Below are 72089 nucleotides of genomic sequence, written 5' to 3'. Positions count from 1 at the left end.
ACTCACAAGATTTCAGGGAGGGACAATTGTCACCTTTGAAGAATCAAAGTGACCAACGGGCTTCCCTCAGTATTTTGTTTATTTGTTTCTGGAACTTAGTCATGCCATTGTAGATCCTTTCTTTTGGAATCACTGGGTGATGAGAAACCCCAGGCTGGAGAGCTGGACACCGTGGAGTCCCTGTGGGAGAACTGTTATTAGGGTGGCCTAACTTGGAAGGCACTACAGCCTGTGGGAAAGCAGCATCCAAGATTCTCTCTGGCGTGGCCGGGTGCTGGGTGAGGTAGCCAGCCCAACAGCTTATTCTGTTTCTGGAATGGTGACTCCCAGCCTGGGCATGGCTTCAGTTTCCAGGAAACAGGCATGGGCCAGGGAGCGCCTTACCTGTTTACTGCTGCGATGTGTGGGGCCTGTATCCGCCACTGGGCACTCCACCTCTTCAAGTGGGGTCCTGTGCATTCCTTTTGGAGGCTTCAAAAGACTTTCCTCTCTGACTCCCGGCGTCTTCACCTGGACACTGTAGGACCCCAGATCTGTGTGTTTCCCAAGTGTCTATAGCGCCAGGTGCCCCATTGTGACAGGGAAGATGACCAAATTAAGTGATTAGGACCGTTTGAAAAAAAAGCAGGAGAGATGCTGTATGGAGGAGGCCTGACATGACTGCCTCTAGCCTGCGGCTGCTGGTGCCATGCGCAGGCCGGACTGGTCTCTGCCAGGGTGATGTGATCCGTTGTGCTGAAGATTCTCACCATTTCCTTCCTTTCCCCATCGGGGACACCTGGGTAACCAGCTGAAGCAGTAGTTCCCCATCCGGAACAAAGACTGCAGACCCTCGCATGGGCTCCAGCCTGCAGGACACAAGCGTGAGCCTTGGAGGACCCCACATACCTAGGTGGTTGTGGGCTAGACCTGTGGCCTTCGCTGGGTTCTTGACTCATTTCTGGAGTGCGAGGGTTTTGTTCTTTTTCAACTGGAGGTGGCAGATGACTGTCCTTCTGGACTTCCTATATGCTCACCTGACCCCTGCGGGACCTGAGATCATTGGGGTTCCCAGGTCTTTATGGCATCACGCCCCCATTGTGACAACAAGGAGGATGACCAAAAGTATGCCGGTGGTTGAGGAAGAGAAAAAAGAGGAGTGGAGTTGCAGGGAGGAGGCTCGAAAGGATCACCTCCAGCCTGGGGCAGCTGGATTGGCGAGTCAGGGGCTGGCTCCTGCCTGGGCAAGACAATAAGCCATGATGAACAATGCCATTATCCTCCTTTTCAGTTGGGGGTACCTGGGCATATCTGAAAACCTTGAAAAAGTGTTTGCATTTTCACAGCTTAAGAAAAGGAAGCAGCAGCAGCTACAGTGGGTTTTTCATGCCTTCCAGTGGCATTGAAGAACCTGCACTGAATGCCACCTGGAAAACAGCCTGGACCTGCACCTTTGGGCCGGGGCACCCGTGGGAGCTCAGCCCTTGCCGCCTCAACCCTTTTTGGATTCTTTTCTCCCCAGACTGTCCCAGAGTTCAGGTCTTCTCATCTCTTGTCTGCCCAGTGAAGGCACAAGGGTGGAAAGGTGAGGGTGTGGAGTCAGGAGCTTTGTTCCAGTGCTGGGCATAGTGAGAAGTCAAAAGAGAGGTTATGATCTCATTGTGCTTGAAGGGGAGAGGCCAAAGCCTAAGACATTCTGCCTTTTTAGGGGAATTACCTTTCAAGGCTTATTTGGTCTTCACTAGCCTTTACATCTGAGGATGAAGGAGTTGAGGCTCTGTTACATGGATGTCTAAAGAGATCATAACTCTCACATTGAACGACACAGAGACTGATAGCTCTAGCACAGTACCTAGGTAATGTGACTCTCTCTTGCTACGTGTGCCCTTCCTACATAAGGAAATGTGACATACCACTGGGCCAAGCACCCAGGAAATGTGACTCTCCCGCCTGTGGCCTGCCTGTATTGGGCAATGTTGTGACACATCTCAGAGCTGAGCACCTAGGTGATGTAACTCCTTTTTTGGGAGCTGTCAATGGAAGGGATTGTGACATATGTTTGGCCAATCACCTAGATGATGTGACTCTCTTGCCTATAACTCAAATTGGGGAGAAATTATATCTTGACAATATTGAGATTTTATGATCATGCACATTAAATGTCTTTCTATTTATTAAGATCTTTTGTGATCTTTCATGGCTCTTTCATTAGAAATTTGTAGTTTCCATTGTATATAGATCTGTGTGTCACAAAGGTCTATATGACAAAACTGAGACAAAGACAAACTGACGGATTCTTCCAGTTTTTGTGGATGGCTCTGGGCTGGGGCGTTCCTTTAACACATGTGCAGACTGTTGAAAACTTTGCTTCAGTCTTCACTTTCTGCTGAGCTGAGCCTGAAGGTCAGCCAGTGCTGAAAATGAGGGTCTTCTTGGGTCTTTAAGAAAATGTGTTTTTCGTGGTTATGCACAGAGTGCTTTGTCAATTTGCCAGCATACCTGGGTGCTTTTTAATAGCCTAATTTGTAAAACAAAACAAAATCTCACGTTAGCTTTTTATTCTTGGCTTTATGTGACCTATTGTATGTGTCGTCTGTAATCTGTTCTCCAGGGGGCTGCTGGCTTTCAGTTTCCTTAAAATACTCCCAAGTAACTCGTGCCAATTTTTTAAACTGATTTTTTTTTCTGACTTAGAGAAAAAAGAGAGCCTTGTTTCAGACCTCTGGATAGCCCTAATACAGATTTTAATGTAACAACACAATACTTTGCAAGTAAGACCTCCTCTTTTCCCTCTGGAACCACTGAGCAGAGGCCCATACTGGCAACTCAGGATGTTGTTTTTAAGACTGCCATCAAGTAAGGGAAGGATTTGGGCAAGGACGTGTAAAAAGTCCACGAGGCTTTTCTCCTGTTCTTCATTGTTTTTCTTGATTTTGTAGTTACATGGTTGCTGTACAACTTGATGGTTTTCAACAGGTTTTACAACATCGTTTCTGACAGTTCTGCTTGGTTTTCCCTGTTTCTGTGGAGGAGCAGGTGTTTGGAGCTGTACATTCTTGACATTTTGCTGATTTTACTCTCTCTGGGCTCTCAGTTGTATTTCATTGATCTAAATGACTTTCCTTGTGTCGTTACTACACCATCTTGATTAAGGTTGCTTTGAGGCAAATTTTGAAGTTGTAATTTGTGAGTCCTTTTATTTGGCATCTTTTTAAAGATTTTTAAAGATATTCTTAGTCCCTTTTAATTTTATATGAATTTCAGCATCAATGCTTCAGTTTTTACATGGTAGTCACCTTGAATTCTAATTGTACTGAATCTAATTGTACTGGATGTAGACTGTTTGGGGAGTTATTGTCATCATAATGTATTAAACCTACTGATTCATAAACATGGAATGGTTTCTCATTTATTTAGATCTTCAACCTCTTTCGATAAGGTTTGTAGTTTTCAGATTATAAGTTCCTTTCACATTTTTAAAAATTTATTTCTATGATTTATTATTTAATTGCTATTGTAAATGGATTTGTTTTTGCCTCAACTGCATTATTAGATATTTCATTGCAAGTGTATAGAAGTAGAATTGATTTTTGTATAATAATTTTGTACCTCTGACCTTGGTGAATACATGATCTTGGTTGCTTCCAAGTTTTGTGAAAACTACAATTAATATTGCTGTAAACTTTTTTGTGCAGGTTTTTGTGTGGACTTACATTTTCAATTCATTTGAGTAAGCTAACCTTTAGGAATTTGTTTGGAGTTCAGAAGACACCACCCTGCCACATAAGATCGAGTTAAGAAAAACTCATTTTGTGCAAATCAAGTTTATATGGGCCTATGATGAGGTTCATGGAAAAGCACTGTGTATAGTTGTGTGAATTTGAGCCCAGTGATTTATTATGTATTAATCTTGCCCTGTGTAGCAGATGTTCTAGGAGGTGCTGCAATGACTAAAACAAAACAAATAATTCTGCCCACTTGAAGCTGATATTCTAGGAAAAAATAAATATATAATACAAGTAAAATAAACAATGTGTAAGATAGTGGTTACTGCTAATGTGGGAGGAGAGTGTGGTAAAGAGAGCAGAGGTCTAAACTGGGTGTCTCTCTGAGCATTTATTTATGTGTTTCAGCTGCTAACTCTGACAGTTAACAAGCTTGCGTGTCTTTGTCTGCGTGTATCCACCTTTATGTGCAGTGAAAAGTCTGCTTTTGTATTTATGCCTGGGTGCTATGTGTGTATTTGCTTTAAAATCACTAATACTTTTATGTTCTTGCCTAATTTCCTAGCTAACAGCTTTTTTTTTACCATGTTGAATAGATGTCGTGAGAACAGACATCTTTGTCTTATTTCTGATCTTAGGTAGAAAGCATTTTGTCTTTTAACATCAAGTATGATGTTAGCTGTGGGGTTTTTATAGATGTCTTACAATATCTTTTCTATTTCCAGTTTATTTAATGTTTTTATCATGAGGAGTGTTGAAGATTTTCAAACCTTTTTACTTTGTATTTTCCCTATATTAATACCTTGCCAGATGTATTATTAGAGTATTGTTATGGAGTATGTTCTATTATTCAGAGTTGTCCTGTTACTCTATTGATAGTGTCCTCTGAGAGACACTATTTTATTTCATTTGTTTGTAGTCTCTATCCCAGTACCACACTGTTTTGAGTAACATGACTGTGAGTAACTTTTGACGTTAGGAAATTTCTCATTATGAAATTAGAGCTCTGAACATTTTTATCTCTTTTTTTTGCGATCGTTTTGACTATTCTTGGTTCCTTGAGATTTCACTTGAATTTTAGAATGTTAGTTTCTGTTTCCATTTAAAAAAAGTTATTGGGCTTTTGATTGGGATTGCACTGCATTTATAGATAATTTTAGGAGAAATTGCCACATTAGTACTTTTAAGAGAGTTTCCAAGATGGCTTACTGGATGCAGCCAGCAAGTGTTGCTCCCAAAGAGAAAGACCACAATTTTGACTACATCAACATAGTTTGAATAGATATTTGGAGAGAAAATGGATAGTGTGGATGGAGAAAAGGTGCGTTTTCTAAGACTGAAGAGCAAGGAAGCTGGGGTGCCCTTATGGGGTGCCTGAACGCTATGACTGCTTTTTGGCCCTGAGTGGCATCTGGGGAAGAAGTGAGTAAAGGGACTGGGAGGCTGCTCACTCTCGCTGCAGACCACTGGGATCCTGGCTGCAGGAAACTCCACACCCCCATGGACATGTGAGTTGGCAAGGAGCTCTCCCTGGAGAGTAGATGGAGATGGAGCTGTAGCAGGCACAGAGCCAGGACTTTTTAGCATGGGTCGGATCTGGTGGAGCTCAACCATAAAGTCCCACCTCTGCAGCTGCCTATCTCTCTCAGAGGCTTTGGCCCCAGCTAAACTGCAGGGAGAAAGCAAGGCCTGCTTACCCGCAGGACTGGGACATGTCTATCCTGTAGGCATGCCTGTCCACCAGCCTCTTACATGGCCCCTGCCTGGCTTCCTGGGAGAAGCATGTATACATTGTAGTTTCTGCTACCCAACCTGGATGCTTGGCTCCACCTGAATGCATTCTGGCAGCCCAGAAATCCCTCAGATCCCTCACCACACTTGGAACCTGGCCCTAAGCATCAGGAAGAGGGAGTCATAAGCAAGTCGTGGCACTCCAGTGCTGTGGCCTGTGGTTCAGGAGTGTCAAGCTGGGATCTGTGCTGGGCAGTTGAATGGGGGAGGAACCCACACTCTTCAGAAACTGAGAGGCCAGATTCACACAGGTTCACAGGCTGGCGTGGGCCCTAGGCACACCTCCTTCCACAGGGCTGTTATGGTAAAGATGCAGGGTATTTTTCTAGAAGACATCTCCCTGAGGAAGCCCCACAGCTTGAAACACCTAACAACAATGACAATAATGATAATGATAGTAATAGGCCGGGCGCGGTGGCTGACGCCTGTAATCCCAGCACTTTGGTAAGCGGAGGCGGGTGGATCACGAGGTCAGGAGATCGAGACCATCCTGGATAACACGGTGAAACCCTGTCTCTACTAAAAATACAAAAAAATAGTCAGGCGTGGTGGCGGGCGCCTGTAGTCCCAGCTAGCCGGGAGGCTGAGACAGGAGAATGGCATGAACCCAGGAGGCAGAGCTTGCAGTGAGCTGAGATCCTGCCACTGCACTCCAGTCTCTGGGCGACAGAGCAAGACTCTGTCTCAAAAAAAAAAAAAAAAAAAAAAAAAAAAAAAGGAGATAATGATAGTAATAATAATGGGCATAGTGCCAGTGATTGGAAGTGAGTCTCTCAAGACTCATGAACAGACCTGTACCACAGAACATAGTTGCAAATAAAGAAGATACACAAAGGAACTGCATGGTAAAGAACCTATCTACATCCCACTGCTCTCAAGTGCTATCTACTGGATCGCAGTAGAGATTACACCACCAAAAATCACTTTACTAATTCTTCCCCTGTGAAACCAAGAGCAAGAATTCAACAACAAAGACACTGTACAGAGTCCTAGTCCTCTGAAAACCTTCAAAAAAAGAAAGCCAATAGACTATACTCAATTTATACCCCAATTAGAGGTATACCAGTTCTCTCAGATGAGAAAGAATTGGCTCAAAATCTCTGGCAATGCAAAAAGCCAGAGTGTCTCCTTCAAGAGAGCCCACTAGTGCCCCAGTGATGGTTTTTAACAGTCTGAATTGTCTAAAATGACAGACATGGAAAAAAGAGCAGGGAAACTCATTTAGATTGAGAAGAAAGTTGAAACTTAACCCAAGGAAGCCAAGCAATCCGGTTAAATGATTCAAAACCTGAAAGATAAAATAGCAATCTTAAGAAATATCTAAACTAAAAAAATTCTTGAGCTGAAAGATTTACTGTGAGGATTTTATAATAAAATCAGAAGTATTTCCAGCAGAATAGACTAAACTGAGAAAAGAATCTCAGAGCTCAAACACTGTTTTATTGAATCAACATAGTCAGACAAAAATAAAGATAAAAGAATTAAGAAAAATCAACATCCCCATTGAGAAATATGAGATTACTTAGAGAACAAATCTACAATTTATCAACATTTCTGAGAGAGAAGGAAAGAGAATAGGCAAGTTGGAAAATATGTATGAAGATATAGTTCATGAAAGTACCTCTAATCTCACTAGCGAGGTTGCCATTCAAATCCAAGAGAACCCCAGTCAGCCCCTAGTCAGATACAATAATATATGACAGTCTGTATTAGTCAGTTCTCACATTGCTATAAAGAAATACTTGATACTGGGTAATTTATAATGAAAAGAAGTTTGGTTGGCTCACAATTCTGCAGGCTGCAGCGGAAGCATGGCAGCATCAGCTTGGCTTATGGGGAGCCCTCAGGAAACTAACAACCATGGAAGAAGGAAGAGGGGGAGCAAGGCATCTTACATGGAAGAACAGGAGCAACACAGAGAGCGGGGAGGTGCTACCCATTCTTAAACAGCCAGATCTCATGAGAACGTTATCGCAAGACAGCACAAGGGGCTGGTGTTAAACCATTCACAAGGATCTATCCCCATTATCCAATCACCTCTCAGCAGGCCCCACCTCCAACATTGAAGATTACAGTTCCACATGTGATTGGGGCAGAATCACAGATCCAAACCATATTGCTATTTCCATGTCACATAGTCATCAGATTCACCAAAGTCAGTGCAAAAAAAAATTTAAGATCAGTTAGAGAGAAAGGGCAGGTTACTCACAGAGTGAATTCCATCAGACTAGCAGCAGACCTCTCAGCAGACTCCTTGCAACCAGAAGAGGTTAGGGGCCTATCTGCAGAGTTTTTAAAGGAAAAAAAATTAACCAATAATTTTATATCCCTCTAAACTAAGCTTCATAGGTGAAAGAGGAAAAAAAAAATTCCTTTGACAAGCAAATGCTGACGTGATACATTTAAACTAGACCAGCCTTACAAGAGGTCTTTAAGGTAGTGCTAAACATGGATTCAAGTGAATGATATCTGCTACCAAAAAAGCTCACTTAAGCACATAGCCCACAGGCACTATAAAGCAATAATGCAATCAACTCTACATAACAACCAGCTAACAACATGATGGTGAATTCAAAATCACACATATCAATACTCACCTAACATGTAAGTAAGCTAAACACCACAGTTAAAAGACACAAAGTGGCATCCTGGATAAAAAGACAGTACCCATCCATCTGTTGCTTTCAAGACACACCCTTTGCCTCAGAGTAAAAGGGTGGAGTGTATTCTACCATGCAAACGAAACAAAAACAAGCAGCAGTCACTATTCTTATATTAGATAAAACAAATTTAAACCAAAAAAAAAAAAAAAACACTAAGAGGGACAAGAAGAGCATTTTGATAAAGGGTGCAATCTAACAAGAAGCCTTAACTATCTTAAATATATATGTGATTACCACTGGAGCATCCAAATTCATAAAATGACTTCTTCTTTGCCTACCAATGAAAAGAAGAATAACAAGGGCATATTGATAAAGGATAAAATCCTGTGAGAAGCCTTAAATATCTTAAATATATATACACTTAATATTGGAGCACCCAGATTTACAAAATGACTTTTTCTTTCCCCACAAAAAGGCTTAGACAACATCACAATAGTAGTAAGAGACTTCAACACCCTACTTACAGCATTAGACATATCACTGAGGTCAAAAAAAAAAAAAACTAACAGGAAAACTCTGGAGTTAAACTCCACACTTGACCAATTGGACCTAATAGACATCTATTGAAAACTCCATCGAACAACCACAGAATGTACATTTTTCTCATCTGCACAAAAAAAAATTCTAAGTTCAACCACGTGCTCAGTGATAAATAAAGCCTGAATAGATTAAGGAAAAATGAAATCTCACCAAGCACACTGTTGGAGCACAGTACAATAAAAAATACAAATGCATACCAAGATCTCTCAAAACTACAGAAATACATGAAAATTAAACAACTTACTCCTGAATAAATCCTTTGTAAACATCAAAGTAAGGCAGAAATATAAAAATTACTTGAAATTGATAGAAATAGGAACACAACTTACCAAAATTTCTAAGATGCAGCCAAAGCAGTGTTAAGAGGAAACTTTATAGCCCTAAATGCCTTTATCAAGAAGTTAGAAATGTCTCAAATTAACGATGTAACTTTGCACCTAAAGGAACTTGAAAAAAAGAACCAACCAACCCCAAAGCTAGCATGAGAGAAGACATAACAGCAATTAGAGAAGAATTTAATGAAGTTGAGATGCAAAAATGTATACAACAGTCCAAGAAAACAAAAAATTGGTTCTTCAAAAAAAATTGATAAGCTCCTAGCCAAATTAACAAATATAAAAAAGAAAGAGAAGATCCAAATAAGCGCAATAAAAATGACAGGTTATATTAAAATGGATCAGATAGAGATACAAAAGATCCTCAGCGAGTACTATGAACAGCTCTGCACGCAAATTAGAAAATCTGGAGAAAATGAATAAATTCCAGGAAGCACACAGTCTCCCAAGATGGAATCAGAAAGAGATCAAAACTCTAAGTAGACAAATATCAACTTCTGACATTGAGTCAGTACTAAAGAACCTACCAACAACAACAACAACAACAAAAAGGCCTGAAACAGGTAGATTGGCTGCTGAGTTTTACCAGACATACTAAGAAGAAATGATATCAATCCTACTAAAATTATTTCAAAATATCGAGGCGGTGGGGCTCCTTCCTAACTCATTCTTTGAAACCAGCAGTAGCATGATATGAAAATCTGGCAGAGACACTGTGAAAAAACAAAACTTCAGACCAAGATCCCTCATGAACAGAAAATGTAAAAATCCTCAACAAAATACTAGCAAACCAAATTCAGCACCACATCAGAAAGGTAATACACCATGGTCAAGTAGGCTTTATTCCTGGGATGCAAGCTGGTTCAACATATGCAAACCAATAAATGTGATTCACCAGCTAAATAGAATCAAAAGTAAAAACCATATGATTTTCTAAACAGATACACAAAGGTCTTCTTAATAAAATCCAACACTACTTCATGGTAAAAATCCTCAATAGACTAGGCATCCAAGGAACATACCTTAAAATAATAAGAGTCATCTATGGGAAACCCACAGTCAACATCATACTCAATAGGTTAAAAACTTAAAACTATTTCTATGAGAACTGAAACAAGACAAGGATGCTCACTCACAGCACTCCTATTCAGCTTAGTACTGGAAGTCCTATGCAGAGCAATCAGGCAAGAGAAAGAAAAAGTAACGAAACAGGAAAAGAAGTCAAACTATCTCTCTTCGCTGAAAATATGATCCTATGCCTAGAAAATCCTAGAGATTCTGCCAGAAGGCTCCTAGAATTAATAACTTTAGTATAGTCTCAGGATACAAAATCAGTGTAAACAGTACTGATTATGGTGAAATAAGTAGCATTTCCATACACCAACAATGTCCAGGCCAAGAGTGAAATCAAGAACACAATTCCACTTAAAATAGCCACAAAAAAGAGAAATACCTAGGAATACAGATAACCAAGGAAATGAAAGATCTCTTCAAGGAGAACTACAAAACACTGCTGAAAGTCACACACCTACAACCATATGATATTTGACAAGGCTGGCAAGAACAAGCAATGGGGAAAGGACTCCCTAGTCAATACATTCTGGGATAACTGGCTTGCCATAGGCAGAAGATTGAACCTAGACCTTTACCTTGCAACATGCCCCAAAATTAAATTTAAATGGATTAAAAATTTAAGTGTAAGACCTCAAACTATAAAAATTCTGGAAGATAACCTAGGAAATATTTTTTTGACATCAGCCTTGGCAAGTCGTTTTTGGCTAAGTCCCCAAAAGCAATTGCAACCAAAACAAAAATAGACAAGTAGGACTTAATTTGACTAAATAGCTTCTGCACAGCAAAATAAACTATCAACAGGGGAAAGAGGCATCCTCCAGAATGGGAGGAGATATTCACAAACTATGAGTCTAACAAAAGCCTAATATCCAGACTCTATAGGGAACTCAAATCAACAAGCCAAAAAAAAAAAAAAACCATTAAAAAATAAAAAATGGGCAAATGAGATGAACAGATATGCCTGAACAGAAGATATACAAGTGGCCAACAAACATGAAAAATTGCTCAGCATCAGTAATTATCAGATAAATGCAAATCAGAACCACAATGAGGTACCATCTCATGTTAGTCAGAATGGCTATTACTAAAAAGTCAATAAATAACATGTTGGCAAGGCTGTGCAGAAAAGGAAACACTTTACGTCACTGGCAGGATTGTAAATTAGTTCAGCAATCGTGGAGAGCAGTCTCGAGATTTCTGAAAGAACTTAAAACAGAACTACCAATTTACCCAGCAATCCTACAACTGGGTATATACCCAAAAGAAAATAAATCATTCTACCAAAAAGACATATGCACTTGAATGCATCACTGTGCTATTCACAATAGCAAAGATGTGGGATCAATCCAGATGCCCATCAATGGTATATTGGATAAAGAAAACCTGGTATGTACACACCATGGAATACTACACAGCTGTGAAATATAATGAAATCATGTCCTTGGTATGAACATAGGTGGAACCAGAGGCCATAATTTCAAGCAAATTAATGCAGAAACAGAAAGCCAAATACTGCATGTTCTTACTTATAAGAGCTAAACATTGAGCATATATGGACATAAATATGGGAACAGTAAACACGGTGGACTACTAAAGTGTGCAGAGGGGAGGGCAAGTTAATATACTACATATTGGTTGCTGTGCTCACTACCTATGTGCTCCAAACCTGAGCATTATACAATATTCCTACATAACAAATCTGTGCCTGTAACCCCTGAATCTAAAATAAAAGTTGAAGTTTTTTAAAAAGTCTTTTCACCTATGAACAGAAGATACTGTTCCATTTATTTGTACCTTTGATTTCTTACAGCAGCATTTTGAAAGTTTTTATTGTACAAATAGTTTGTCATCCTGGTTAAATTGATTCCAGAGCATTTTATTCTTTTTAATACTGTTGTTCATGGTATTGTTTTCTTAATTTCCTTTTCAGATTAATCATTATTGGTGTGCATCAATGCAACTGAGTTTTGTAAGTTAATTTTGTATCCTGCAACATTACTTAATTTGTTTAAACTGTTTTGAGGTGTTTTTCTGTTTGTACAATCTTCAGAATTGTGTGCATACATGATTACTGTGAACAGAGATATTTCTATTTTATTCTTTTTAACATATGCATTTTTGTCTTTATTTTATTTTTGTTATTGCTTAAGCTAAAGTTTTATATACTCTGTTGAGTGGAAGTGGTAAAAAAGAGGAACTATTTTTAGTTCCTGATATTAAGGGAAAACATTTTTTGTATTTCACTGTTGATTATGTTGTGTGTTTGTACCATGAATGAGTAATATCTTGTAGAATGCTTTTTCTGTGTAAATTGAGATATTGTGGTGTTTAACAGTACTAATGCGGTATATTATGATTATTTGTTTATTTATTTATTATTTATTTATTTTTAGAGACAGGATATTATGATGTTGTTTAGACTGCTCTTGAACTCCTGGACTGAAGTGAACCTATCACCTTAGCATCCTGGGTAACTGGGATTACAGGCACAAGCCACTGTGCCTGGCTACATTTATTGATATTTATATGTTAAAGCATCTTTGCACTTCAGTAATAACTCTCAATTAGTCTTGGTAGATAACCCTCTTATTATTCTGCTAAATATATTTTGCTAATATTTATTTTATAGATTTTATATTATTTATAAAGAACATTTTTCTTCAACTTTCTTTTCTTGTAGTGCTTTTGTTCATTTTTTATGTCACTGTAATTTTGGCCTACCTCATAGAATAAATTTGGAAGTGTTTCTGCATCTTCAGGTTTTTGCAAGAGTTTGAGGATAATTGGTAATTAATTCTTAAAATGTTTGATAGATTCAGCAGCATAACAGTTTTGTACTTTTTTTTCTGGAGGGGTGATTTTTGCATCAATCTGCAACTATAGGTCTGTTCAGATTTTCTATTTGTTCATGACTCAGTGTCAGTACATTGTGTATTTCTACATATACATGTGTCGACTTTATCAACATTATTCAATTTCCTTGTGGTCTCTTAGAGACTTATTTAACAAGATCTGAGGCATACAGTTCTTTCAGTTGTATTCTGCTACCATGTATTTATTCTGCTGTTGATGTAGTGGTTATGTGAGAGCTTAGGCAAAGCACTCTATTGACTTATGCATTAGCCTCATTAAAACAAATCAAAACAAAACAGTGTATCCCTAGGCTGTGAATTTCATGAGGACTTCTCACTCTTTACCTCTCTTAACTGGATCAAGAAGGTTAGAGGGGGATGGAATTGGGCATTTCTCTTACTCCAGGAAGTCTGGCTCTGGTAAAATCTCAGTTGGTTAGGCTTTTGATACATAATTTATATTGAAGATAGGAATGTTAAAAAGAAAATTTTCTGGGAATAGTTAAAAATGGCTACATTTCCCTTCCTCCTACTGGAATCAAGAAGCATTTTTTCTATCATCTTCCCTGTAAAAGCCATGTCATGTTTCTGAAAGTAAAGTTCATAAATTTGTATACCCTGAAAATGTTAATTCTCAAACTTTTAGCCATTCATCAATAATGGTTTGTTTTCTTACAACTGTATTTGTTCCCATAGGGGTTTCTTGTGGTTTACTAACCAAGTAAGTTATAATTCTCTGGATGTGTGTGTCCTTCTGTCCAATTTGGGATGGTGATTTGCCCTGTGAACTTATTTTTCTGATAGATGTTAGGAGAATTGCTGGCCTATGTTTCCCTTTTTACTTTCGCTGATGCGAATGTCACCTTCTACGTCCTTACTTGCCAGGCTGACCAAAAGGAACTATCTTCATTTTTTGATGGTTGTCTCTATTTTTAATCCTAAACCGTGTGTGTGTGTGTGTGTGTGTGTGTGTGTGTGTATAAAATAATACAGTAAGAGGAAACCTGGGTGGTCCCTTTTCTGGTACCAGCAGCAGATTGAAACCATTCAAACCCCTGTCCATGGGAATAAATTCTCACCCTAGCATGCCACCTACCCTCAATAAAAATCCAGGCCTGGCTCCTTTTCTTGCACATTCAAGCCATGTCAGATCACCTTGAAAGGCCTTCCTACTTACCTCACAAATGTAATTTATGTGAGTAGTAATTTCTTACCCTCTTAAAGCCACATCTTTGCAAGTGACTAACAATTGGTGCCATGAGCAGACTGTTCAGACATTGCCCACCAACCTGAGGATCTGTCTTCTCTTGCTAAGTTGCTCTGCTGCTTAATGTCTGGCATGTACTTTGACCTGCTGCTTCCGGAGGAGTTAGTGCTTTGAGCTGTGCCGCTCTGTTTATTGTTCTGCCAAATTTGTGAACTAAAAACTCAGACTTCCACATTACAGGGGGAAATGACACAAATCGTGGGGTTTGATTCAAACATAATAAATCTTTAAATTTTTATCATGCAATATAGTCACAAACGAATGAATAAAACATTTATCATAAGTTTTAGTGATAATGAAAACATTCTTAGAATCAAGAATTATTACATATATTTATAATATATATATAATTAATATATATAATATATAAATATATTTTATATTATAAATATATATAATTATATATAAATATAATATATATTTATAATATTTTATATAGAAATATATATATTTATAATATAATTATATATATATATTTTTTGCCCCCGCCGCCGCGGATTCTTGCCCCCGACGCCACGGCTTTTTGCCCCCTACGCCGAGGCTTTTTGCGGCTTTTTGCCCCCGCCGCCGCCCCTTTTTGCCGCCGCAGTTTTTTGCTCCCGCCACCGCGGCTTCTTGCCCCCGCCGCCGCGGCTTTTTGCCCCTGCGGCATTTTGCCCCCGCCGCCGCCGGTTTTTCCCGCCGTGGCTTTTTACCCCCGCCACCGAGGCTTTTTGTCCCCGCCGCCCCAGCTTTTTGCCCCCGCCGCCGCCGCTTTTTGCCACCACCGACGCGGCTCTGAGGGCGGGAGCGGCACACTCGGCTGCCGGCTCTACCGGCGTCCTTGTTCGGGCGGAGCCGAGGGGCGCTCCTGGTCCAGCTCTCCCGGCTCAGGGGTTCCTTGCCTAGGCGCCCGCGCCCCGGGCTCCCCGCCTTGGCCGCTGCAGCCTGCATAGAGCGGCGCTGCGCGTAGCGGCCAGGGGAGAGAAGAAGGAGGGCGGTGGCGGGGGTGATGCGGCGGCCTCTTTGGGAGGCGCAGGGGCCGCAGCCAGCCAGACGCTGCAGCAGTGTGGGCAGCTCCAGAAGCTTGTGGGCAGCTCCAGAAGCTTATCCGCATCTCCATTGGCAGCCTGAGCCGGTTGCGCAACAAGTGCGCTGTGTCCAAGGACCTCACCCAGCAGGAGATACGGACCCTGGAGGTAAGGGGGTCGTGGACCCAGGCTGGGCTCGAGGAGCGGCCCAGACACCTCCCTCCGTGCCCGAGTTCACTCCTGGCCGAGTTGCATCCTTGAGCCCGAGTCGCCCCGTTGGAGGCTTCCCCTCCCTCCTGCACTCGCTGATGCGGCAGCCGGAGGACCCGGGACCAGCCCTCACCTTGGGCAGGATCTGTGGGGCGGGTGCGTCGTGGGAACTGGCAGGGAGGCTTGAGGGGCCCATGGGCGAGGTGGGCTGCGAGCGGACATCACCTTACCCCCTGAATTTCCATCTGGTCCAGCCCTCTCATCTTGTGGGTGAGGAAACCGAAGGCCTGAGGGAGAACTGACTTGCCTGGAACCCCTGTTAAGGAGAATTAACAAAGTGTGGTTATTAAAGGAGCACTGAGTTGGGAGTGAGACCTGGAGGCCCACACCCTTGGTTAAGACATAATACCACCTTGAGTCTGGCCTGTTGACTGAGGGTGAGCCACTCCATCCTCATCTGATTGTGGGGTCTTGACCTCAAGGGGTTGCCTGAAGGAAGAAGCACATGGGTTTGCTTTCCTAGCTCTGTCCAGTACCTTAGGGACCCTGAGGACTGGAGAGATTCTTGGAGAGCCATCTGGTGTATATCATGGGTGGGCCTTTTTTGAAGGTCAGTCTGCCCAGTGGGCTGGCTCAGCCCCAATGAACTGTCTTGAATCTTTGGAGTTGTCTGTGTACTTTTAAGGGCTTCTCATCCTTGCACCAAAAGATCCCCTGGAAATTAGGTGGGAAAACCTTAACTTTTGTGGGGCCTTGTGTTTGTCTTAAAAGTTCATGCACATGGCCAGATGTGGTGGCTCACACCTGTTATCCTGTCCTGGATCCCTTGAGTCAAGGAGTTTGAGACTAACCTGGACAATATAGTGAGACCCTGTCTCTACAAAAAATAAAATATTAGCCAGGGGTGGTTGTGCACATCTGTAGTCCCAGCTACTACTGTGGCTGAGGTGGGAGGAGCACTTGAGCCTGCACTGAGCTGTGATCTCACCAGTGTACTCCAGCCTGGGCCACAGAGCAAGACCCTGACTCAAAAAAAAAAAAAAACCAACAAGAAAAATACTTGAAGATTGTTGCATTCTGTCCCACTACCCATTGGTTGTCATGTGAAGATAATGTTAGAAATTCTTTACAATTGCTTCCAGAAGGAGTAGCCTTTTGATCTAGTGCACAGGTGTCTTTTGGCTTCTCAGGGTCACATTGGAAGAAGAATGCTCCTGGGCCACATATAAAATACACTAATGCTAACGATAGCTGATGAGTTTAAAAAAAAAAAAGGTTTGTGCATAATTTTCATGGCACCCACCACCACAGATAGGTGGAAAAGTCCTTGTAGTCAAAGGGTTGGAGGCGGCTGACCTAGTGTCTTGTCATCCGTTTTGGCTTTCTCCCTGATTCCAGAATGCAGGTATAGATGTAGAGACGTGCTCTCAGGACAGCTGTTGAGATAAAAAATTCTTTGTCATTTATTCCCAAGCACAGCTGTTTGTCATTTGCATTGAAAAAGTCTCCATTCAAACTGCTGTCACATATAAAATCTATTTATATAAGTCTGTATTTTTCTGTTGTCTTGGCCTTTTGGGCAGTAGTGTGTTTTAACCGAGCAAACTGTCCTTCCAAATAATGAAGTCGAAGTCAGCCTACCTGCTTGCCATTTTTCTTCCCCTTCCATTTTTCTAACTTCAGGATAATTGTAAGAATGAATTAAACTTTATGTTGAAGGCCGGGCACAGTGTCTCAGGCCTGTAATCCCAGCACTTTGGGAGGCGGAGAGGGATGTATCACTTGAGCTCAGGAGTTGAAGACCAGCCTGGGCAACATACTGAGACTCCGTCTTGTATAATTAAATTAAAATGTTTAAAAAGAAGAGAAAAAGACCTGTGTTTAAATTTTAAAAAAGGGGAAATTGTAATGCAAAATGTGGACTATGCCAGCTATGATTGGGAAAAATAATTTTTCCTACAGCATTATCTGTAGACTTGTATTAGCAGCATACTGGTCATAAGCGTTTTGCTTTCCTCAAACATGATGAGGTAAGCTACTTTAAAGTGTGGTAGGGCTGTCTTCCGCGTGGCTCCTGGTGGTGTTGAGTCCCAATTTAGCCAATTAATTTGGGTTTAGTTTTGATGTGGATAAGGGAGACCAGCTTCATTCATGGTGCACACACAGTTTTGCCAATAAGGGAAAAAAAAAGCAACCTGAATGTTCCTACTCATTAGATGCTATCTGGAGAGCTCCTACCCCACCCCCACCAAGGCCCAGACCCTTAAAAAGACTCAGTGCAGCCTTTCTGTATCTCATACTGTATTCTGCAAGATGCTCCTGTGAAAGAAAGTTGTGCTGCATCAGCCGTCTCCCTCCTGAAGATCCCTGCGGATGAGGATTTGTGTTTTAAAGGTTCTGAGAAGTCCTGCAATGACAGTCCTCAAACTTATTTGTCCAGGGGATCTTTTCTTCCACTGAACGTAGTTGGGGAGACACGGCCTTAAGCCTTGAGCAGAGAAAGAGACAAGAAGCTGTTGGCTCACTTACAACCAAGTGTTGTGTTTATGTGTTAGGTTTTCATGAAACTGAGGTGCTGTTTGAGGTTCTAAATCAAATTGGGTGGTTGAGGAGAGCCTGGTATCCCTGTAGACTTAGCCAGCCATGAGAGGTTGCCTTTTGTTGAAGGAGGTATTTTACAAAGGGAAGTAGGATGTCTCCTGGGCATCACATTAGCACTTAAATATATGTATCACTGAAATGAAATGAAATGATGAAATGAAATGATGAAATGGTGAAATGAAATAATGAAATGAAAGGAAATGATGAAATGAAGAAATGAACTGATGAAATGAAATGATAAAATGATGAAATGAAATGATGAGATGAAGTGAAATGGTGAAATGATGAAATGAAATGATGAAATGATGAAATGATGAAATGAAATGATGAAATGATGAAATGGAATGATGAAATGATGAAATGGTGAAATGAGATGAGGAAATGAAATGAAATGACGAAGTGAAATGATGAAATGAAATGAAATGATAAAATGATGAAATGAAATGAAAAGATGAAATGATGAAGAAATATGAAATGATGAAATGAAATGAGGAAATGAAGTGAAATGATGAAATGATGAAATAATAAAATGAAATGAAATGATGAATTGATGAAATGAAATGATGAAATGAAATGATGAGATGAAAAGATGAAATGAAATGATTAAATGAAATGATGAGATGGAAAGATGAAACGAAATGATGAGATGAAATGATGAGATGAAATGATGAAGTGAGGAGATGAAGTGAAATGATGAAATGAAATGATGAAATGATGAAGTGAAATGATGACATGAAATGATGAAATGAAATAATGAAAGGATGAAATGATGAGATGAAATGATGAAAGGAAATGAAATGAAATGATGAAATGAGGAAATGAAATGAAATGATGAAGTGAAATGATGAAATAATGAAACTAAATGAAAAGATGAAATGATGAAATGAAATGATGAAATGATATGAAATGATGAAATAAAGTGAAATGATGAAATGATGAAATGAAATTAAAAGAAATGATAAAATGAAATGATGAAATTATATGAAATAATGAAATGATGAAGTGAAGTGAAATGATGAAATGATGAAATGATGAAATAATGAAATGAAATGAAATGAAATGATAAATTGATGAATTGATAAAATGAAATGAAATGAAATGACGAGATGAAAAGATGAAATGAAATGATGAAATGAAATGACGAGATGAAAAGATGAAATGATGAGATGAAATGAAATGACTAGATGAAATCATGAGATGAAATGGTGTAATGATGAGATGAAGTGAAATGATGAGATGAAATGAAATCATGAGATGAAATGATGAAATGATGAAATGAATGAAATGAAATGAGATGAAATGATGAGATGAAATGATGAGATGAAATGATGAAATGAAAGGAAATGATGAAATGATGAAACAAAATGAAATGAAGAAATGAAATGATGAAATGAAATGATAAAATGATGAAATGAGATGAAATGTAATGGTGAAATGAGGAAATGAAATGAAATGATGAGATGAAATGAAATGAAATGATGAAATGATGAAATGGAATGATGAAATGATGAAGTGATGAAATGGTGCAATGAAATGAGGAAATGAAATGAAATGAAGAAATGAAATGATGAAGTGAAATGATGAAATGAAATGAAATGATGAAATGATGAAATGAAATGAAAAGATGAAATGAAATGAAGAAATGATACGAAATGATGAAATGAAATGAAGTGAAATGAAATGATGAAATGATGAAATGAAATGATGAGATGAAAAGATAAAATGAAATAAAATGATTAAGTGAAATGACGAGATGAAAAGATGAAATGAAATGATATGAAATGAAATGATGAGATGAAATGAAATCATGAGATAAAATGATGAAATGATGAGATGAAGTGAAATGATGAAATGAAATGATGAGATGAAATGATGAGATGAAATAATGAAATGAAAGAATGAAATGAAAGGATGAAATGATGAGATGAAATGAAAGGATGAAATGAAATGATGAAATGAGGAAATGAAATGATGAAACGAAATGATGAAGTGGAATGATGAAATTATGAAATGAAATTAAAAGATGAAATGATGAAATGATATGAAATGAAATGAAATGATGAAATGAAGTGAAATGATGAAATTAAATGATGAAATGAAATGATGAAATAAATGAACTGAAATGATGATGAAATGAAATGATGAAATGAACTGACGAGATGAAAAGATGAACTGAAATGAAATGATCAAATGACGAGATGAAAACATGAAATGATGGGATGTAATGAAATGATGAGATGAAATAATGAGATGAAATGATGAGATGAAGTGAAATGGTGAGATGAAATCATGAGATGAAATGATGAAATGATGAAATGCAATGATGAAATGAAAGAATGAAATGAAATGATGAAATGATGAAATGACATGAAAAGATGAAATGATGAAATGAAATGATATGAAATGATGAAATAAAGTGAAATGATGAAATGAAATTAAAAGAAATGATAAAATGAAATGATGAAATTATATGAAATGATGAAATGAAGTGAAATGACGAAATGATGAAATAATGAAATGAAATGATGAAATGATGAATTGATGAAATGATGAAATGAAGTGTAATGACGAGATGAAAAGAAACGGTGAAATGAAATGACGAGATGAAAAGATGAAATGATGAGATGAAATGAAATGACTAGATGAAATGAAATCATGAGATGAAATGGTGTAATGATGAGATGAAGTGAAATGATGAGATGAAATGAAATCATGAGATGAAATGAAATGAATGAAATGAAATGATGAGATGAAATGATGAGATGAAATGATGAAATGAAATGAAATGATGAAGTGGAATGATGAAGTGGAATGATGAAGTGGAATGATGAAATTATGAAATGAAAAAAGATGAAATGATGAAATGAAATGATGAAATTATATGAAATGATGAAATGAAGTGAAATGATGAAATTAAATGATGAAACGAAATGATGAAATAAATGAACTGAAATGATGAATTGATGAAATGAAATGATGAAATGATGAGATGAAAATATGAAATGATGAAATGAAATGACAAGATGAAAAGATGAAATGATGAGATGCAATGAAATCATGAGATGAAATGAAATGAAGTGAAATGATGAGATGAAATGAAATCATGAGATGAAATGATGAAATGATGCAATGAAAGAATGAAATGAAATGATGAAATGAGATGAAATGAAATAATGAGATGAAATGATGAAATGAAATGATGAAATGATGAAATTAAAGGATGAAATGAAATGGCATGATGAAATGAAATGATGAAATGATGATGAAATGAAATGAAATGATGAAATAGATGAACCAAAAATACTTATTGATTTTTTTCTTGGCATCCTTCTAAGAGTATTTTAGTGAGTTTAATTTCTAAAAATAAATTGCTATTCAAAGGCTATACAGATGGCCTTTGCACCACAAGGGTTTGAACTGTGCAGGTCCACTTAGCAAAACCAAGAATTCTACATCCTTCTCCACACCCTGCCCATGAAAAGGATGAGGATGAAGACCTGTTTGATCATCTACTTCCATTTAATAACGAGTAAGTATATTTTCCTTATGATTTTCTTTTTCTTTTCTCTGGCATGTTTGTTAAGAATACAGTATATAAGACATATAACATATTAAATATGTGTTAATTGGCTGCTTGTGTTATTTGCAAGGCTTAGTATAGGCTATTAGTAGTTATTTTGGGGGGAGTCAAAGTTATAGTGGATTTTCTACTGTGCAGGGGGGCCAGCACCTCAACCTCCGTGTTGCTTAAGGGTCAGCTGTACATGTTATTACCTTTCCTGTAAGAGAAAAATGATGAGAAGGTATTTTCTCCAATAAGTGTACTCAAAATGTAGCAGACTTGAAATGTGTTGGCGCCACCATTTTGCATCTCACTTTGAAAACTTATTATTAAAAATCGTACTAAACCCTACCTTACTTTTCCAACCTTAGAAAAAATGTTACAAAGAAAAGGGGTGAAACCATGCTAGTTTGCACTGAAATTTGAAATTATCTTTTAAAAATATATTTTTACTTTAATTACTTCCAAAATAGAGATCAGTTGCATATAAATGGCAGGTCACCTTCATCCACCCTATGACTGCACTTAGATTCATGAGGAATTGTGCCATGTACAAAGGGCAGAGAAGAGGAATAGAGTGCTCTGCGTCTTGAAATATAAACATGCACATAGCCACATGCTTTGATTCTGTTGTCACTGTGTGCCTACTACTAGGAAGAGGGCATGTTTGTGTATTTTTATGCCAATTATTATCCAAGTTGTTAATGATTTAGGCTTTCAGAACCATATAAAAATTTTTTTCCTTTCAGATATAGGCTATCTTGCATTGTTCTTCTGATCATATGAGGGATAAATTTGCCTAAATATTCTTCAGACCATAGTATTATGTCCACATAAATGCCAGTAGCAAGAGTAGAATCAACCACAACTGCCTTTGTAATTATTTAAAGCATGTGTGCCTATAAGTAATTGGCATTTTATATAATCAAGAATCTTTGATATAATAATCTCTCAAGCATTTGAAACATGGCTCACATATATTAATTTTATATGCAAATATATATATAATAGCATTGTATATGAAACAAAATTTTGGACTTTACAACAGTTTCTTAGAATCTTGACTTAAATGTCTACAGTAATATTTCACTTAAAAAAATTTAGCACACTGTCACCATGATAAAAAAATTACTATAAAATTATTTTAAATTTTTTTCCACCCTAACATTTAGAATATTCTCACAATTGTGGTTAAAACCTATCGTGATTGCTCTTAGAATTTAGATAAAAAATGTTCCAGAAAGTTTGAAGAGAAGCACTTTAGTCAATTTTTAGTTGTTCAAGCATGAAGAAACGGCATTTCATTGACTTTTTAAAAACCATTCAGATTCTCTCTTTGAATTCAAGTGTTTCAAGGATATTTTATTTTAAAATACCAAAATAGGAATAGAATATGAAGGGCTGGTTATGAGAAATATAATACACTTTTATGAGAGGATGAGATTACAATAACAGATGGCAGCATCTGCTCATTGGAAGGCAAAGGGGAAACTGGCACTTCACATGGCTGGAGCATGAGGGGTGGGGGCAGATGCTACACACTTTAAAACATGATCTCATGATAACTTGCTATTGCCATGAAAACACCAAGGGGGATGGTGTTAAACCATGAGAAACTGTCCCCACGACCCAATCGCCTCCCACGAGGCCCCATCTTCAACATTGGGGATTACAATTGAACATGAGATCTGGGTAGAGACAGAGATCCAAACCATATGACTCTGTGAGCATTAAATATATGCAGAAAAAAGAATCTGACAGATTCAACATCTATTAGTGATGAAAACTCTCAACAAATTAGGTATATAAAGAATGTGCAACTACACAATAAAAGCCACATATGACAGAGTCACAGCTAGCATCATAATCAACAGAGAAAGAAGATCCAGAACAAGACAAGGATGCCCTCTCACCACTTCTATTCAGTATAGTACTGGAGGTCTTAGAACAGTTAGGCAACAGAAACAAAAGGCATCCAAATTGGAAAGAAAAACGTTGAGTTGTTCATTTGCAGATGACATGATTTTTTTTTCTTGAGACAGTCTCTGCCACCCAGACTGGAATGCAGTGGCATGATCACGGCTAACTGCAGCCCACACCTCCCTGCCTCAAGTGATCCTCCTGCCTCAGCCTCCTGAGTAGTTGGAACTACAGGCATATGCCATGACACATGGCTTTTATTTATTTATTTTTTTTTTGAGACGTGATGTATGTTGCCCAGGCTGGTCTCAGACTCCCAAGCTCAAGCTCCATGAGACTGATCTGGGCAATGATATTTTGGATTTTACCCTAAAAGCACACACAACAAAAGCAAAAATAGACAAATGATATTACAGCAAACTAAGAAGCTTCTGCACAGCAAAGGATACAATGAACAGAGTGGAGAAAACCTACAGAATGGGAGAAAATATCTGCAAACCACACATCTGATAAGAAGCTACTATCCAAAAAATATAAAGAATTCAAACAACTCAATAGCAAGAAACAAAGAAATTTGAGGCCAGGCGCGGTGGCTCAGACCTGTAATCTCAGCATTTGGGAGGCCGAGGCAGGTGAATCATGAGGTCAACAGATCGAGACCATACTGGCCAACATAGTGAAATCCCTTCTCTACTAAAAACACAAAAATTAGCTGGGCATGGGGGCGCACACCTGTAGTCCCAGCTACTTTGGAGGCTGAAGCAGAAGAATCGCTTGAACCCTGGAGGCAGAGGTCACCGTGAGCCAAGATACACCACTGCACTCCAGCCTGGCAACAGAGACTCCGTCTCACCAAAAAAAAAAAAAAAAAAAAAAAAAAAAAAGGAAAATGGGCAAAGGACTTGAATAGTCATTTCTCAAAAGAAGACATACAAATGATCAACTGGAGTCTGAAAAAATGCTCAAATCACTAATCAGGGAAATGCAAATCAAAACCACAAGATATTTCCTCACACATTTAAGAATGGCTATTACCAAAAGCAAGAGATAAGTGTTGGTGATGCTGTGGCGTAAAGGGCAGCTTGTACGTTTTTGGGATTCTGATTAGTATAGCCATTATGGAATCAGTATGGAGGTTCCTCAGAAAATTAAAAATAGAACTACCACATGATCCAGCAATTTAATTCTGGGTATATATCCAAAAGAAGTGAAATTGGCACTCCCAAGTTCATTTCACTATTATTCACGATAGCCAAGATATGGAGTCAACCTAAGTGCCCATCAACAGATGAATGGATTAAAAATGTGGTAAATATACAGAAAGGAGTACTATTCAGCCATAGAATGAGGGAAATCCTGTCATTCGTGACAACAGGGATGAACCTGCAGGCCGTTATGCTAAGTGAAATAAGCCAGACGCACAAATACCACATATTCTCACTTATATGTGGAAGCTAAAATGATAGAACTTAAACAGAGAGTAGAATCATGGTGACCAGAGGCTGGGGTGGTTGAGATCTGGGAAGGCTGCATATATGTTAATCAAAGGATATAAAATTTCAGTCAGAAGGAATAAATTCAGTAGATCTAACCTACTACATGGTGAATTACACTTAATAACTTATTGTACTGTTGAGAAATGCTAAGAGAGTAGGTGTTAAGTGTTTTAACCACAAAAGTGATCAAAATATGTGATAATACATATGTTAATTAGCTGGATTTAGTCATTCCACAATGTATATATACTTCAAAACATCATGTTCTACATGGTAAATACATACAATTTTAATCTTCTTTTGCATTAGAAAGAAAGGAGTATTTCCTCATTTTTCTTCCCAGCCTACTGAAAGATGGGATGGGTAATAATCTGAGTTGTAAAAAAAAAGCTCCATTATATAGATAGGGCACCAAATGTTTGCTTTGCCTTTCCTCTCAGCCCTGGCCCATAGGAAGCCAGTTAGTAACAGTGTCTATCTGCAGTTCCTGATGTAGGGAGATTAAAATATTTCAGTCTTTCAAGTTTCATCGGAATTCATTTTCTAAATTTTAGCTGAGGTTGAAATTCTTCCACAAAGATTAAAGACCCTAAAGAAATCAAGCCCCATGATTTTATTTTACACAATGTAACATTTTGATGAAATTTCCTATATAATAAATGTCATAGTATATGGGTAGGTGATTGGATGGTTTCAATTATCACTATTAACTGTTGTTCATCAAGTCCTACTAATATTTCCCTTATGTTTAATGCATTTAAAGAAAAATAACTTTGTTCTGAGCAGAAGACAGCTTTGCTTCACTACTTAAAATTAAGCTGCATCATTGTTACCTATATAGATTTTGTTCACTGTGTTCAGGCATAGTATCATATAAAATTATATTTGAGCCATTATATAAAATAAGACATTATTGTTCATCTAATAGCAAATCTCAATTAGTCCAAGAAAATAACAGAAACATATTGTTGGATTATATATATCTTCTAGAAAATGCTTATACCACAATATTCTGAATGAGCTAAAATAATAGATACATAACTCTATACAATGTCCAGATAATCTTGTTTTGACTTCCTAATTTATTTGCTTTCATATTCCTTGAATTTATTGCTCTTTAAATATACCCTGGAATAACTACAGTACATTTCATTTTCATTTTGAAAGAGGAACTTATACTTTTTGTGCTATAAAATCCAGTAACATCCAATTTCCAAGCTATGGCATTTATATGAGTAATTTTTGATATTTAATCAGATTTGACATTTAAGAGTTTCTTAATTTTATGAGCATGGAAGTGACAGAAATCATTTGTATTAATTCTGATATTAAGTTCTTACAGATATTCCTTCAATGTTATTAAATCTAAAAAGTGCTTATTTAAAAATCTGAGACTATGTGCAAAAATAGCTAAAATCTCTTATACAGTTATTAATATTTTATTAAACAATGGTATGTTTGAAATAATACTGTAATACATTATTTCACTGTATACATTAAAATTTAAGTGTATTTATTTGTCTTTTTTCTGCTATAGAACTTAACTGCAAGAAAAAATATTTGCTTTCTTTTTTAAGTTCTGGAAATGCTTTAATTGGACCTTTAATGTTAAATATCCATTTCAGTGAACAGCGTCCATAGTACTGGACATAATATACATTTTTAAAAACTTACTTTTTAAAAATTTAACTTTTAAGTTCAGGGGTATATGATGTGCAGCTTTGTTATATAGGTAAATTGTGTCATGGGGGTTTGTTGTACAGATTATTTCATCACCCAGGTATTAAGCCTAGTGCCCATTAGTTATTTTTCCTGATCCTCTTCCTCCTCTCACCCTTCACCCTCTGATAAATTATTCCAGTTTTATAAAGGATAAAACTTATCTGGTTTAAAAATTTTGTGTTCAAGAGTTGTTTAGGACTTGTGTGCCTAACACAAGTAGTTATTTGTAGCGGGATTTTTAAGGAATCAGAGAGAACAGTGGGGTTCAGGAGGATATTTATTAATTATTTAGGTGCACTGGCCCAGTCATATAAATATTCAAAGGACTGGGATTACAGATTTGAGCCACTGCGCCTGGCCCCAAACTTTTTAATTATGTAAGTTTTATGCTCTGTACAGTTCCTCCTGTCTCCACTTAATTTTACCTACTTAGCCAAATGCCCAGTAGTCATTTTATCCTTTGAAAGTTTCAGATAATTGCTCACCTTCTTCCAATTATTTTTTGTTCATTAATTTTTTTCACAGGGTCTTTAAGTATGTATGTGGCTCTGTACTTAATACTTCAGCTCCTCAATCAACAAACTGTTCTCCAGTTCTTTTCCCTGTGACAAAATGCATGAGACTGAAAGGTGCCCAATTCTCCCATAGACCGGATGTATACAGCTTCCTTGAATAAACAGAGAAATTGATTCTGCTAGTCTTAAAGAAAGTTACATTTGTTTCATTTGATTTCCTTGAAACTTACCAGCCCAGGGCCTGACAATGAGAAGCCAGCCCCTCAGCCCCTATGATTGCCTAAGGCAACACCTGCTGCCTGGTGACCAACTCCTCTTCCTCACCCCTTCCCAATTCCTGTTTTTCCACACATGGTTACATTTCTTCCTGGCTAGCCCTGCAGGACCCCCAGCCTATCCACTAACCTGGATGTTGAGAAAGGCTCTCTTGGCCCCCTTCCCTGCCCAGCTCTTTCTGTCCTCCTGCCTCTGCCCTGCCCCCACCCCTTCCACAGAGGCCCAGCTCCACAGGGCCTGGGCCTGTGAAAAATCGCGGGGGCGGGGGGTGGTGCGCTCTGCCAGGGGAACCTGGGGAGGTGGGGCGGTTCTCCAAGTCCCCTTGGTCGCACCCCCGGCCGTTCCCGACCTTGCATTCCCACGCAGTTTCCCTGCCTTCTCTGTGCAGCCAAAAGGGACAAATGCACAAACTGCAAGCTGGCACACCAGGTGAAAGGAGCGGCTGCGCCTGCAGAGGTTCTGGGACCCAGGCTACTGGTGGCCTTTCCTGCACCAGGTTCCGATCTTACCCGCGTCCTGTACCCTACTCCTGCTGGCACCCCGCTCCTACCAATGCCCTGCCCTGCCCTGCCATCACCCTTCACCTACCCACTGCCCAGTCCTAACCGCACCCCACCCCGCCAGCACCCTGCTCCTACCCACACCTGGCCCTGCCAGCACCGCATCCTACCCGCGCCCCGCCCTGCAATCACCCTGCCCTTACCGCACCCCGTCCTACCCTCCCATGCCCCTCCAGCACCCCGATCCTACCCGCACGCTGCGCCTACCCACGCTTCCCCCCGCCAGGACCCTGCCCTGCCCCGTCAGCATCCTGGCTCAACCTGCACCCCGCTTCTACCTGCGCCCTGCGCCACCAGCACCCTGCTCCTACCCGCACTCTGCCCCTTCCTGGACCTGGCCCAGCTGTCACCCTGCTCCTACCACACCCTGTTCCTACCTGCATCCAGCCCCGCAGCACCTAGCTCCTACCTGGACATTTCTCCTACTGTGTCCAGAATTGGTGGGTTCTTGGTCTGGCCGACTTCAAGAATGAAACCACGGATGCTCATGGTGAGTGTTACAGTTCTTAAAGGTGGAGCAGACCCAAAGAGTGAGCAGCAGCAAAATTTATTAGAGTAACATGTAATTTTTAAAAGTAGTTTTAGACAAATCAAGACAATTTCATTTATGGCACATAAAATTCCATAATCTTGTGCATAACACTTTACAATGAGAACTTTTGTTAACCAGGACACATTATTTTCTATGTTCATTCTTTTGACACGTAGATTTATGTTTCCCTCCTAGACTTTCTTGTAAAAATGCCTGTTTTTGATTCCTCAGAGTACAGATAAAAAGGAAGGCTTGATCAGGATATGGTGGATCTGAAGATTCAAAGAAGTGCCATGGCTCAAAAGTAGACATTTTGGTAAATGTGAAGAAGTGAGATTCAATGAAGATGATAAGAAATGAAAGGTGTTACCAAAAGTGGGTATGTGTAGCTATGCTTGTCACACAAAATAGGCTTTAAGTCAAAAAAGCACAAAAATAGAAAATAAAGGTCATTATAAAATGATAAAGGGATCAATTCAGTAAGAAGGTAGAACAGTTGTCAATGTAAACACACCTGACACAGGAGCCCCAGTTATTAAAGTAAGAGTTATTCGAGCAACAGAGTCAGACAATAATAGCTGGGGACTTCAACACCCACTTTCAGCAACAGACACACCTTCCAGGCAGAAAAGCAACAAAGATCAGACTTACACTCCAGTATAAATCAAAGAAACCTGATAGGTAATTACAGAATATTTCACCCACCAACTGCAGAACGTGCTCACAAAATCAGCTCACAAAATATTCTCCAGGATAGACCACATTTTAGGACACAAAACAAACAAATCTCAAAAGAGCATTTAAAAAATGAAAATCATAGCAAGTATCTTCTCAGACCAAAATGGCATAAAATTAAAAGTCAATAACGAGAAATGTTGGAAACTCTCCAAGTACATGGTATATAAATAATGGTAATGGTCAGTGAAGAAATCAAAAAGGAAAGTAACAAAAACATTTCTTGGAAAAAAAAAGGAAACAAAAGAGAAAAAAATACATATAGTAGGTGTTTTTGAAGTAAAAAATGCAGAACAATAAAAAAGTTAAAAGATACAATAAAATAAACTTTTTCTGAACTAAAAATTGATTTGAATAGTTTCATTGGTAACAAAATGACTGGCAGGGAAAGGTGATGTCCCTGAATAGATAGGATTTTTTTTTTTTTTTTGAAGGAGTCTTACTCTGTCGCCCAAGCAATTCTCCTACCTCAGCCTCCCGAGTAGCTGGGATTACAGCCATGCGCCACCATGCCCAGCTAATTTTTTTTTTATCTTTAGTAGAGATGGGGTTTCACCATGTTGGCCAGGCTGGTCTCAAACTCCTGACCTCAGGTCATCCACCCACCTCGGCCTCCCAAAGTGCTGGGATTATAGGCCTGAGCCACCATGCCCAGACAATTAGATAGGCTTTTAAAGTCACAGCAGAAGAAGCAGGAATGTTTGTAACCAGTGGCCAAACAGTATTAAACTCCTGGGTTGTTTTGGGAGGACTCACTACAACTACAGCCCAACTACATTTATTATGCCAGATAACACAGTGCTGAGGGGACATACTGGAGTTGACAAGATCCCGTGGGGGCACAAGTGGCAATGGCTGTGCACCAGTGGCTGGATATTCCTGAAAAATGAAACAAAATTAAACTAGTGGTCATCCAAGAAGATGTAGAATTAACGTACTGAAAAGCATTGATGAACATGGTCCAGGTCAACAGGAAAGCTGCAGGAATCATGTACCTGTTCAGTGCCCATGCAGCCACTGACATCACTGGCTTCAGGGTTTGGGAACAGGTACAGAATGTGACCAGGCAGCAGAGGTACTCTGTTTTTAAGAGTGCTTTCACGGGCAGGCACGGTGGCTCACACCTGTAATCCCAGCACTATGGGAGGCCGAGGCAGGCAGATCACCAGAGGTTGGGAGTTCGAGACCAGTCTGACCAACATGGAGAAACTCCGCCTCTACTAAAAATACAGAAAATTAGCTGGACACGCTGGCGCATGCCTGTAATCCCAGCTACTTGGGAGGCTGAGGTAGGAGAAGAATCACTTGAACCCAGGAGGCGGTGGTTGCAGTGAGCCGAGATCGTGCCATTGCACTCCAGCCTGGGCAACAAGAGTGAAACTCTGTTTCAAAATAAATAATAAAATAAAATAAAAAGTGTTTTCACATATGACAGACATTACCAATAGCAGTTGGTGTCTTTTCATTTTATGTATGTTTATCGTATAAGTCTAATCTTTTTTTAGTATCTTGAATGGTTTTCTGGAAAGACAGCGTTGGTAAGTGGCACACGATGGTAACCCAGTTGTAAGAGGGTTGCAAGATTCTCTTTGATTTGAAAAGCCTAGTCTTGGACCGGGCGCGGTGGCTCACGCCTATAATCCCAGCACTTTGGAAGGTTGAAGTGGGTGGATCACGAGGTCAAGAGATCGAGACCATCCTGACCAACATGGTGAAACCTACTAAAAATACAAAAAATTAGCTGGGCATGGTGGCGCCTGCAGTCCCAGCATCTCGGGAGGCTGGGGCAGGAGAATCACTTGAACCTGGGAGGCAGAGGTTGCAGTGAGCTGAGATTGCACCACTGCACTCCAGCCTGGCAACAGTGAGACTCTGTTTAAAAAAAAAAAAAAAAAAAAAAAAAAAAATAGAAAAGCCTAATTTGTCACTCAAGAGCATTGCACACCCAGACACCCAGGACACTTTCCAGTACTGCATTCTGTTCAACACAGTAAGTGCTTCACTGCATAAAAAACACTTTGAAGACAAAAAGAAATCTTTTTTTGTAGCCTTCCTGATATTTACAGTAATACTATTAACTGTTTATTGACAGCAAAAATGAGATTGTTTTGCAATGCGATGTAATTAGGTATTTTTGTTTGTTTGTTTGTTTGTTTTTTAAGACTGAGTTTTACTCTTGTTGCCCAGGTCAGAGTGCAGTGGCACAATCTCAGCTCAATGCAACCTCTGCCTCCCCGGTTCAAGCGATTCTCCTGCCTCAGTCTCCCTAAGGAGCTGGGACTACAGGCGCCCACCACCACACCCAGCTAATTTTTTTGTATTTTTAGTAGGGATGGGTTTTTGCCATATTTGGCAGGCTGGTCTCCAACTCCTGACCTCAGGTGACCTGCCCATCTTGGCCTCCCAAAGTGCTGGAATTACAGGCATGAGCCACTGCGCCCGGCCAAAATTAGATGTTTCTTAGTGTAACAAGGAATTGCCCTCCAAAAGGAAGTTCATGTATTATGCTCATTTGCAATATATAATTAACTATGCAAATAATTTTTAAGTTTAGTCAATAACAAAGATTGTTCTGTATATGCTACTGTTTAATATCTTTTTTTTTTTTTTTTTTCCTGAGACAGAATCTCACCTGTTGCCCAGGCCAGAGTGCAATAGCATGATCTGGGCTCACTGCAACCTCTGCCTCCTGGGTTTGAGCCAATTCCTCTGCCTCAGCCTGCTGGGTAGCTGGGACTACAGGTGCACATCACCACACCCAGCTAATTTTTTATTTTTAGTAGAGACGGACTTTCACCATGTTGGCCAGGCTGGTCTTGACCTCCTGACCTCAAGTGATCCTCCTATCTTGGCCTCCCAAAGTGTGGAATTACAGGCGTGAGCCACTGTGCCTGGCCAATACATTTTGTAAAATTTTGTATATTGATTTCAGGCCTTTTATTTTCTTAAAAGCAGCAGCTATTTAGCCTAATTCTTAGCAGTGTTTTGTTCTCTGGGCCAGTAGTATTTTATACATGCTTTTTGTGATCCATGTTCAAAGTCTGAATTGCCAATGTTGCAGCTCAAATGTAAGCTTGTTATTCAAATAAATATTTAATTTTTGAACTTGCTCCTGTATGGCTGGGTGCAGTGGCTCATGCCTGTAATCCCAGCACTTTGGGAGGCTGAGGTGGGTGGATCACCTGAGGTCAGGAGTTCAAGACCAGCCTGGCCAACATGGTGAAACCTCGTCTCTACTAAAAATACAAATATTAGCTGGGCATGGTGGTGGGCGCCTGCAATCCCAACTACTTGGGAGTCTGAGGCACAAGAATCACTTGAACCTGGTTGGCAGAGTTTGCAGTGAGCTGAGATCGAGCCACCTCAAAAAAAAAAAAAATTGCTCCTGTATTACTAGATGCCCCTTTTAGTATTATTTTAGAAGCATTGGGAGGGTTTTGACTAAAGTGCAATTTACCGGAAAAGACTAGATTTTAGCTTTTTAGCTTTATGAAACTCTTAAATCTTTCATGGGACCTATATTTTCTTGAATTAAATTTTACAGTTCTAGGCTGGGCACAATGACTCATGCCCATAATCCCAGCACTTTGGGAGGCTGAGGTAGTTGGATTGTGTGAGGCCAGGAGTTCAAGGCCAGCCTGGCCAACATGGTGAAACCCCTGTCTCTACTAAAAATACAAAAATTAGCCGGGCAGTAGTGGTGTGTGCCTGTAATCCCAGCTACTTGGAAGGCTTAGGAAGGAGAATCACTTGAGCCTGGGAGGCGGAAGTTGCAGTGAGCCAAGATCTTGCCACTGAACTCCAGTATGGATGACAGAGTGAGACTCTGTTTCAAAACAAAACAACAACAACAAAAACTGTAGTTCTAGAATAAATAGGTGATCTAAAAAGGTGTTATCTGTGTTACTTAAAAACAGAGGCTTCCATATATATATATATATATATATATATACTTTTTATTATGAGATGGAGTTTCATTCTGTCACCCAGGCTGGAGTGCAGTGGCATGATCTCGGCTCACTGCAACCTCTGCCTTCTGGGTTCCAGTGATTCTCCCCCTCAGCCTCCTGAGTAGCTGGGACTACAGGCGTGTGCCACCACACCCCTAATTTTTGTATTTTTTGTTAGAGACGGGGTTTTACCATATTGGCCAGGCTGGTCTCAAACTCCTGACCTCAGGTGATCCATCCACCTCGGCGTCCCAAAATGTTGGGATTACTGGTGCTAGCCACCGCACCCTGCCGGCTTCCTTGTATTTTAACCCACTAAACAATGAGGAGGAATCCTTCTCATTAAGCGCAAGGGCACTAGATCCTTGGGTCCCTGACTTCCTAAGAGAAGCAGCATATCCTGAAAGTTTCTGACACTTCCCGCTCACAGGCACCAAAGCCTCATGTGTAAACGTATCCACTTCTTGCCAAAGGAACCCCCCCGCCGGGAAGATGAAGCTCCCTGGAAGAGGCTTCTTGGACATGACCATCTCCAGGAACCAGCGGGCAACCTTCATGTGTGTGTGACCAGACCTCCAGCTATAAGCATGGCATGCAGTACAGAAGAGCCTGCTATGAAACTGAAATTGATTGGACATTTTATAGGAATTGATAGAGATGATGGTCTTCAAAAGCTTTAAATCTGTGATCTGCAAAATAAAATGTGTTGGAAACCTCTGGCCAAAATTTTTTTTTCTTCTACTATATTTGGAATATTTTTCTTCCATTGTTAAGTACACATATGTATTGTACAAAATGTCCAGGAAAATGCCATACAATAATGAACAATGAGCTATACACATTTATTTATTTGAGATGAAATTACACGTTTATTTATTTGAGACAAAGTTTCACTCTTGTTGCCCAGGCCAGAGTGCGGTGGCATGATCTCAGTTCACTGCAACCTCTGCCTCCCAGGTTCAAACGATTCTCCTGTCTCAGCCTCCCACGTAGGTGGGATTACAGGTGCCAGCCATCACACCTGGCTAACTTTTTGTATTTTTAATAAAGACGGGGTTTCACCATGTTGGCCAGGCAAACTCCTGACCTCAGGTGATCCACCTGCCTCAGCCTCCCAAAGTGCTGAAATTACAGGCATGAGCCACTGCTCTGGGCCGGGATATACCTATTTAAAGTTGTTACCAAGCTTCAAGGATCAAAAAAAGATTCCTAAGGAGGGGACATCTGAGAAAAGAAGAAGTTGGGTTCAAATATATATTTTTCTCAGAATTTTCCATAGCAATGTTTAATGCTAGAAGAAATGGAATAATTTGACACATGTATATGCACACTGTATATATAACTAAGGACATATAAAATGGTCTGGAATTATAATGCGCAAGCCAATAGCATTAGTTACTTCTGAAAAATGTACTGGAATTGAAAAGAAGACATTGGTCTTTAAAATTTTAATTTTTAAAACAGAATATGAAATACATTAATAATTACCACCCCAACAATAATAACAATGCTGAAGAAACCTCTACCAAGTAATCAGGACAAGACCATGTGATCCAAACAGGTATGTTCAAGTTGTTTTTTAAGTAGAAGGAAGCAAACATCATTTTCAAATATACAAGGACAGACCCATCTCATGAAATAATTTTGATGAGCAAGAAATGCCTGGAGAAACCATGACTTTTAAAAAATTGATAGTAAGCAACCAATCCATTATAACATTGTTAGACGATTGTAAAAATGGTTATAGAATTACATGGTTTACAGAATTACATGCTGTAATTCCTCAAGGAGGAATATGGTGGGTAAGTTCTTATATATGTAACATAGATAAATGTGAATGATGTGTTAGAATTTAAATTATGCCAAAAGAAGTGTGTTTTTGATGGTGTTATCAGATTAGATTCTTACAGAAAGGTTGAAGGATCTTTCAGAAAGATTCCAACATGAAACAAACCAGAGAATAAGGTGATAGAAAGCCATTGTAGGTTCCTGGATGGTATGGCAGATTATATCCCTCTTAAGAAGCATTTCTTTTTCCCCTCCCCCACCTGCACGTACTACCCCATTTCATTAATGTTGGACTTGACCATGTGACTTTCTTTGCTCAGCGTAGCATTAGCAGAATTGGTTCTGCCATTACTGTGACAAGAATAACAGAAAGCTGACTACTGTTCCTCTTCTTTAGTTCCAAAAGTAAAAATAAAATGGGTGTTAAGAGACAGAATACAGCCAGGCGCAGTGGCTCACGCCTGTAACCCCAGCACTTTGGGAGGCTGAGGTGGGCGGATCATGAGGTCAGGATATCTAGACCATCCTGTCTAGCAGAGCGAAACCCCGTCTCTACTGAAAATACAAAAAATTAGCCGGGCACGGTGGCGGGCGCCTGTGGTCCCAGCTACTCTGGAGGCTGAGGCAGGAGAATGGCATGAACCCGGGACGTGGGGCATGCAAAAAAAAAAAAAAAAGAGAGAGAGAGACAGACAGACAGAATATAAGCCACAGACTAGGAGAAAATATTTGCAAAACACATATCTGATAAAGGGCTTAGATCTAAACTAGATAGAAAATTCTTAACAATTAAAAAACAATTTAAAAGTGAGAAAAATATCTGAATAGACATCTGAACAAAGAGAATACACAAGGGACAAATCAGCAAATGAAAATATTCTCAGCCAGGCAGGGTGGCTAGTGCCTTTAATCCCGGAATTTTGGGAGGCCAAGGCAGGCAGATCACCTGAGGTCAGGAGTTTGAGACCAGCCTGGCCAACATGGTGAAACCCTGTCTCTACTAAAAATATAAAAATTATCTGGGAGTGGTGGCATGCACCTGTAATTGCAGCTATTTGAGAGGCTGAGGCAGGAGAACTGCTTGAGCCCAGGAGGTGGAGGTTACAGTGAGCAGTGATCACACCATTGCACTCCAGCCCAGGCAACAGAGACTCCATCTCAAAAGAAATAAAAAACACAATTTTACAGTAAATACTAAATCTCGTTTATGACGGCCACCCCCCACCCCCAGTTAGGTGACCCATTTGGTATGGTTGGGAGATGTGACACTCAAGGCTGGTACATCAAAACCACTTCTGTGGTTTTTGCTAAAACCACGTGGTTGCTGATTGAGAAATGTACATCACTGAGAAGAATGGATGGACCGCATTTTCTCTGTGCAGCTATCAGTACACCTCTGTCTAAGCTGGCTTTTGAAAAATATGGAGTGGCTGTGAGTTTGAGGTGATAATACTACCCCCTCTCCAGCAGCTCCTGTGTTGTGGTGCACATATCAGGTGGTCTTTCTAGCCAGTGAAGATAGAATCCAGATTGGAATATATGTTAAACAAAGGCTGAATCAGGACATGTGCCAAGCTGAAAGACTTTTCCAGTTCTGTACAGCTGAGCCTCAACAGTGTCTGTTACGACAAAATTGTTCTCCAAACATTAATTTGTGGTCTGCTCCCATACACTACAAATAATGGACTATGTGTCCATCTTTGACACTTACTGTGTTCCACCAAGAGGGACACCTCCCAAAGCCAGAAAATATTTATTTCACACTGAAGTCCAAGTGGCCTCACAAATATTTTCCGGATCCTAACAAAGAAAATAATCTGAGTTGAAGATCCTGTATTCAATTATTTTGGCAAATATTTCTTTCATGTTTCCTTTGTCTAAACGACTGAGCTAGGTGCTGAGATGATGTTATTCCCATCCTTAGAGCTTGTGCTCCAGAGAAGAATATAGATAAGGAGAGGGACGTCACATTACCGTCTGCAGAAGGAGTGTGGGAAACCATGGAGTTAAAGGACTGCTATTTATGAGTAATCTGCAGAATGGAGGAAAGCTTCCCAGAAGAAGCCAGCCCGGGGGAGCTGTGGGCAAGCATTCCAAGCAAAAGCATTCACACTGATGTGGGCCAGACACTTCTTCTGTAAGGTCCTAAGAGCAGACTGAGCACACAGTTTGTATGTAACCAGGCAGTGGACAAGCCATGTGCAACTCAGAGGAGCGTTTTTTTTTTTTTTTTTTTTTTTTTTTGTAAAGGAGTTTCGCTCTTGTTGCCCAGGATGGAGTGCAAGGGATCTTGGCTCACCACAGCCTCCGCCTCCTGGGTTCAAGTGATTCTTCTGCCTCAGCCTCCCAAGTAGCTGGGATTATAAGCACCCACCACCACGCCCAGCTAATTTTGTATTTTTTAGAAGAGATGGAGTTTCTCCAGTTGGCCAGGATGGTCTGTATATCCTGACCTCATGATCTGCCCGCCGTGGCCTCCCAAAATACTGAGATTACAGGCGTGAGCCACCACACCTGGCCAAGATTGAAATCTTAATGAGAGAAAAGCAGTTTGGAAACTTACCTGTTTTTTATTCAAAGCCCATCCTCTCCTTCCTGTTCATGAATGGCAGGCATCCTGTGGTGACTAAAGAAGGTCCTACCAGCTAAGGGATTTCATCGGCCCAAGGAGCAGCTTCCACAGGAGCTCCAGCAGGTTCCTTGGAAAAGGTGACAGTGCTGGGCCATGGTGCCCTGTTCAGAAATACAAGACTCAGATTTAGTAAAGCCAGTAGTGTAATGTGAAATTTGTTTAAAAAATCCTTAACCAAAACATTTCATTTCATAAGACCGATGTATTCCATCAACAGTTTTTTACTGTATGTTCATACTTATGGCATTAAGAATCAGCGTGATTGGCCAGTGACGAGCATCTGGTTTGTCAGTTTTAGTGGCAAAGCTTTCCAGCATCTACAACTCTAGTCACCAAAATCAAGAATGTCTTTCTTTTCTCTTTTTACCTAATTACAAAAAAGGGACTGATTTATGAAAAGCAATATGTTAATAAATAACACAACTTATGTTCATATCATTACCACTTCTAGCCACAAATTAAGAGTCAAGATTAAGGAAAACTTACCTAAATTTTCCCAGGCTATTTTAAAATTGTTTTTTTCCTACAAAAATAAATGTTAAATTATTCTTTTGAGGTAGTCTGAATTAAGTTGTTGCTAATTGGAAAGGACTATTAGATCTTAAGGTGAACTGACAATTTTATAAAATAAATAGACTTCCTTTCTACTATTAGAAAGTTCTAATAATGAGTTCTATTATTATAATAATACTTCTCAACTCTCTTTTAAAATATTATTAATGTCTTGGCATTTTCAGACTTAATCTGAAAATGTTTTAAATATCGAAATAGACATATCCAAAGTTTACAACAAGGGTGTGCAATCATGATGGACACACTGCCTCAAACATGAGGGATCAACCCAACTCATACCCATCACACCCTCAGCATGTGGGAATGTTAAATTATACAGGAACCATGGCTGGAAACAAAAATCTGTAGGTGTCCCTGACATAAATTCCCATAGTACTTGCCTGCATCCTGGACACCCCCTCCAATATCCTTCAAATTATCTCTAGATTACTCACAATACCTAATACAATGGAAATGCTACTTAAATGGTTGTTACACTTTATTGCATAAAGAATAATGACAAGAAAAAAAGCTTGTACGTGTTCACTACAGATGCAAACATCCTTTTTTTTCTGGAATATTTTTGATCTGAGGTTGGTAGAAAGTGAGGATGCAGGACCCACAGATAAAGGGGACTGACTGTATTTAACACACACACACATATTTTCTTTTGCCTGAGTAAAAAACAAAATTGTACTCGTAACACAGCTGAAGGATGTCAAGAAAACTGTTCTTCCCATTCAACCTCAAATTGATAGAGATGAACTTCAAAATCCACATAGAACCTTTTATTTCCTTAATGCTCATTACATTTTAATCATTAGAACTAATAGTCAAATAAGTTGCCCTTACTAATAAATCCAAATTAAAACAACACAGAAATGACACTTTATTTCTTCAATAATTATTAGTGAACACCTACTTTGCATTACATACTGTTTAATCATCAGTGACATATTAATAAGCAAAAGATAAAAACTCCTGCCTCCTAAAACTTACAGTATAGCAGCACTTTATTTTACTGAATAAAACAAATCCTTGAAAATCTGCACGACTTGCTCCTACGACTTGCATGAAAGTTTCCAGAAGGTTCATGTTCAAGCAGCTTTGCTAAAGCAGAGGAAACTTCCACTTGTCTTTCTTACAAACTGTCGCAAAACACACCTAAAATTTCAACTCAGGAAATACAGTCAGCTTTTGATTAGTCTGCACTTAAGAATGTCTTCCCTTGATCCAGTAATGTGAATGCAAATAAAACATTGTAACTTATACCAAAATAAAAATTCTGAATAGATCATTTTTCCATGATTCAGTGTCTTGTTCATCTGTTTAATAAATAAGTCAGTTACTCTCCAACTTCTGTCATACTCTCAAAAGTCATGAGCAATCCAGAAGATCCATCTCTCGTATTTATTTTTATTTTCTTAAAAATTCACTACACTGAGACCAGGTGCGGTGGCTCATGCCTGTAATCCCAGCACTTTGGGAGGCTGAGGTGGGCAGGTCATGAGGTCAGGAGATCGAGACCAGCTTGGGCAACATGGTGAAACCCCGTCTCTACTAAAAATACAACAATTAGCTAAACGTGACGCACCTGTAGTCCCAGCTACTTGGGAGGCTGAGGCAGGAGAATCGCTTGAACCTGGGGGGCAGAAGTTGCAGTGAGCTGAGATCACACCACTGCACTCCAGCCTGGGTGACAGAGCAAGACTCCAGCTCAAAAAAAAAAAAAAAAGAAAAGAAAAATTTACTAGAAGGGATTAAAAACAGATTTGACCAAGCAGAGGAAAGAATTAGCAAATCTGAAGACAAAGCAATTGAAATAATCCTGTGTCAGAAACAGAAATAAAATGGTTGCAGGAATATCAACTGACCCTAAGGGACCTGTGGGACACCATCAAGTGGACCAACAACAGTTTGTAAGAATCACAGAACAGACAGAGGGACTAAAAGAATACTTGAAGAAATAATGAAAATCTAAGAAACTTCCCAAATTTGATTTAAAACATTAAAACATTATAAATATACAAGGCTTGGCATGGTGGCTCCCACCTCTAAACTCAATGCTTTGGGAGGCCAAGGTGGAAGGGTAGTTTCAGGCCAGGAATTCAAGATCAGCCTGGGAAACATAGGGAGACCCTGTTTCTGTGAAAAAATCATAATTAAAGTTAAAAGCTGGTATGGTGGTGTGCACATACAATCTCAGCTACTCAGGAGGCTCATGTGAAAGGATTGCTTGAGCCCTTTCAGCCTGGGTGACTGAGTGAGACCCTGTCTTTTTTTTCTCTTGTTTTGAGACGGAGTTTCACTCTTGTTGCAATGGTGAAATCTCAGCTCACTGCACCCTCTGCCTCCTGGGTTCAGGTGATTCTCTTGCCTCAGCCTCCCACGTAGCTGGGATCACAGGCACGTGCCACCATGCCGAGCTAATTTTGTATTTTTAGCAGAGACTGGGTTTCTCCATGTTGGTCAGGCTGGTCTCAACCTCCGAACCTCAGGTGATCTGCTGGTCTCAGCTGGCCTCCCAAAGTGCTGGGATTATGGGCATGAGCCACTGTGCCTGGCCATGAGACCCTGTCTCTACAAAAACTTGCTGTCAAAAAAACCACAAAGCTCAACAAACTCAAAATAGGATAAATTCAAAGTATCTCACTCAAGATAGTTTATAATCAAGGTATCAAAAGACAAAGAATCTTGAATGAAACAAGGGAGAAGTACTCCTCACATACAAAGGATTCTCAGTCAGATTATCAGTAGATTTCTTACCAGAAACCTTGGAGGCCAGAAGGCAGTAGGGTTGATTAATTCAAAGTACTGAGTGGGGAAATCCTTTCAACTAAGAATCTTAGATCTGACTGTTAGGGTTGAAAGGTGTCCACCGAAGTTCATGTCAAAACAAACAAATAAAAAATCATTATGAGATTTATGCATAGAGCTTTTTTCTTTCTTTCTTTCTTTCTTTTTTTTTTAAGCACATGGGCTATCATTAGTGTTAGCGTATTTTATGTGTGGTCCAGGACAATTCTTCCAATTTGGTCCAAAGAAGCCAAAACATCAAACAACCCTGATAAATGTACTTAACATTACTGAACTGTACACTTAAAATGATTAGATGGTAAAGTTTATGTTACATATATTTTACAATTTAAAATTAAAAATATATTTAATATGTACAAAACAGAGATGTACAGAATAAAGCAAAAAAGTAAGAATTCTTTTAGTAAATACTGGAAAACTTGGTCTAAGTGAGAAAAAAGTAACCCACATGCAAAACTCACATCATAGTTTATAAAACTATAACAGTATTAGGAGAAAATGCTCGATGGTGGGGAAACCACAGATGGTCCTGACCACTGAAGAAATGGATCAGAGGACAATGACTGATTTTAATAGGTGAATAATATTTATGTAATAATAGGTAATAAGATACATGTAAAAGAAAAAAAGAACAAAATGGGAGAATTCTGAAGCAGGCAAAACTCTTAAAATCCAACTCTACAAATAACTTACACAAATATAAAGCTGATACCTAAAATTCCCTTGATAATTTTATTTTTGGGACTTTTCCTTTTTAGGTAAGGAGCACTTTCAACACCTGATAGCACCATGCACCTGACACTCCCTGCAGTTGACATCAGTTGGTGGGGTGGGGGGGGGGACCCTCTCTTTTTTCTTTCCTTTCTTTCTTTCTTTTTTTTTTTTTTTTTTGAGACAGAGTCTTGTTCTGTCACCCAGGCTAGAGTCCAGTGATGAGATCTTGGGTGACTGCAGCCTCTGCCTCCTGGGTTTAAGCAATTCTCCTGTCTCAGCTCCCAAGTAGCTGGGATTACAGGTGCATGCCACCAGGTCCAGCTAATTTTAGTATTTTTAATAGAGACAGGGTTTCACCATATTGGCCAGGCTGGTCTTGAACTACTGACCTTGTGATCCACCTGCCTTAGCCTCCCAAAGTGCTGAGATTACAGGTGTGAGCCACCACACCTGGCCATCTCTATTTCTTATACACAGTAATATTATAATAAGAAAGATATCAATTTGCTTAATATGTAGCCTGTTTCTGAGTTCTGTAGATGTCATTCAATAAGATAAGAAAGCTACTGATCTCATCAAATCAAGAACACAATACAGTTCCCTCAGGTATCAAAAATTGCATGGCCTCAAAATATGGGAAAGATAATATTTTATGAAATGGTGTATTTTAAGGCTGACCTACAGATAGGAATGTTTCAAGCAATAAAGCTTTGATGCAGATGTTCATTCCATATCCTGTCCTGATCCTCACCTGCCATAGGCCAGCCTGCACTTGCCTTCACACTATGCCTTCCTTCATGGCTTCAGGCTAAGATTGCCAGGAGGCTTCTGTACATGTGGTCATCTTATGGATTAAACACTTTTTTTGTTAGTTTTGTTTGTGTTTTAGAGACAGGGTCTCACTGTCGTCCATCCTGGAGTGCAGTGGCATGATCATAGCTTTCGGCAACCTCCAACTCCTAAGCTCAAGTGATCCTCCCAACTCAGCCTCCTGTGTAGCTGGGACTACAGGCACACGGCACCATGCCCAGCTCATTTTTGTGTTTTTAGTAGAGACGGGGTTTCACCTTGTTGGCAAGAATGGTCTCAATCTCTTGACCTCGTGATCCACCCACCTCAGCCTCCCAAAGTGCTGGGATTACAGTCATGAGCCACCACACATGGCCCAGATTAAATATTTCTTTAGAAGATGGACTAGAAATGGGTCATCCAAAATTTTTACTTACCTATGAAGAATTCCAATCTTCAAAATCTTTTAGAACTCAATCAGAACTTGAGAACTTCTTTCAGTAGGTGCTGTGATTCAATAACCAGAATTCTGCTTTAGTTTATAGTTCTACAACTATTTCTGTCATTTTCCTACTAAATTACATGAAGGGAGTTGTCTGCATATGAGCTGCACCACCGAGCAGCATGGCTATCAGTGAGAAGGTGCCTTCTCAGTTAAAATGTCCTGACCAAGTTTCCCCAGAAATTTGTGAGTACTCAACTGTATTAAAACTAAATATATTGTTTTTAATGACAAATAGTCACTAATTAGTAAAATGATTACTGTGCTATAATAGAACAAGTCCTTAGCCCAAAATTAAATGGCCACAGATTCATACAAAGCTTATCAACTATCACATATCACATTTTGACAAAAATCAAGAAGACAAATGGATGATCTCTTCTTCTTTTTCTTCTGTGAGACAGGGTCTTGCTCTGTCACCCAGGCTGGAGTGCAGTGGCACAATCACATTTCACTGCAGCCTCCACCTCCTGGGACCAAATGATCCTCCAACCTCAGCCTCCCAGGTAGCTGGGACCACAGTCGCATGCCACCATTCCCAGTTAGTGTGTGTGTGTGTGTGTGTGTGTGTGTGTGTGTGTGCGCGCGTGCTTGTGTGCATGTGTAGAGTCTCCCTATGATGCCTAGGCTGGTCTCAAACTCATGGCTCAAGCAATTCTCCATCTTTGGCCTCCCAAAATGCTGGGATTACAGGCATGAGCTAAATCACACTAAATAAATTATATTTTAAAAGTAAAGTCAAAGGTAGAATTTAAGAACAAAGGAATTCTATTTCTATACTTACTAGTCCCAGGTAGACAAACAACATGGCCTTCCTGAGCCTCCTCCTGAATCTTTTCAGAAGAGTGTGAGCCATGAGAAATCAGAGCTGTTATTTTCTGGTTGAAACTGACACTTTAGGCTACTGTTTTCATTTGCCTGTTGAAAGGGTAACTCAGCTGTACTAATCATTTAAATTAAAATTAAACATTTTGAAGGGGAAAACATGGGGAGCAGACAACATCTACCTTACTCAAGGAGGCAGGTAATCAGTGTAAAAGGAATGAGAAATCACCACTGGAACCACGGGTTTAATCAATGTTTCCAGGAGGCTTCAGCAATGACGCTGAAACCAGCTGGTGAAGGTTGCCAGGGAATAAGATGTTCACAGTGCTTTGATATCTCATCCCACAGATGACTAACAACAAAAGGGAAAAGCTACTTCACAAGGAGATGTCCAGTTGATACTACCTCAACCAAAATTATTAAACATAGCATCAACAATCGTGGGACAAACAGACTCAAACATCTGGTGTGAGGCGTTAAGTACACAACACTGCCTAATCTGAATTAGGCATTATTCCTTGTTTAATCTGGATCCACTCATGAGAACACTGTTTAATCTATTCTTGCCAAAATGATCAAACTATTCTAGTCAGGAGAAGAAAAAAGCAATCAGATATATCTAGATTATGGGTCATTCTACAAAACAAAGAGTGTAGATTTTTCAAAATATTTCATGTATTGAAAGAAGTACTCCAAAGTAAAAGAACAGAGAGACATGATAACCAAAGGCAAGGTTAATCTTTGATTAATCTGTGGATTTAAAACAAAAATAAAGAAAATTTTGGAGACAATTAGGTAAAACTGAATATGGGCTGTACATCAAATTACTGTATTACAGTTAGATGGTAGAACTGTGATTATGTAGAAATATGTCATTATTCACAAGAGATAAATGCTGAAGTGTTGGGGTAAAACATCTTGCTCTCTGCAACTTACTTTCAAATGATTCAGAGAAGAAAGTACTTATGGAAAGAGAAAGAAAATGCAAAGGTGGCAAATGCTAGCCACTGGTTGATCTGAATGAAGAATATGTAGATGTCCATTGTCTTTGCCTTTTAATTTTCTGTAGGCAAGGGAAAGATAGGAAGGAGGTAAGGTGCAGGCATTTCTTATCAATTCATACCTGTAAAAAAACAAAGTTAAAAGAAAAGCAAAGGCTTAAAATTCATGTAAACACCCAGTGAGATTAATAGTAATTTTCTGTCAAATTTCTGAAAAGCCATTAAGACTGTAACACACCTGACTAGGATCACTTGCAGGTAACTTAAAGTATTTTTTCTAGAGGTTCCAGTCCTTCTACTTCATATGTTTTATTCCATCATTCCTGGAATTGCCAGTTGTTCAAAATAAAGCTCTAAATGATCATTGTAGGACATTTCATCATCAATATCATCCTTTAATAAAATGAAGAAAAAATGAAACAAGCTCTAAAGTAGTGACTAAACAATAAATAATTTGTCATAAAAAGGGCTAAGACATAAATGAGTCAATAAAATTAAGAAAAATAAAACGGCTGTAAGGTAGTGACTAAACAATAAGTAACTTGTAATAAAAAAGACTAAGACATGAATGAGTCAATAAAATTAAGAAAAAAAATTAAGCAGGCTTTAAAGTACTGACTAAATAATTTGTAATCAAAATACCCATCAGACATAAATGAGTCAAAGTGTACAATTTATTTTTTTTGGAGATAGAGTCTTGTTCTGTTGCTCAGACTGAATGCAGTGGTGCGATCTCAGCTCACTGCCATCTTCACCTCTCAGGCTCAAGCCATCCTCCCATCTCAGCCTCCTGAGTAACTGGGACTACATGCATGCACCACTGCACCTGGGTAATGTTTTTTTTTTTTTTGGTAGAGATTGGGTTTCCCCATGTTGTCCATGCTGGTCTCAAACTCCTGGACTCAAGCATTCCAGCTGCTTTGGCCTTTCAAAGTGCTGGGATTACAGGCGTGAGGCACCGCACCTGGCCTCTTTCTATATTTGACATGAGAAAACTATTATAACTTCAGTCAGTTATAAGTCATTATAAAAAAAAATTAACCTCTTTGAGAGGACAGGACAGAAAGATCCTGACATGTTACCAAAGCTTATGGTAGGATAAATGTGCCATCACAAATGAATGGGAAGAGAGCAGGCCCTTCAGAAAATGGTGTGGCAAATGGTTACCTCTATCAAAAAAGTACAGATGAGCCTATCCTAAGAGAAGTAAAAGGAATAAAGGGAGGAAGGGAGGAGGGGGTGGGGGGAGAGAGAGAGAGAGAGACAGACTGCAGAAGGTTTCAATGTTATAACACCCAGCTCAGCAAGGACAAGATAAAACAAGAGCTCTCAGTCATGGCCTAAGCTGGCAGTGCCTTTTTAAGAGGTTAATTTTGCAATTAGCATTAACAGTCTCAAAAACACTCATCACCTTTGACTTAGCCATTTCACCTACAATAATCTAGCATACTAAAACACTCAAAGATTGGATACATTTAGGTCAATAATTCTTCATCCATTAATTACACAATCACAAAAAATTTAAAAACTCTATTGGCAGCAAAAGCTGTCCTCAATAAATGTGATACTATTTACAGTTTCTACTTATACCACTCAGCTGGCCTTTAAAGCCATGCATACTTTTAATGTAAGTAGCCCCAGCCTACTTCTCTGGGCTTATTTACCAATGCGGCCTCCCACAGATGCTGTAAACCTGACACAGAAAGTCCCTGGCTCTTCTCCAAACACTGCCCACATGCCTCACAGCAGCACCTTTGATGATACTGTTTCTGCTTCCTGACACGTCCTCCTTCTCCTACATCTAAGGCCTGGCACAGGCCCCATCTCTTTTCATAAAGCTTCAGCCATACCTGCCTCAGAGGTAAATTTCTGACCCCCATGATTCCCAGGCTCATTTTGGTGCTGCTGGGTGTACATAACACAATCTGAAATGTGGTTCTGCATCTCTTCTTTGCACCTGGCTGAAGTTTCAGAGAGCAGAGTCTAAATAATTCATGGCTCCCTCAATTTCTAAACACAGTGCTGTATATTGAGTGGCACCTCTAGGTGACTACTTTGTACTCTAAATGTTAAATTGAGGGATGAGTGAAACCATATTAGGATTAATATACAGAAACAAATTTTTGAATTCCATCACTTAATAGAAGTGGCCATTTGAATGTTGGCATGTAGGAAGAAAAGAGGAGGACAAAGAATCCCCAAAAGTTGGCATCATAACTACTGCCACAAAAAAGGGGAATAAAGCAGAGTGGCAAGATAAAGACCAGGGAAACACAGGTCACTGCAGGACAGAAGAATCTTCCAAGCTTGTCAGTAATGTAAATTTCTCATTTTCCAATAAACTAGTGCGGCATAGGTCACTGTTTAGAGTCTTGTCTTCAAAATGTTTTCCAGCATCAAGGACAACAATCTACAAGAAACAAAATGGTGAGAAAAAGCAGCACACTCATGACTCTGAAGAGCACAGCATAAGGCTACAAAAAGGACCAAGCACCTTCTCAACCTGCAATGTGCTCAGTGTCTGAAATCATAAGTTAGGTGATGAACGGCTGGTAGTTTCACGTGAATTAATAACTTTCCTTCTTGCCCCCATGTTATCTCCCTCATCTGACCCACCCAATAAAACATCCTTAAAAGGCTCCTCTCAAATTCCTTGCAAACATTAGGCTCCTCTCAAATTGCTTGCACATGCTTGGAGAAGCTTGCAGTACAGTTAGTGCACTAATACACAACTGAACTTGAGCAACACAAGGCTTACAAGACAGCAAAGACAACAGCCAAGCTGGGCCCAGCAGCCATCACCTGAAGAACTCTTCACCCATTACGTTGGAGCAAATGATTTCTCTGGAACCAGGAACCACAGAACCCTGAAGGACAAACAGCTGGTGGCTAAGGACTCAAGGCCTGGAGTGAAAATGTAACATTTCCCTCCAAGTGCTTATTTCTGCTATAAACTGGTTTAGTTCTGCAATGAACAACTAGATTTCTAACTGATATTAATATTAATAAACTTTTTTTCTAAAAGACAGAGTCTCGCCCTGTCACCCAGGCTGGAGTGCAGTGGTGCAGTCATGGCTTACTGCAGCCTCAACCTCCCAGACTCAAGCAATCCCCCTGCCTCAGCCTCCCTAGTAGCTGGGGCTACAGATGGATTCCACCATGCCCAGTTAATTAAAAAAAATTTTTTTTTTGTAGGGATGAGTTCCCACTATGTAGCCCAGGCTAGTCTTAAACTTCTGGGATCGAGCAATCCTCCTGCCTTGGTCTTCCAAACTGCTGAGATTACAGGCAGTAGCCACTGCACCAGGCCATTAACACTTGTATATGTAAAATACATACAGAATATAAACCACTACAAAACATAAATACAGTCCATCTTGATGTAACTTACCGTACTATGGATTTGTTTTAAAAATGACGTAAAAGTCATTAAGAAAATGAAAGCATGAAAGAAGTCTATTAAAATTACAAAAACTCAAAACTGAGTAAACAAAACTTCAGAAGGAATGAAAACAATTGGAAAATAACTTCAGGAAAAATGTAAAATAGAAACAACACAAGAACAATTTGTGCCCTCTAAAAAACAGAGGTTAAAGTCAGGTAAAAAAATATTTTTTTAAGAGGAAACCTCGCTCTGTCGTCAGGCTGGAATGTAGTGGCATGATCTTGGCTCACTGCAACCTCTGCCTCCTGGGTTCAAGCGATTCTCCTGCCTCAGCCTCCCGAGTACCTGAAACTACAAGCATGCGCCACCACGCCTAGCTAATTTTTGTAGTTTTAGTAGAGACGGGGTTTCACCTTGTTGGCCAGGCTGGTCTCAAACTCCTGAACTCAGGTGATCCACCCGCCTCGGACTTCCAAAGTGCTGGGATTACAGACATGAGCCACGATGCCCGGCCAGGAAAATATTTAAAAACAAATTAAGCAAAGATTATAAAAGTTTTTGGAGTAACACAGTTCCCAAAATGATCACGATCCACATCAATCTGAGCCATGTTGACATCCCCACATCAAGCCCTTCCTGGTGTTCGAGGAATTTGCAACATAGACAGAGGTGCAAGGGTCACTGGGGAGGCACAGAGGTGGAGGGAGGAGGGGCTCCCTAGGGTGGTGCAGGTCTCAGAGAGGTCCTTGGGCACTGGAAGGTGACCTTGGGCCCCTGAGCTCCTGACAGTCAGGTCTACTCAGATGTCAAGGCACTGAGCCCTGTGTGCTGCTCTCTGCTGAGGTGTTATCTGTCCACAGAGAGTGTCTGTAAGTGTCATGGAGGAAGAACTGGACCTGGGCGCTCACATGGGCACCTTCAGGGGGCTGGTTCCCTGGAGAGCAAAACAGACAGAGAGAAATGGGGGAATTTCGAGGATTCCAGGATCAACAAGCAGAGTCCCATGCCCCTGGGCCCTAAGAGGAGCAGGAGCGCTCATAACACAGGGTGGGGGTGGTGACTCTGCCTTGCCACCCAGATCCTCTGTGCCATCCAGACAGAAGAGCTGCACGTTGAATATGCATAGCTTCCTGGAGCACGTCATTTTTATTGCCTAATAAGACCTCGTCTTCCTAGCATTGCCACCGGACCTGTCTTTGCATTGTAATTTTTAAAATTATGCTTTGGTAAGACATAAATTTCTCATGTTCATATATTCTAGCAGAAAAGGGTTACAGAAGACATACATTTGAAAGAGTGAAAAGCAGTGTATATGTACACACACAAACATTCATATGTGTACCTTACTTCAAGATTGAAAAATACATTTAAAAAACAGAGGCTCCCTAAATCATGCCCTCAACCCCTCCCAGGTGAGCATCATCCTGAAATGTCTTCAGGGGTTTGTTTGGTTGGCATTTGGCACAGATACAGAACAACTGATGCCCAAGTCAGTGCTCTCTATGTACAGAAGCCTCCAACCTCATCTTGAAAAATGGGACCATGAGGCCATCCCAGACCCCCACAGAGGCTGAAGGACCCCTGGGATTGGAGGCCCCCAGTCCCCCACAGAAGCTGAAGGACCCCTGGGGCTGGGCACATTTCAGTGCTTCTTAGATCCTGCCATGTCCTCTGCTTGATGCCAGGACCGACTGAGTGCCCACTGGCCTGCAATACTGGGCCGAGTGGGCTGCTTGCTTGTGTGACAAGGAACTGGGGATGCCCCCATCCCTCTCACACCTTTCCCAGGAGGCCTGAACTGGGGGGGATTCATGTCAACCCTAGTGTCTCCTCAGGATGAACTAGTGATGCTCCCTGTTGGCCTCAAGAGGCTGGGAGGACAGAGCTAGGTTCCCCGAAATGAGATGGTGGTGAGATGAAGTGTCACTGCAGACGAATAACAGAGTGCACAGCCCTTGGAATTCAGCACATGGTGGTCTGACCAGCACCTCAGTGTCTCCCTCACTACGCAGCCTGTGGAGGGCTCAGCCCAGCAGGCTCAGGGGCTGCTATGGAGTGGGTGTCTGTTTCCTGGAGGATGTTCTCAGGGCATCCTTCACTTACCTTCAGAGGTCTCTAAAATAAACTAAAAATGTCCCAACAGTTCAGGACATTCTTCCTGGGCTTCCTGGTTTTCCTGATGGGACAACAAGAATGTGAGTGTAGCCATGAAGAACATGGGCATGTCTGTGCTTCCCTCATCATTCTGCCTGCTTCCACTTCCCCTCACACTTCCGCTTCCACTTTTGTCTTTTCTGTTGCTTCTTCTGCAGGTGCAGAGGAAGGACTTGCTGACATCTGTGAGAAAGAGAACAATTGTGCATGTCCAGAGACGCCAGTGCAAGAAAAGTTCTATCTGTTAAGGGGGTGCCCAGAGCAGACCAGATGTTACTGGGGGTCCCTCCAGCAGGGTGGGGTCCAGCTCTTCTGACCCCAGCCCAGTCCCCTCCCTGGACCCTGAAGTGTTGTTCAGCAAGATTGAAAGCTGCAACCTGGGGGCCAGTGAACAGGGCAATGCCAAGGCAGTGGGCAGGAGGGCTGGAGAGGATTTTATTGACACTGAAGACCCAAGAACCTCAACTGTGGGATGAGACCAGGTTCTTCAGGAGAACAATCAGAAGAGAGGGAAAGAGGAAAAGGACCAGAGCTAAAAAAGGAGCTCATGAGTCAGAAAGAGGATAAAAGAGAGAGAGCATATAAGAGGAGATCAATTACCTGCTGGTGGCCGCCTGTAATGGTGGAGTCTTCCAATTCTGTGAAGCAAGCATCAGAGTGTCTGGAGGAGCAGTGGTGATGGGGTGGCCATAAGAAGGAAAGGGGAGAGTTAGAGTCGAGACAACCACTCAGACCCTGCTGTTCCAGGGCTGTGGAGCCAACCCCAGAGCCTCTGATGTGCTCATTTCTGGAGCCTTCTCCACAGCCTGTATCATTTCTTCTGTGCTATAAGGGAGGGATCTCTGACTTCCCACATACTTGCCCAGCCCTCACATACCATCACTGAGCCAAGGGAGGGGAAGCCGCATCATTCTGTTCCTCCAAGAGGCAGCCACCCTCTTCACAACCTTGTGCATGACATGGAATTCCCTCCCTCCTCGTCCTGTAGGGCCTGCTTCTGTTCCCTCATGAATCCCATTTCCTTTCTCCATGTGGACCTCCACCAGTCCTACTGTTCTCCAAAAGAAGAATATCAGAAAGAAGGTCAAGGCTTCACTTCCAGGGCCTACAATCAACCGACGGATCTCACCCTGGGTCGGCAGCACCTCCCACAGGCTTGGGGTTGTGTTGGGGCCTGTGGGAGACAATGATGGCTGATGTCACAGATACAGTGACTGTTCTATGCCTGGAATGACCTTAGAGACTTGGAAAATATTCAGCCCTCAAAACAATCCCATCAGCTTCTGAATATTTGGAAACAATGGAACAGAATTCAGAGTAAAGCCCCTTGTCCCAGTTGCCTTAATCTGCAGGTGAGGCCAGCAGTTTTCAGCACAGAAATGAGGGGGCCCTCCCAGGGTTTGCCTGAGCTGTGGGAAGACTAAGAGGGAGGGCACCTGGCAGACCTGACACAGAGAACAAGCTGGGCCTGACAGGAGTATGGGGAGCAGGACAAGGCTGCTGGGCCAGAGAGGAGGGTGTGACAAGATAAATGACCCCGTGCCAGCTGCCCAGAGGCTCTGCCCTGGGCCCAGTGGATTCCAGGGACCAGGCTACACAGACGGTGAGAGCCACTGCCTACAGCAACACAGCAGCCCCTCCACATATATCCCCTAGGATTCCTGCCAGCCACAGAGGGCCTTGAGCTACAGCTGGACTCGGGCCTCTCCAACGAAAACCAATTTAGGTTTCATTCAAAGCCCAAGGATTTGGGATTGGATGGGACTGGGTGAGGAGTGGAGGCCAAAAATGTGCTCAATCATGTGTTCGGCCCTCAGGACTCCAGGATGCTGGGGCACACGTATGAATTCCAGAGGAATGATTCCCTATGTCATCCAACCCAGGGAGCACCCTTAGAGCAGGAGCAGATGGTGAGGACAGGACAGGAAGGTGCTGTTGCAGGTCCTGAGAGTGTAGAGAAAGACAGTGGGCTCCTTTCATCTCCTGGCACATGTATGAAGGACTTTACCTTCAGGATTACGTAGCACCTGGAAGGGGCTCTGTCCCACCCCACACTCAACTTTACACCTGCATACTCATCTTGTGATCTCTATTCACAAAAAAATGCTACCTCATCAAAACCCAGGGCTCTGGTGCTTGCTGTGGCAAAGGCAGAAATGATCTGGTCCTCTGCAAAATGTAATCTTTAAACACCAGAGCAAGAAATGATGGTGACAAACACAACTCACACAAAGCCCATAAGAACACAACTCTTACAACTTTGTCATTAAGATACAAAAAAAAAAAAAAAACCCAAGTCAGACTTCTATACCTGTTTCCTTTCATATTTAGTCACTTCATTGATCCCATCCTAGGCTCCAAAACAAGTGTAACCCAATCTCCAAGAACGCTCTCTCACTGGTCAACCCTGGGGTGTTGGTCCCTACCTGACCAGTCTATTTCCTCCTGGATGGATCCAGAGGTAGTGCCCATGAGCCCATGTACAGAGACACAAACATCAACATGACTGCTTTGTCCACTATGATTCTCCCTGGGCTCTGTGAACTCAGGGGACTTTATGAAGGCACTGCTCACAGCTGTGCGCCTTCAGGTGAGACAGAGGACCTGAAATAATCCCTTTCAACTGTTCACCGACACTGGCTCATAGCATCTCTTACCTCCAATCTGAGAACCTGAGATTAAGCCTTGATGCACATGCACTGAGTTAGGTGGGTGCACTGAACAGAACCTGGGCCAGACTCCCAGCAGCTGCTTCCCAGGTGATTCTGGGAGAATGGAGATGGTCTCTTAAGAGTAGACATTTGGCAACTGGGAACTTCTAGCATGGCTCTTGTGAGGAGGTTTTGAATTTTTTCATTTATTTAAATATGAATGGGCACATATGCCACTCAGGACCACACTGGAATGCACAGGTCTAAACCCAAAGGTGAGGAAGATGTGACTCTCCCCCCTGGTGATTCCTGGCAGAGTGGTTTGCTGCTCTGATCTGATCATTTATGGATAGGTGCTTCAGGGGCACAGGAACAAGCTCCAGGCCCCCTGTGAAGTGCAGGGATGCCACAACAAAAATAAAAAAGCCTGGTCCAGCAAAGGAGGGCTTGTAAACAGAAAAAGAGCATCTTCTGCAAGGAGAAAAGGTGAACCAATGTAGCCAGAGTAGAGATGAGGGGGACTCTTCATTGACTTCAGGACCCCACCCTATTCTCCTGTGACCTTGGATCAGAATCCATTCAGGTTTCTAGATTACCATGAGAAAAAACAGATTGAAGGAGATGAGCAGGAAGCCTTTTCACACTGGCGCTGGATCTCAGCAAAGGGGTTGGAAGCATTGGAACATTACTGGGGCCCAAGATGGGCTGCCAAGGGCTGAGCTCTGGGATGACAAGGAATGAGGAGGACATAGTCCTTGCCCTCCCATTGACGAGCCATGGCCAGGATTCATCAACACATAAGTAAAACAAAACAGAATTTGAGACTAATAATTCCAAGACTATCTCAGAGAAACAGGAAAAGTCTTGTCTTATAGGTCACATGGGAGAGTTGCAAGGACCACCTGGACTCTGGAGCAGCCCCTCTCCCTTGGCTGAGTTCACCTTGCACTGAAGCAGGATCTCTTCTCACCTCTCTTGCATCTAGTGTGGGGCAGCTTTCCTGCCTGAAAGCTGACACTCCTTCCAGTCACACAGGGTTCTGGGCCAAATCACACTTGGCCAACAGCAACTACACAAGGACCAGCTGTCAGGTGACTCCCAGAAGCAGGTGAAAAATAAGAGCTGATCTCTGTCCCAGCCAGAGACCAGGCCTGGGAAATACTTTGTATCTGGCTTGACCCTGAAATCCATCCCTGCTGATCATGTCCTCTCTGGGCAAAATTGGATGTTTCAAGAACTCACTTGTGTTCTCTGCCTCTCATTAATTTCTGGTGGTGCCATTGCCATCAACATACAGGAAATAGAGAAGACAAGAAACAAGAAAGTAGCTTCTCTCTTCAGGCTCTTAGGAAGACAGGCCAACAGTGCTAAAACCAGCTATGAAGTTGGAGCTTGACCCATTCTCCGTCAGTTGTAATATGAACATCCCGGCCATGCCCAGGTGATGATGCAGAACTGTCTCTGCTGATGTTGCACCTTGGCTTCCCCCTGTGGCTTTGTTGCCCTCATGCCTTCCTTCTGCTCTTCCAAATCGTGTTCCTTTTCAGGCCCAGGCCAAGGCTGTAGCCTACTGTCTCTCTCATAGAACCCACTGGACAGCACTCTGTGAATTCTTAGAGCCTCAATGCTGGTAACGCTGATTTGTGCCTTTAATCACACACAGCAGAGGGCCCCAAATACCACAAAAAAAAAAACCTATATTTTAGAGATTAAAGATGACTGGAGGAAATGGGCTATGAGGAGATAGTTTATGAGGTTAACGAGGGGCATTTTAAAATCACACCAGCCTCATTGTTTTAAAATATAGGATAAGTATTGACACCTACAGAGCAATCAAATTCAATTCATATACAATATATTTCCACCAAACGCAAGCTCCCAAAAGAAACTCAATCCAGAATTTGGCTAATTTTATTTTCATATAACCTTCAGCCAACCACCTTGACTTGTTTTTTGCAAAGACCTTCAGAAGCAAACAAAAACTTCTGTCAACAGTGGGCTCAATGGGAACATCATGGAGCCTCTGCTGTAAAACAGCCTCATTTGTCTTTCCCCACCTCATAATGCATGAGTCACCCTCTATCCTCCTAGGAAGGCAAGTGCTTGCCCTGCCAGTAACACCCTAGGGCAAGCCTTTTGGTTATCTTTTCATGTTGCTGTGTTTCCTGAGCATAGAAGACGGAAACCAGAACTAGGCTGCATGATAGAGGCTGAGCCTGTACATGACCTTGACATTACGTATTTTGGACACTCACCACATTAATTCAAAAAGACACGCAGCAACTCAATGCGCACAACCTCACCTAACTTCAGAGACCACAGTTGTTCCCAGGGACTGCAGAATGTGACCATCATGCTTTATCTGGAACAACAATTTCTCCCATCACAGCCTATGCCCTCATTCATGAGGGGAAGCTCCACTCAGGCTGCCTGTCTACAGGAAGGCCAGAGAGACAGTGGCACATTGCTCATCATCTGGATTACTCATCAGTATGAGAGGGGTTCCCCAATACATACCCCTTTGTATAACTCCTGAGGATTTCTGTAATGACAGAAAATAAATTGCTATGAGCATCAGACCATGCTGTGTCCTGTGTGCACAAAACTTTGTTCACTTAGTGACATTAGAAAACAAGACGGAAACCAGTGTTGAAAGGAACCCAAAAGAAGAACAGAGCAAATCGACTCATATTAAAGACACAAATTTTTCTCGGAGGATGTTTCCTCTCAAGTCCGTGTTGGTTGGCAAGTAAGTGATTTTGCTCCAAAGAGAAAACAAAATTGGTAAGGCTCACTGCCGCACAATGTGTGACTGATTCTTTCATTTTCTCCCACTGTCTTAAATCAAGCCTCAGGGGGGACAGACTCTCACTTACAATTCTCCCCAAGGACATTGCGTAACTAATCTAAGATATATATTGCCAGATTCTCATATCTTAATTTAATCCAAATAAGATAAAGCTAAGAAAGCAACAGTTTTTCTCAGACAAATCCAGGTGGCCTGACCTTCACATCCTCTGGGTCCTCCTCCTCTCCGTTGTAACTGGACAGCTCCTGTAGTAGATCCTTCATCAGAACTAGGAGGATACAGAGTGACCATCAGCACCTTGCTGGTGGTGCTCATGAACAATTCAGTAACATTGCTTGAGGTGGGTGTGGGAGGAGGATAGCAGGCACAGGAGAGATGCAGGGAAGAAAGGGAATCAGGGCCCTTGGCTTTCTAGCTCCAGACCAACTCGTAAACATGAAATAGCCAATCTCAAACAGGGCCCTTCCTGCAGTGCCGGCTGTGTGTCCCTGGCAGCCTCTTAGGGCTCCTCCATCCTAATCTGACCTGAGCTAACTTGCCCTCTTATTGATCCCTACCAAACTCATTTCCTCCTCACAATCAATCCACAGGTACTGCTGCTCTGTATGTCATCACTCTAGAAGATTTTGCACTGAATAAGAAGCAACTTTTCTTAAAATAGGAGATTTAGTTATTGCCAAAAGATTTCATTAAAAAATTTTTTGTTATAAGGCAATTAAACCAAGATTTGAAAATACTCAATTATCCTACCATTTAAAGATGACTCCAACTTAGCACATGACATTTGTTCTTCCACTCTTCCTTTTCAACACAATGTGTGTGCACCATGGAGTTCACTGCTCCTCATGCTTACAGTGACTCCAGCACAGAGACAGTCTGTCATAGGGAGCAGCGAGGGGGACGGGGTGCAGACACTGACCGTCTCCAGCCGAGCTGTGTGGGAGATTCCAGCAGGGAAAATGGGTCCCAGGCTAACACCCAAGTTGATCCTGGAGATTTTATTGGATGCTATGTCTTTGGATAGGGTTCCACTGAATTTCTAAGACTTGTGGTGATTATCTCACTAAATACAACAGAATATGCCATTGATTATTGTCTGCTTTTGAACAAGAGCTGAGGAATGACTTCACCACTGTAGACCAAAAGCCTGAGGACTTTGTGTGTTTTACATTAGTGATCACACTAAATCCCACTGGGCAATGTACCAACTCAAACAAACCCTGGGTTAGCTGACCGTTGAGATCATCCAATAATGATAGTGTTTGGGATCTGAATAGATTTTCATTCTTCCACATGCACACAGAAGTGCTGGAATAACTTGGCCTAGCAAGAAATTATACTAGGGCTTTGTGACAAATTCAGTGTAGTAGTCCATGACATTAACCTTCCACTCATTCCCGAGGTCACACGTACCTCTTCCATTTAAAGGACCAAGAGCTTGGGAAATTCGACTCTGCACCATGTCCATCTGAGGACTGGGGATATTAAACTTATCTTCAGGTACAGCTGTGGTGGAGGATGAATGGGTTGATCCATGCAAACTGTGCCGTTGTGATGCAATTTTTCTTGCACATTGATCCTCGTGTTGTGCTTTGAACATGGGAGTATGTTTTCTGGGGAAATGCACACACACTCCCAAAGACATCCACAATCATTCCATATAGACTCTCTCCTCTGTCCCTCCCAACCCTGATGTACCACCCCACCTTACGTGACACTGTTGCTTCCAGGGATGACAGTACCGTGGTTAGAGTTGTTTACTGGACTCTCAGTATTTTTTTAAACCAAACTTCACAAATCTCATTTCTGGCAGAAAGCTCAAGCCAGAGTGGCTCTTGAGCAAAAGCAGGCAAAGCAGTGCCATCTTTGCAACACTAACATTTTGAACCTAAAAAAAGAGATGATCCCAGAATACTTACTCTTTGCCAGTGTGGCTGGGTCCCCGCTCATCTACAGAAAAATAACAAAACACTATGAGGGTCAGACCAGGCTGTGTCCTTTGTGCACAAGTCTTTTCTTCACTTGTTGGTGTTAAAAAAATATGGTAAATAGTGATTGAGACAATGGCCCTGATATCTAGAAGACATTCCTGGAAAGGCATAAGAGTTTTGTACTGAATTTTCAATTGTTTTTGTTAGACAATTCTAAATGCTTCTCATAAGAAGGCATTTATCTTGAGGAAAATGCCTGCTGACATACGGTCTGTAAATGTGGATGCCACCTGAAACAATTTTTTAGTTGATAATTAAGTCTGACATTTGCCCACCAAGAAATTCTATCAGTCACCTATAGTGTACATGGTAAGATGTGTACATCTTAATTCAATTGTAACAGAGAGAAACCGAGAGAAATAAAATTTCCATTTCAGAGGAAAAAACACGACTTTGCCATGTGAACATTTGTGGCTTCCTCAGAGGATGTTTGCCCTGGCATATCCTCCTCCCAGTCTTCCAGGTCACCTGGGAAACAGAGTCACTATAAGCACATGAGCTCCACGGAGTGAATCCCTCAGGTGATCTTGGAGCTGTGGACACGGGGCTGGCGTGTGTGGATAGATGTGTGGAAAGGTGTGTCCACAGCACAGACTCAGCTGCTGCCAGTCCATCCTCCATGGTGCTGAGGGAAGGCAAATGGTGAAGGAAGGCATCAGGAAGGCCACAGAAGACAGAGCCTTGGTCCTGTAGCTAAGGCAACCTCTTTGACATTAAATAACCCATCTCAAACAGGGCACACCACACAGGGTTTCCCTGTAGCATCTCATGGCTCCTCCTTCCTAATCTGACCTGAGATAACTTGCTCTTCCTTCTTGATCCCCTTGAGGTCATTTCCTCCCCAGGATCCACGTGTCCTGCTGCTATGTTTTTCGTTTCTCCTAGAATATTTTTTTTTTTTGAGATGGAGTTTTACTCTTCTTGCCCAGGCTGGAGTGTAATGGCGTGATCTTGGCTCACCGCAACCTCCACTTCCCGGATTCAAGCAATTCCCCTGCCTCAGCCTCCTGAGTAACTGGGATTACAGGCATGTGCCCCCACACCTAGCTAATTTTGTATTTTTAATAGAGACTGGGTTTCTCCATGTTGGTCAGGCTGGTCTTGAACTCCTGACCTCAGGTGATCTGCCCTCCTTGGCCTCCCAAAGTGCTGGGATTACAGGCGTGAGCCACCGTGCCTGGCCACAATTTGTACAAGATAAAAAGCTACCTTTCTTCAGCAGGAGATTTAGTTCTAGCCAAAATATTCTGTGTATTCATTAACCTTCTGTTTTAAAGAAGACTAAACCAAGATTTGAAAATACTCAATTATCCTACCATTTAAAGATGACCCCTACTTGGCCTGTGATATTTGTCCTTCTGCTCTTTCTGTTAACACAGTGTGTGTGTGTGTCATGGGGCCCGCTGTTGCTCATACTCACACTGGCTCCAGGACTGGGACAGCCCTTCATGGGTGGCAATAGGTGGGGATGCTGACCTTCTGTTAGCCAGCTGTGCAGAAGATTCCAGCAGAGGAGATGGGAACCAGGCTAACAGCCAATTGGCTCCTTGAGATCTTGTTGTGTGCCGTGTCTTGGATATGTGTGCTACTGAATTGGAGCATTTCTAACGTTTGTGGTGATGATCTCATTAAATACAATAGAATATATCTGTGAATGTTCTCTGCCCTTGAGCAGGGGCTGAGGAATACCCCATCACTTAAGACCAAAGGCCTGGCAACTTCTTCTGTATGTTTCATATTAATGACCACACCAAAGTCCACTGTACAATGAACCTACTCAAACTCTGGGTCAGCTGACCATTGAGACCATTCTATTGTGGTATACAGTGCTGGAGATCTTTATAGGCCAACATACTTCACATATATACATAGATGCTAAGGACTCTGTGACATGGTGACAAGTTACACCAGGGCCATGTGATAACTTCAGACTAGCAGCCCACAGCATCACCCTTCCACCCATTCCCGAGTTCATCTATGCCATTTCCACTTAGGAGAACAAAAGCCTGAAAAATTCATCTCTACATCATCTCCACGTGAGGACTGGGTATATCAAACTTAACCTTCAGCTACAGCTGTCATGAGGAATGAATGGGTTGATTTTTGGAAAACGCAGTGGTGATGAAATGTTGTTTTTAGAATATCAATCTTTGTGTTGTGCTTTGCACTTGGGAACATCTTTTCTGGCGAAAAGCACACAAACTCACAGAGACATTCACAATCACTCCACATTGACTCATTCCTCCATACCTCCCAACCCTAATGCACAGCACCTTCCTCTATACAAATGGCACAGTTCCTTCCAGGCACTAGAGTCAACGGTCACATTTCTTGACCGGGTTCTTCACTTTTGAAGACAAAAGTGCTTGAACCACATTTCTGGCAGGAAGTTCAAACCAGAGTGGCTCTCCAGAAAAAATGAGGCAAGAAAGTGTCACCTTTGTCAACACTAGAAATTTTCCTCAGCATAGGGGTGATCCCAGAATATGTACTGTTTGTCTCTGTGGCTTTGTCCACCTGCATTTAGAGAAAAACAAAACACTATAAGGGTCAGACCATGCTGTGTCCTGTGTGCACAGGTTGTTATTTCTCTCTCTCTCTTTCTTTGCTGGAATCTCGCTCTGTCCCTCAGGCTGGAGTACAGAGTCATGATCTTGGCTCACTGCAACATCCACCTCCTAGGCTCAAGCGATCCTGCTCCCTCTCCCTCCCCAGTAGCTGAGATCACAGTTGCTGGTCAGCATGCCTGCCTAATTTTTATATTTTTAGTAGAGATGGTGTTTCACCATACAGACCTTTTCTTTACTTGGTGACATTACAAAAACAGATGGGAGACAGTGGTTGAGGCGATGGTCCCAAAATAAAGCCTAGAAGACATTTCTGGAAAGGCACTAGGTTTTTATGCAAGACTTCCAAGATTCTTGTGGTTGTATAGTCAAAATGTTATAAGAAGAAAGCTTTTCCCCTAAAAAAATTCTTTCTGCCATACAGTTCATAACTGAAGGTGCCATCTAAGAATACCATCTGAGATCATTTCTTACCTGGTAATGAACCCTCACATTTTCCCACCAAAAAATTCTGTAAGTCATCTATAATGTACACGGTAAGATTTTCATATCTCAATTCAAATAAAATAAAAAACCAAGAGCAACAAAATTTCCATCTTAGAAACATAAAGAAGAACTTACCATGTGAACGGCTGGGACATCCTCAGAAGAAGTTTCCTGTGCCACGTGCTCATCGTGATCTAGGAAACACAGAGTAACTGTCAGCATATTGGTTCCACTGAAGGAATCCCTTAGGCAAACTTGGGTGCTGGGGGCAGGGGGCTGGTGTGTGTAAAGGAGGTGGGTTAAGGGCAGAAACTTGGCTGCCACTGGGACACCATCCTGGGTGATGAGGGAAGGCAAATGAGACCATCAGGAAAGGCACAGAAGTTAGGGCCTGGTTCTCTGGCTAAGCAACCCTCACCGCTACAAAATAGGCAGAGTTCACACAGGGCAGCATACAAATGCACAGCTGATTTCATGACAGTGTCCCATCACCCCCTTGTGCATTTTGAGGCCTGGTAAATTTCCTTTTTTTGTTGTTGAAATGTTATAATGTCATTTATCTTTTCTGGATCTACATATGCTCCTCCTGCACTTATCATCCATTTTATTGGCTTTAAAATCAATATTGTGGCCAAAATACATCATATTTATTATTTTAATAATCAAGTGCACACTTCAGGGGCATCAGTGCCCTTCCCAATTCTGTGCAGTAAACTAAACATAATCCAAATCCAGTTGTCTTACTTTCCACCTTAGGAAACTAGACAAAAAAAGGTGTAGTGAATTGTAAACCAGGCAATCCCCCTCCCCAAAAATATAACAATATTTGCAGAAATCAATGTAATACAAATAATAAACAAAGAAACTTAACAAAACCAAAAGCTGCTTCTTAGAAAAGATCAATAGAATTGGTAAACCTCCAGCCAGGCTAATCACAAAGAAACAACACAATGTACAAATAATATGAATAGAAGAGGAATTATCCCTGCTGATCCCATGAACATTAAGAAAATAATAACAGAATACTTTCAACAAATTTATGCCTGCAATTTTTTAAGTGCAGGAGTGAAAGGTTATTGAAAAGTTTTAGAGTAGGAATGACAGGAAGCACAGTAGCCTTTGACAAGAACCAAGCAGGAAACTTGTGAGATTCAAGTGTCTATGTCCACAAATTTCCTAGCTTAGATGAAATGGACAAATGCATTCAAAGGGAGAAATTATCATAACCACCCAAAGGAGAGATAGATAATCTGGGTAGGCCTCTATTATTATAGAATTTAATCAGTAAGTAATAACTTTAAAAAAACATGCCCACATAATTATACTGGTGAATTCTGCCTAACACAACAGAAAACATAGTCTTACCAGCAAGTGATCAAAATTCTATATATTTACCCAGCTATATTTAAAAATTATGTTCATGTTAAAATCTGCACAAGAATGTGGGCAACTTTATTCATAATTACCCAAATTGGAAGCAGCTGAGATGGTCTTCAGGAGGTGAGTGAGCCAACTAATACTGTTTGATGAAACCAATGGGCTATTGTTCACTGATAAGAGTTATTAAGCTGTTAAGCTTCAAAACAATACAAAAGATCTCACATGTATATTGCTAAGTAAAATAAGTTAGTCATAAGTAGCTACATACTTTATGATTCCAACTCCATAAAATTCTGGAAAAGGAAACCTATAGAGGCAGTAAAATCATCCACAGTTGTCAGGAATCATCAGAAAAGGAGAGGAATTAGTAGATGCAGCTCAGGTCATGTTTAGGATGTGAAATTATTCCATCAGGGTGACAAAGGACATTGTCAGTTTGTCAAAACCCAAAGACTGGACAACACAGAGTGAACCTTGATGCTAACCCTAGACTTCTGTTCATAAGAATGTGTCACTATTGGCTCAGTCACTGATGCTAACCTTGGACTTCTGTTCATAAGAATGTATCACTATTGGCTCGGTCATTGTTACAAGCGTTATCACACTCATGTAAGATGGGTTCACAAAAAAACACTGAGGAAGGTGGGTATATGGAAATTTTCAGTACCACTTCCTCCATTTTTAGGTTACTTCCAAACATTTTGAAGTGATGTCCATTGCTTTACAAATCTGGCAACACTGTCTCAGAAAAAGATCCTTCTTAGTTAATGTTTTAACAATCAGCAAAATATCTACAATTTGCACTGAGATGTTATTTACTATTAAAAGTAAACCCAAACCTGGAATGGAAATACACCTTTACTCCTGTAGTTGTAGCACTAGTAATTGACTTAACACATTTACATATGTACACGATATAAAGAATATAGCATTGCAATTTTATAATTGTCTGAAATATGAGACACTGAAGAATCTAGAAATCATATCATGAATGAACTGAATGACTGAATTTCCAAGATAACTTCTGTTGATGCAACTCTAGAGTGTACACAGCTGTGAAGCCAGTGATGGAGGATTCACTTCTTACACTTGTGGTGGCAGACGGTGGATTCCCCTGGCACCCCAGGATCCACTCTTTGATCTTCAACAGAATATGCTGGGAAATGAACTAAAATAAAGACAACTGTTGATATCTTGCTGCAAAAGATCAGAGAAATGAGTAATTATTTATTCACAGCTTAAATGTTTGATCCCATTGTTCATCATCTGCAGAGCAAAGCCCCCTGAATCTGAGTTGGGCTTCAGAATGAACCTGCACTATGGGTTGCACTTATAACTGTGCAGGCAAATGCCTGTATTGAGATGAGACATTACAGACAGGTAGTAGATTGGAGTGACCAAGAGCATATGGTCTGGTGCATAGGATCTGAGCTCAAGGACTTTTGAGAAGCTGCTAGAACCTGAGGAAGTTCTACAGACTCCACTGTGCCTCTAATCCCTAGTCTGAATGTGGAAATGTTGATAATGGCCTACGTTATGTTAAAAGGGTAAAAATAGTTAAATGGACCTAAAGCCTTAAGATCGGTGCTTCCTAAGTACCATAAAGTGTTCAGTTATTTCACATCTGGAAGAATAAGCCAGGCCCTTGGTAGTGATTAATAGAGAAGCCACTGGGAGACTCCAGGGCAGTGGAGGGTAAAATTAGCTTCATTCTTGACATGGATCTCATGCTTTAGAACTCGTGAAAAAGTTCTATTCAAATTTCCTGTGATGCCCACATCACCCCAGAAAGATAGGCAGAGCAGGGGCTGCCACTCAAGAGTTGATGGTTCAGGGAAGTGAAATGAAGAGAATTGAAGTGACCTGCCTAGAGTCACAACACTGATGAATGATAGATCTGGGACAAGAATTTGGTTGGTTTTCTGGAGACAGAGATCCCTGAACATCTGAGGCCTCTAAATCATGGCCTGGACCCTGAACCTGGAGCTCTTTCCTCTCCCTTTCTCAATCCTCCTGCACCAAGGGCCTTTCGGGAAGGTTGGTGTATTAAAGAGGTGGTGACTCCAGAAAAAAACTCAAATCATTTAACAAAACAAAACTCCTGTCTCTACATTTTAACTCCAGTGCTAAAATGTGGCACTTTCCTGCAAATGAAGCCTCTCTGAGGAACAAATTCAAATGTCTGGTCATCCTACCCAGCACCCTGTATTGTCTGCTGTCTGGCAGTGAGCACTCCTCCATGATCAACTGACCACACCAAGGGACCAAGTTCTGCTTGGCCCCCAAGTTAATTTGGAATGTAGGACATTCCAAACTAACTACCACTTGATGGCTGTGCCAAGAATCAACTTCCCTTCAACTGAAACATTCTGAACAAGCAATTAATGGGAATTAACTGAAAATGTGGCACCCCAGTTTGTTTTTCAGTGGTTTCTTCTGTATCTAGTCTATGAAAGAATGTGGGGGAAAAATGCCAAGTGTGGTGGCTCACCCCTGTATCTCAGCACTTTGGGAGGCCAAGGCTGGCAGATCACAAGGTCAGGAGTTTGAGACCAGCCTGGTCAATATGATGATATGGTGAAACCCTGTCTCTACTAAAAATACAAAAATTAGACAGGCATGGTGGCAGGCACCCATAGTCCCAGTTACTTGGGTGGCTGAGGCAAGAGAACTGCTTGAACCTAGGATGCAGAGGTTGCAGAGAGCTGAGATCATGCCACTGCATTCCAGCCTGGGTGACAGAATGAGACTCTGCCAAAAAAATAAAATGTCCAAGTACTGTGGCTCATGCCTGTAATCCCATCATTTTGGGAGTCCAAGGCAGGTGGATCAGGAGGTAAGGAGTTCAAGACCTCCTTCGCCAACATGGTGAACCCCTGTATCTACTAAACATACAAAAATTAGCCAGGCATGGTGGTGGATGCCTGTAATCCCAGCTACTCAGTAGGCTGAGGCAGCAGAATTGCTTAAACCTGGGAGGTGGAGGTTGCTGTGAACCGACATCACACCACTGCACTCTAGCCTAGGCAACAGAGCAAGACTGTCCAAAAAAAAAATTGGCATTGGAAACAGTGCGTTTTTCTAGAAAAAAATCACTTGAGGCAAAAATCTTGATAGAAGAATTAAAAAATACAAATTGAGTAATAAAACTCTAAAACATATTTAGAAATCTGTGGACAAATAGGAGCTGGGAAAATAAAAAAATAATCAGAATGACATTTAACATACAGAAAAACTGGCACATCTGAAGAAATTGTGGTCAGAAGATGGAAATGAACATACATACCTCTGAGGCAGCAACTACAAACATTTCCCATTGTGAATCCTCTGAGACAACTAAGCTGTGTTTACTGCCAAAGTTCAGTTGCCAGAGTGGCAGTTAAAATGAAAGGCAAGACCTACATCATCAGATCATGTCAGTGACATGTCACAGTAGAATTTTCACAAGCATACATGTCACAATATGGGGCCCAACTGCTGTGATCCTGACCAGCCCATTGTCACATCAACAAGGGGTCACTCAGACTCCATGTTTCATTTCAAAAACTGAATCCCAGACAAAGAGTATTATTCTGTGTGTATGAAACAAATATTACAGGAGGAAAAGGATCTGCCTCTCAAATATATTTGATAGTGAAAATTTAAGGGTAAAGATAAGAAAAGCCAATACATTGAGAATAAAGGGAGATTCCAGGCTGGATGTGAAATGCCATCCCCACTCATTTCTACAATTTCTGAGTCAACAGAGAGTCCTAGCTTCAACGATTCTAAACTAGTTCCAAATTAAATTTAAAATGTATTAATATAAGTTCAATTTTAAAGCCTATCTCTTAGAATATAATTCACAGTAATCAAAACAGATATGAAATGATTCAGTATAACTTTCCATCACTGTTGATTCATTACAAGTTTTAAGAACGATTAAATCAAATGGGTCATTACTGAGGCATAAAAACTGCATTAATATAGATGCTGCAATTTTTTTCAGGGATTATCTAATTGAAGGGGTGGTTAACAGGATTTGGGAAGAAACACATATTACCTGTGTCAATGGAGAATTTTAATTGTCAACAACAGAATAGAAAATTGGGCAGGTGTGCACATATAAATATACACATATATGAGAGAGAGAAAACTCAATTAAAAAATACTAGACAACAGATATATATCTCTTAATGCCAAATTCGGAAAGACTTTTTTTTTTTTTTTTGAGATGGAGTCTCACTCTGTTGACCAGGCTGGAGTGCAGTAGTGCAATCTCAACTCACTGCAACCTCCACCTCCCAGGATTCATGCCATTCTCCTACCTCAGCCTCCCAAGTAGCTGGGACTACAGGTGTCTACCACCACGTGCAGCTAATTTTTTTTTATTTTTAGTAGAGACAGGGTTTCACCGTGTTATCCAGGATGGTCTCCATCTCCTGACCTCGTGATCCACCGCCTCGGTCTCCCAAAGTGTTGGGATTACAGGCATGAGCCACTGTGCCTGGCCCCTGGAAAAGACATTTTTAAAAACAGAATATGTTAGGAAGAATAAAAGGGAATGAGCATAAGGCTTTCCTTCCTGGTGCCACCTAAGTGATCACAGTGAAGGAAAATAATTGAGTCTTTTACACTGGTAGCCAAAGCCCTTTTATAAGGCTTTGCCATGCTGTCAGTGCTATATGATTGTTCAATTAATAAATCTGGAAAGATGTGCAGAAACTTAACAGTTGTTACTTCCAGAGGCAGAAGCTGGCAGGCTGCAGAAGAGGAAAAGACAAGTCCAGATTTCAGTGTCCACTCTTCTGTACCTTGTGAATATCCTACAAGTGTGTTATTCCTGATATCTTTACTGTGATTATTTTTAAATAAAAAAAACTAATACCCCCAAATGCTAGTAGAAGACAAACATTTCAATTTGCTTTACAGGGACAAGAATTCAGGAAAGACACAGAAAAGTTAGCTTATTGGTCCTTGTTGATGTCTGGAGACTGCAGAGAAGTCTTATGGAATGGGATTGAATCCACAGCAGGGGGTTGGAATCATCTGGATATGCCATCATGCACAGGTCTGCAGAGGAACTTGGCCTTGGCTGGAGAACTTACACGACCACCACCCACACTTCCACACCTGCTCAGCCCAGCTGCAGCAGCTTGGCCAAGATAATGGGTGCTCCTGCTCAAATGAGATTTCCCAGCTTTTGCGGAGTTCATCACCAGCCTTGCTAGCAGCTACTTCCTACTTCTATGCAAAGGAAACTGCCAACGAGGTTACAATTTCTTTTTTCCTAGAGTGAGGCCTGGCTGGAAGAGGACAGGCCAACCTAGTGGCCTGTGAATGACCTTGTGAAGGTCGCCAGGACCCCTTGGCTGCAGGGCTCCAGAGCCCACCGCTGGCCGAATACATCATGCACTGGCCCTAGCCTGGGATGATGAGGCCAAGGCATTACCAGCTTTGACCCTGGTGCCTCTTGCCTGGGCAACTGACCCCTGTGCACTCAGCAAGGCACATGCTAATTTAATCCAATCTGTCAGCCCAGGTACCTGGAGCTGAAATGGCCTGCCCACTTTTGCCCCACCCCAGCTCCTTCTCAACATTAACCTGGAGAGTCTGTTGTGCGTTCTTCGAGAGTGGGCCTGCTCCAGGTGCTTCACCCACATCATGTACTTCATCAAAACCACTGTCAGAGGTAGGGCCTGTTAGGATCCCTGTCTCACAGAGGAGGAAACTGAGGCAGAGACAGGTAGGTACCCCAACTGAGGACACAGAGAAAAAGCTAGGATGGAACCTGGTGGCAGGCCCGGCCTTCTCCACCCAGTGACAGACATGCAGAGAAGCCAGGGCACCTTGAGCTGCCATCCCTGTGCCACTTACCCATCTTCTTGCAGCCTAGGCCAAAAACATCCCCATAAATAACCATCCACAGCTGCCCTCAGCCTCCTCTAGAAGGCTGGTGCCCCAGAAGCTTCCTCACAAGCTCTTCTATATTTCAGTGACATGCGGGTGGCTGAGGAGCCCTGAAACCAGTTGAAGGTCTAGGAAGGTGAGATGGGGGATTTAGCTCAGGCAGTGCCCTCTGGCCGTGGCAGGCACTGCAATGGGCACCTGCTTGAGAGGAACATCTGATATGGTTTCCCCAATGCCCGACGCTCCGGGCCTCACACTCATCCTTGCTGGACATAGAGAACTAACTGAGCTTCGAGGGGTCCTTCCCTTAGCCCTGCCAGGTCCTGGTGCCACCAAACACTTAAGAATGTGGATGTGACAAAGTTAATTAAAGAGCTGAGTGCCTGTGCACACCAGTGACATGGAACTTACAGCTGGGGATGGGTCAGTGCAGCCCTGGTGGAGCAGCTGGCCCATGGGGCACCCCCTGCAGTGACAGTATCAGATGTGTCTCCACCTTCCCAGGGTAGACCATGAGAAGGCTCTCAGAGGAGCCTTCTCAGGGCTCCTCTGAGACCCATTGCAGCTCTGGGGCAGAAAGGGGTCTGGATATATCATCATCACAGGCTGAGGGGAGCAATGGGGATGAAGTGGCAGTCAAGGTCCCAGGTGGGGCTGACTTGGACTCTGGAGCAGAGTCCAAGGGGAGCTTGGGAAGTGAGCACAGAAAAGGCCTGAGGGTCTGTTGGGGTGGAGGGTGAAAAGAAGAGATCTGGAAACCTTAGAGCAGGTTCCAGCCCAGCACAGACTGAAGGGCACACAAGCCCAGGGCACAGCCAGGCAGCCCAGTGCTTGTGCACGAGTCACCTGCATCTGGACACTGCTATCCAACCTCAGGAACCTCAATTTCAACAAACCTCAACTTCAAGAGCAAAAACTTGGCATAGCTGGTCTGGGCCCAGTGAGATCAAATGTGAACATCTGGCCTAGGGCCAAGGAAGATAGCTGTGAACACCTGTGCAGTGACCAAGGAGGATGGCTGTGGACACCTGGGCTAGGCCCAAAAGTACAGCTTGGAATAACTGGGATGGACCCAGAATATAGGGCTATGAACAACTGGGCTGACCCCAACGTGGACAGCTAGAAACCGCTGGTGTGTGCTCAGGAGTTTTGTTCATTTTGGCTGAGCCGAAGAAGGACAGCTGTGAACGTCTGCACCAGGCCTAATTAAGACAACGGTGAACAGACGGGCTGTCCCCATTGAGGACGTCTGTGAAGCCCTTGCCTGGGACCACGGAAACTGCTGGAAACAACTGGCAGAAGTCCTGTGACAAAAGCCATGAACACCAAGGTTAAGCTCAAAGGGGACAGGTGTGGACCCCTGGGCTGGGCCCAGTGTGGATGGTTGTCAATACCTGGGATGGCCTCTATGAGGGTGGCTGGCCCCAATTAGCACACATGTCATCAAACCGGCTGGCCTTGATGAGGATGGCTAGGGACATAGGGCTGGCTGTCACATGGATGACAGAGACCTCCTTGGCTGGCTTAGATGAGGACCACTGTGAACACTGGTGCAGGCCTGGATGAAGACAGCTGGGAAGTTCTGGGCTGGAAACAATGAAGACAGCTATGAACAGGTGGCCTGGGGCCAGGGCAAATGGTCTTAATCTTGGACTTAATGTTACTGAAGGGAACCGTGAACTCCTGGGCTTGCCTTGATATTGACAGCCATCAAAAACTGTTGCTATAATAAACTGAGTTCATACAAACGAGAAAGGCTGTGAACCCCTGGGCTGACATTGATGGTGTGGCTGTGAACACCTGGCCTGGGCCCAGTGAGGACAGCTATGAAGAGCTAGGCAGGACCCAGCAAGGTCAGCATTGAACTCCTGGGCTGGCCCAATGAGGATGTCTGTGAACACTGGTCTGGGCCCACTGAGGACAAGGACTAACACCTAGGCTAGCTACCAATGAGGACAGCTGTGAACACCTTGGCTGGGCCCTCTAAGGACAGCTTGGAGTGTTTGGGCTCAGCCCAAAGTAAACAGCTGTGAAGCCCTGAGCTGAGCCCAGTGAGGGTGGCTGCAGAAACCTGGGCTGGGCCAGTAAGGACAGCTGTGAACACCTGGCCTGGCTCCAACGAGAACAGCTGAGAACACTTGGGCTAAGCCAATAAGGACAGCTGTGGCACCAGGGACGACTGTCCTGAAGACAGCTGTCAAGATCGTGGCTGGTCACCTTGAGCACAGCTATGAATGTCTAGGCTGGACCCAATGAACACAGACAAAAACACCTGCCCTGGTTTCAGTGAGAGCCACTGTGAGCACTTGGGCCTGCCCCCATGAGGATTCCTATGAACAGCTGGCTGGGCCCAAGATGAATGGCTCTCGACACTTAAACTCAGCCCAAGAAAGACACTGTGAACAACTGGGTTAATCCCACTGATGACGACTATTAACACCTGGGCTGGGCCCAAGTGAGGGCGACTTCGGCTGGACCCAGAAAAAATGGCTGTGAACACCTTGGCTTTGCCTGATGAAGATGGCTATGAGCACATGGCCTGGGCCTAATGAGGAAAGCTGTGAACACTTGTGCTAGCCAAAGTGAGGAAAGCTGGGAAAACCCGGGCTGGGCCCAGTAAAAACAGCAGTGAACAACCAGGCTGGACTCAGGAGGACAGCTTTGAAACTGATCATGATGAAGATGGCTGTGAATGCCTGGGCTGGCCCAGATGAGGAGCACTATTAACTCCTGGGCTCGCCCCCAATTAGAACAGCCATGAACACCTGGTCTTGCTCATGTAATGATTGCAAGGAACAACTGGGCTTAGCCAATAAGGACAGCTGTGAACCCCTGCACTGAGACAAATGAGACTGGCTGGGAACACCTCAGCTGGCCCCAGTGAGGACGGCTATGGATACCTGAGCTGTGCTCCATGGGGATGGCAATGTACACCAATGTTTGGCCAAGTGACAGTTCTGAGAAACCTGGCTGACACCAGTGAAGACCACTGTGAAAGCATGGGCTGCTCCCAGTTAAGACAGCTTTTGCAGACCTGGTCTGGGACCAGTCAGATCGAGTGTCAACATCTGGCCTGGGGCCAAGGAGGATAGCTCTGAACACCTGTGCTGGACCAATGAGGATGGCTGTAGACACCTGGGCTGGGCCCAAGGAAACCGCTTGGAATAACTGCGATTCACCCAGAATGTATGGCTACCAACACCTGGGCTGACCCCAATGCAGAAAGCTGTAAATACCTGGCGTGGGCTCAGGAGAACAGCCTTGTTCATTTTGGCTGAGCCCTGTGAGGCAGCTATGGGCATCTGCACTTGGCTTAATTAAGACAACGGTGAACATCTGGGCTGTCCCCATTGAGGACACCTGTCAACACTTGGCCTGGGACCATGGGAATTGCTCAGAACACCTGTATTAAGTCCAATGAGGAAAACTATGAACACCCAGGCTATGCCCACTGAGGACAGCTGTGGACACATGGGCTGGCTTTAGTGAGGATGGCTGTAAATACCTGGGATGGCCTCTATGAAGGTGGATGGCCCCAATAAGCATGAGTGTGAATTAACTGGCTGGCCTCGTTGAGGACGGCTATGGACATCTGGGCTGGCTCTCATGTGGATGAGAAGAGAACAACTTGGCTGGCTTAGATGAGGACCACTGTGAACACCTTTGCAGGCCTGGATGAAGACAGCTTTGAAGCTCTGAGCTGGGCACAATGAAGACACATATGAACAGGTCATCTAGGGCCAATGAAAATGGCTCTCAAATCCTGGGCTTGATGACATTAAGGAAAATTGCAAATACCTGCACTAGCTTTGCTTTTGATTGCTATGAAAAACTTAGCTCAT

At 41.7% G+C, this 72089-nt stretch overlaps 1 long non-coding RNA gene and 1 pseudogene across 2 annotated transcripts; both read right to left on the bottom strand.

Annotated features, from left to right (window-relative positions):
- Positions 1-30110: 30110 nt before the first annotated feature.
- LOC107984013 (uncharacterized) lies at positions 30111-38362 on the bottom strand. Its single transcript, XR_001752129.2, has 4 exons — positions 37974-38362; positions 37667-37836; positions 36815-36903; positions 30111-30244 (listed from the first exon to the last, which is right to left on the bottom strand). It is a non-coding gene; the product is annotated as an uncharacterized LOC107984013 (long non-coding RNA).
- Positions 38363-39969: 1607 nt separating this feature from the next.
- On the bottom strand, positions 39970-65732 carry FAM153DP (family with sequence similarity 153 member D, pseudogene; annotated as a pseudogene). The gene is made up of 15 exons (XR_004837542.2): positions 65645-65732; positions 63446-63526; positions 61114-61172; positions 58394-58550; positions 57854-57884; positions 56132-56202; positions 55643-55667; positions 51075-51135; positions 50424-50657; positions 45174-45328; positions 44871-45057; positions 43894-44027; positions 43045-43114; positions 41054-41142; positions 39970-40003 (listed from the first exon to the last, which is right to left on the bottom strand). The product of XR_004837542.2 is annotated as a family with sequence similarity 153 member D, pseudogene (transcript).
- Positions 65733-72089: the final 6357 nt, after the last annotated feature.

Source organism: Homo sapiens, chromosome 16 (assembly GCF_000001405.40).
Source record: "Homo sapiens chromosome 16, GRCh38.p14 Primary Assembly".
NCBI classification, from domain to species: Eukaryota; Metazoa; Chordata; class Mammalia; order Primates; family Hominidae; genus Homo; species Homo sapiens.
Note: the sequence above shows the minus strand (reverse complement) of the source record. Positions and strands in the feature narration are given on the sequence as shown.